A 72,089-nucleotide genomic window follows, 5' to 3' on the forward strand; every position below is an offset into this window, starting at 1 on the left:
CAAGCCAGAACGGCTCAGTGCGATTGTGTTTCATCTCATTAAAGTTCTCCATTAATGGTTTGTCCTGAACCTTGTTTTTTTATGCTTGATCAGTGTTTGCCTATCCTCTGGTGGATCTCACATGCCGTCTTCCCGATGTCAATTAGGGAACAAGAACACTTGAGCTGTATACTACCCATTTGCTTTTACAGTTGGTGTAGTCACTCAATTCCCAATTTAGACCATACAGATCTATTGATTTCATTTTTTTTGTCAAAGGACACACCGAACAGTTCCCACATTTAAAATGCCCATGCATGGTGGTAGAACCCATGCACTGGTAAGGGTGGAATCCTTTTTATTGTTTGTAATACATGCTAGAAAACACTTAAGGGGACCAGATGTGGATCTTATGCCTGACGATACACCCAAACCTTTTCACACAGAATACGATAGGTAGGTCGCTACATTTCTTTTCCATTTGTAAAACTCAAAATTACTTGCCCTCCAACCGTACTATCTAATCCCTCATGCATGCCTGGCCCTAGACAGCGCTGGTGTGCAGCTTATCTAGGGATATGGGATAGATAAGAAGAAGCTCGCCCTAACTGCTAAAGGCAGTTCATTATTTCATAACATCAGAAGACACCACTCTTAGTATCTCCACCAACTCTAAACCCAAACAAAATACTTTGAGTCTTCAAGGAGAAATATGCTACTTTATTCTCTTTCCCTGGATTGGCTTCTAAAATATAATTTAAAACATGGAGAAACTCTTTAAAGTTTGTAATGCAACCTTCGGAGTACTGAAATGTGGGGATTTCTGAAAAACAAGTGGTTTTCTCTCCACTTGTAAACACCTCTTGGCCTACCGGTTTCAGTGGTTTATTTTGTTGCACCACTTTCTTCAGGGCCTCAGCACCCCTTCGGGTGCTGATACAAAACAAAACGAGAGGCTCAGAATTGAAAGACCAACAGGATATATGTCATGTATTCCTGCAGGCCGATGTGGGAAAATCACGCAATCCCGTATCTTAGAAGAGGCATTCTTCTTACATCTGGCATGGCAGAACAGCAACCAGAGTAAGGAGCGCTGATATTAACAAGAGCGGGTTAAGGATGGGATTGCCCACAGGGGATAATGATAAAATATACCTTTTTCTCTTCCCCCCACACCATCCCCCGTTTCTTCACCCTGCAGGTGCAGTAACCAGAGCTGAGCCTCTCGTTTTGTTTTGTGTCAGCACCCGAAGGGGTGCTGAGGCCCTGAAGAAAGTGGTGCAAAAAAATAAACCACTGAAACCGGTAGGCCAATTCAGACCTCTTAGTAACAAAGGACCATACTAAAAGGTCCAGAGGTGTTTACAAGTGGAGAGAAAACCACTTGTTTTTCAGAAATAACATCCCGGAACCCCCACATTTCGGTACTCCGAAGGATGTATTACAAACTTTAAAGAGTTTCTCCGTGTTTTAAATTATATTTTAGAAGCTAATCCAGGGAAAGAGAATAAAGTAACATAATTCACCTGGAAGGCCCAAAGTATTTTGCTTGGGTTTAGAGCTGGTGGAGATACTAAGAGTCGTGTCTTCTGATGTTGTGGAATAATTAACTGCCTTTAGCAGTTAAGGCGAGCTTCTTCTTATCTATCCCCTACCCTACATAAGTTTAATAACTGCTGCATACTATTTTGTGGGCACTTAAAGGCAAAGCTTGGTTTCTATGTGTTGAAATTCAATGTTTTTAATATGTGGTAGCGCTTGAAGATATCTTTTCGTAAATGGTCACTCACCGGGCAGTACGTGGTGACACATGTCATCTGATTGGTAGATATTATTTTCTTCTTGTAAGACATATAGTTCTGTTCTGTCTTTGCCTCACTGCCCTAATGACTCATGTAGGATAACCTCAACTCCTGAGTCTATCCTGCAGCATATCTGCATATTTGTTGATTTCTTTCATAGTTTTTTCTTTTAATTCGTAAAAAATGACCGTATGGAAGATTCTCCTTCAGACATTTTGGGTGAAAGCTGGAAAAATGCAATAATGTATTTTTGTATGTAGGCTTTCTAAAGAGTGAGGTGTTGATATCCCCATGTTCAGTTTGTAAGAGGCATATGTTTAAAAAGATATAGGGGGTAATTATGACCCTGGCGTTAAGGGTTTAATGGCGCCGTAAAAGGTGTCGGCGCCATTAAACCCTTAACACCTGATTACGAGGTCCCTTTGCGGGACCCGACCTTAACAGCTGGTTTTACCAGCCGTTAAAGTAGGGTGCCGCAAAGGGAGATTGGTGCTAATTACGGTACCTCAATTTGCGGTACCATACTTAGCGCCTTCCCCAGTCCCATTGAGCCCTATGAGGCGAAAATGGGAATGGGGAAGGGACATGGTGAAATTGGGAAATACTGCGCCGCCAACCTTGGAATGGGGCGGTATTTCCCCATTCCACCATGGCGGACTCGTTACAACACCGGCACCAACCATGGTGCTAATAGCGCCATGGTTTAGCGCCGGGGTTGTAATGAGGGCCATAGTCTGCATGTCTGTTGTCATACTGAAGCACAAATAGATGTCTTCTGTGCTTAGCCATATGTGAATATTTTCTAAACATTCATGTGAGCCTGTCCATAATATCAGGGCCGGTGGTATCAATAGGTGAGGTTAGGCACTTGCCTATATGTGCAAGATTTTAGAGCGGCAAAAGGCTGCTTTAACTCCACACACTACGTTTAATGTATACTGCCTTGCCTTGCCTGTGATTGCACTGGCCCTGTCCCCTGTACATTGTCTGCAGCTGGTGCTGGCAGCAGCAGCACTGAGACCAGGAGGCACCATGAAGGTTGGAGTCTGGCTGGGGTCATGCTCATGAGTGGCATCATGGGTGTGGCTGTGGCAGCACTGAAACCTGCGCCTTATAGAGCAAGCACTGCGCATGTCCCTCTTGCTCTGCCTTCTCTGCGTCATTAGTCAGGGATGGACGGACGGTCTTGTCTGGCTCAGAAGTAAGTACCAAGCATCTGACCATATTCAAAGGGACGGGACCATGTCGTGGAGAATTCACCAGTGCAGCTGCTGAACGTGGAGACGTGGCGAAAGCAGATTAATCAGGTGACACAGACAACCCAACCCTTGCAACCACCTCTGTGTCATACCCTTGTCCCTAACGTTGCATTAGAAATGGGTGTCCAAAGCTCCCCAGTTTGCTCACTACTTCATGAACTGAGGTTCAATAAATAACTCTGTCCGAGCCCCATTTCTTTTTTGTCAAGCAGAAGATCTCCTTTTTTTGTAAATAAATGTAACTGGTTTGAGCCATGTTCTGCTAAATAAAAGGCCTGGTAAAATGGCTCTCAAAGTTGGAATCAAGATTTGCTGTGCGTATGGGCAGTAAAAGCCTTGAATTATGTCGTGGGTGATTGTAATAAAATTGTTATTCAGTCCATCGATAAAGGAAGCAGTCCTGTGTGATACTGTTGCTACGGTGTCCGTGGCTCCTGATCGCTCACTAGTAATAGCCTTGAATTGTGTTGTGGGTGATGATAAAATTATAATTGAATCCACAGATAAAAGAAGCTGTTGATACCAGTCCTGGACGTCACACAGGCCATTTCATGAATCATGAGAGCATTGATTTTTTGTTTTGGAAAGCACCACCTGTAACCTGAGTGGGGAGCAATGGAGTAACAGGAGAGGCACACATGTTCTCGATGTTGTTTGCATATTTCCCACCCAATATCTACACAAGGCCATGCCGATCCTTAACCCTATGGCCATTCCCACACACTTCCTGCCCAAAACTCATCCACCCCTGGGATGTCTTTGAGCTCGCTTTACTCAAACCTTACCATACAACTTTGCACTTGTAGTGCCTGCCAATGTTTTTTGAAAGCAGTCTTCTAAGAGTTATTCACTTAATTAGAGCTGTACATCCGCTACTGATACAATAAAAATGTCTTACCAGGCCTGCCCACAGCAACTCAATATATTAGCACTATGCTGTCCTTCACTGATGTCCTGTTAAAAACAACCATTGGCAAAGCCAACAGTTTTGACTTGTGTGTAGGTATTAGGCATACATTTGCCAGGCACTGCAGTTGTATGCCCAGGTACTTGCACCATTTTGCACCTGCTACCATCACTGACCAGTTAATACCACTACGGCAGTGCCTGGCAAATACCTTTCCCATGCCTACAAAAAGGCCCAAACTATTGGCACTGCCGATGCTGGTTTCTTTTGTTCTGGTGGTGTGACGTGAAATATGGCAAAGCACTTGGAGCTGCTGTTTTGAGCTACCCCATATTCGTTTTTTTTCATTCTGGCCTAGAAGTCAGCCCCTCATGCGGAGCAATTCTCACCTCATGAACACAAGGATGTGGGGGGGGTGGTTGGTGGGAGGGGTGAAATTCAATGAGAGTGAAGCCGGCAAGTGCCAACAGCTGTCTTCAGCCCTTTAACCTGGGAGAATGCTTTTACATGACTCAACTCTTTTTAAAAATGGAAACAGTTCACCTTTTTGAAAAGTGGCAGTGGGTTTTGGTTTCATTAAGTTTTGGCTACTTCTCAAATCTTAATTCTCAGCATGTGTCCTTACTCGTTTTTGACATGGCACTTGGTAGAGTTACACAGATGCATTCCTAATGTTTTGAACAAACTATTTTAACGTTTGTATACATTTCCCCCTGCAGTCATTTCTCCTTTTAAAGTGTTTCCATAACCTTCTATATGTATATCACCATATTCACAGATGAGCCTCAGTTCTTTCCCTGAAAATCCAACCAAATGTTTTGCTATGTTTGGTGAGGGCGAGTGTTGTTTCTATGATATTGTTCACTTGTTTAATAAACCTGTATTTATGAAACACAGGGCCTCATTATGACTGTGCCGGTCTGGTAACAACAGTACCGATAAGCCTACCGGCACTGTTGTTACCAGACCGGCACAGTACGCCTCTGCAAGGCGGGTGCCGTCCCTCCCGCCAGGGTCGGACCTGCTGGGCGAGATGGCACCCGTTCGCCGAGTTATCACATGAGCACCGGCACTAGTGCCGGTGCTCCCTTGACCCCATTCCCATAGAGTCCTATTTGACTCCATTAGAATGGGAACTAACAGAAATACCGGCATCTGGCTTGTAATACCCCAGCGTTACCAGGAAGTTAGACGCCGGTAATTAGTTTTTGGATCTAGCGGCAACCCGCCGGTATCACCGGCAGGGTTCCCGTCAGACCCGAAATGAGGCCCGCAGAATCTTTAATTTGAATCCTGAAACCTAACACTGTGAGTGGACATGAGGGGAGGAAAGTGCAATGGGATCCATCCACAGCAGAAGACGTGAGCAATGTGTTAGGTGGAGGTAATGGGTTTTCGGCAATCAGTAACAAAATGAGGATGGTTGGTTGAGAAAGGTTAGGATCTGGAGTGGGTGGGGCACCAATCTGATAGTTTGCTTAGGGTGGCAAAATTCCTTGCACGGGCCCTGCATATCATCAACACATTGTCCATGAACCTGTACCAACAGGAAATTAATCGTTTGAATGGATTATCCTCTGAATAAATTAATTTGTTTTCAAAGTTTCATATGTGCAATTTGGCTTTATCCAGGGTAAAAGTTGCCCCCCCATACTTTTACCCTGCGTTTGTGTGAAAAGCTTGCCCTCAAAAATGTATTTTTTTCTTTTCTAGCTATACGAGTACACTCCAAAAGAAATGCAGTAGATACTTTCCTGATGGTATCTCTTTGAGCATCTAGATATTCTTTAATTACTGCCAAATGTTTGCGAAATACACGTGTACAGTGCTTCCACATCCAAAGTGACTAGCAAATCTGTTTATGCAATTTTCACTACAGTCAATATATTAATAATGTGTGGTGCATCCCTGATATATGACTTCATTTTAAAAACAAAGGGTTGTAAAAATAAATCTGCATACATTGATAATTGTTCCAATAACGAACTGATTGCCAAAACAATCAGACTGCCAGAGGGATAACTTTCATTCTTATGCACTTTTGGCAGGATGTAGAATGCTGGAGTGACTGGGTTAAGTTTATTCAGAAAAGCCTTTTCATCAATGTCAATCCAGCCTTCATTTCCGCATCTTTTGTAAGGCTGTGAATGTCCTCCATGATTCATTTAGTGGGATCAGTGCTTAGAATTAGATGGTGATCTCTGTTGTTTAGAGCTTTGTTTCTATACTCATCCCGGGACCATAGCACCATCCCATTACCTTTATCAGCTGGCTCATAATACATTCCTTATTGTTTTTAGTGCAGTCCTTTATCCTACAATCTAATTATCTCTTGTGTTATTATGAGATGTAAGAAGTGGTTCAGCTGCTGTCAGGATCTAACTCTCAAAAGTGAGAATTTCTGGACCAATAGAAGATGTCGGGGATGGGGGTTTAAAACCTGAAACACTTTTTTTTTATTGAAGACCCATAATCTAAAAGAACTGCCTCAGTTCAATTTCGGTTTGTAATGTATCTGCTTCGCTGGTAGGCACAAAACGGAGCCCCTTTTGTAAAACACTAATTTCATCAGGGGTAAGTCATGATCAATTAAATTAAAAACAGGGGTTACCAGTTTTGTCGTTGATCCTTGTGATTGGTCCACTGACGTGTCCTTACTGCATACTCCTCCCTGACCTATCGCCGCCGGGCCCTGCATCTTCTCTCCCCGCTCCAGAGCAAACTGATGAAGTTGTGCATTTGCTGTGACAGAGGTAGAGGCACCTTCATTCCTGATTGGCTGATCTGATCCGCTTCCACTTGAACTATTTGAGGTTTCGTAAAATGTGACAAACCTCTTTTTTTGGCCCATATGTTGTGCTCCCGCATTTCCTTGAGCATAGTTCTGATTTTGCTCCTGATAGAAATTGGGGCTTAGATACAAATATGTTCTCTCTTCCTTATATGTGTCTATATCTTTCCTCAACTTCCATAGTTTCTTTTCCATCATTAATTGCTTAAACTTCACCATTTCCTTTGTAGCAGCCTCATATGTGAGTGTGTGCCCTGGGCGTGTGACCGCATCCAGTGTTTGTTTTTAATTTAATTTAGCTTTTTCACCTTCCCAGCGTTCATTTGCCATGCCCACACCCTCCCCAGCCTGCTTCCTGATTGCAGCCTCCCACCCGCCTCCTGACTGCTGATTGGACCGTGAGCCCTTGTTCACACTCCTCAAGGTTCTTAGCCCCTTGTAGGCAGCCCAGCGCCACTCTTTGTAGCAGCCTCACAGGTGAGTGTGTGCCCCAGAGTGCGCGACCGCATACAGCATTGTTTTCAATTGAATTTTGCTTTTTCACCTTCATATGATATGATAGTTTATTTGTATCGCGCTCATAAACACGTGCTTCAGAGCGTGACAAGGCAAGGGAGGGGAACTGGGCAGAATACAACAGCGATCTTACTAGGCCCAGTGACATTGAGAATGCGCAAGTTCATGGGAAAGGGAAAGGGGGAAAGCGCATGGAAGAGGGAGAGTGGAAAGCGCAGAGCAGAGGAGAAAAGATAAATAATAATAAATAAAAAAAATAATACAAATAAATAGATAATGGAGGCAATAAACAGAGGTAGTGCAGCCAGAAAGTGGCAAGTGCTGTGTTTATGGCAGCAGAACTGGGTAAGTCTGATAAGTGCAGAAAAAGAAGATAATGGGGGGGGGACTGTATGGGTACAGATACAGTCCCCAGTACAAGGGGTGGCTAGGAGGCAGTGCAGGAGGGTGGCAGGGTGAGCAGGTACCTGGGCCCAGGGGATAGAGGGTGGCCAAGTGCACAGTGCCAAGAGAGAGCAGATCAGCAGCGGAGAGGGGGAGCAAAGGCAGAAGCAAAGAGGAAGGTCTTGAGGTGCTTCCGTAACCAGAGATGGTTCTCCTCAGGTTTTAGAGTGGCAGGGAGGCTGTTCCAGAGGGAGGCCCCAGCCGAAGACAGAGATCTACCCCCAGCTCGTTTCTTTGAAAAACGACTGACCCCGAGGGAGTTAGAGGTAGAGGAGCGAAGAGCTCGAGATGGGAGGGATTTGCAGAGGGATAGTTGAAGGTATTTTGGACCCAGACCCCAGAAAGCCTTGTGGACAATGCAGAGGGATTTTAATCCTTGCATCCACTGGGAGCCAACAGAGAGATTTCAAAGCTGGAGAGATACGATCCCAGGGCTTGAGGCCTAGGACAAGTCTTGCAGTCTTGTTCTGGATTAGTTTTAGAGGGCGGAGAGTAGAGGCAGGTAGATTTAGAAAGAGGCTGTTACAATAGTCCAACCTAGAGAGAACCAGAGCTTGGGAGACAGTGATCTTCTGGGGGAAAGAAAGGAAAGGCAGAGTACCTCTGAGGAGGTGCAGTAGGAAGTTTAACTTTTTAGAGACCTCAGAGATGTGGGCGGCGAAGGAAAGTGTGGAGTCAAAGATGACCCCGAGGTTCTTAGCATTGCAGGTGGGAGTAGGAGGAGGGCCAAGAGAGGCTGGCCAGAGAGAGAGAGGAAAGGATGGTGAAGGTGTGCCGTTGAGGAGGATCTCCATCTTGCTGGCATTCAGACAAAGATCATTGGCGGCACACCAATCTTGAATGGCAGTTAGGCAATCAGAGATGAAAGAGGGAGAGGAGGTGGTACAGGGCAGCCTGAAAATGAGTTGAGTGTCAACAGCGTAGCACTGGAAATTTGAGAAAAAAATGGCAATGCAGTGGGCGAGAGTTGCCAGGTATTGATTGAAAAGCCAGGGCAAGAGGTTAGACCCCTGGGGAACACCACAGGTAGAGAGGAAGATAGATGATAGGAAGGACACCAGTTGGACCTGGGAGGGTCGATCAGAGACGAAGGAGGTCAGCCAGGCCAGAGCCTGATCAGTGATACACAGGTTATCACGGAGATGGTTGAGCAGAATTGTGTGGTTGACCGTTTCGAAGACAGAAGAGAGAACAAGTAGGATGGGAACAGACGGAATGCTAGAGTCAATGTTGGAGAGCAGATCTTCACGGATGTTCAGGAGAGCAATTTCCCTGCTTCTGGCTGCTCTGAAGACAGACTGGTGGTCATGAAGACAGCCAACATAATCAGAATGAAGGTTAAGCCGAGAGATGGCCAGCTTTTCCAGGAGTTTGCCCAGAAAGGGAGTAATGGAGATTGGGGGATAGTTAGCCAGACAGGAAGGATCTGCTGTGGGTTTCTTGAGGAGAGGATGCACAAGGGAGTGCTTTAGAGGGGAGGGGGAAATATCCTGAGGCAAAGGAATGGTTGCAAAAATCGGCAAGGGCCGTAGCGAGGTTGTCAATGTGGTCCTTGATGGTTTTAGAGGAACAGGGATGAACCTCTTTTGACACGGCTTTCATAGATTGGACTTGTCTAGCAACCTCATCAGGGGAGAAAAGAGGAAAGGAAGAGAAGGAGGGTGGGGGGTAACTAAGGGGGGGTCAGCAAGCACAGACTGAGAGGGAATAGGAGGGGGAGGGGAGGAGAGGGTGGACAGGATGTCCTGTTTTTATAAAGTGAGAAGCAAGGGCATTGCAGAGAGCCTGAGAGGCAAGAGGAGGGGTAGAGACTGCAGCGGGGTTGGCAAGCTCCTTGCAGATTTTAAAGAGTTCGGCCAAGTTGTTAGATGCTGCAGAGACACAGGCTTGAATGTGGACTCCCTTCTTGGTCCAGACAGAGTCGGTATTGCCTTTGTAGGAGGCGACAGGCCACTTTTTCAAAGGATGAAGAAGCACTCCATTTCCTCTCACCCGTCCTACACTTGCGTTTAAGTGTAGCTAGGTCAGAGTCATACCAGGAATTACACTTGGCTTTGGCCTTCAAGCGGATCCTCATGACAGGGGCAAGAGCATCAAGAGTATCAGTAATAGAAGAGTAGAGAAGGGACAGGGTTGTGTCCGGGTGTGAGTCAGCCAGATGAGGAAGGGGGGGAGATAAGGTGACAGCGAAAGACTCAACTGACACACGCTTCATAGGTCAGATGTCCGAGAAGGTAGGTGGTAGTGTTGAGGTGAGGTTGGCTTGGGGGGAAGAGAGTGAGAGATGAGAGAAGAGAAGGCAGTGGTCACTCCAGGAGAGAGGAGTAGTCAGAGGGCTAGAGAGGGGGAGGCCAGAGGAGATCAGGACATCAAGTGTGTGCCCTGCAGAGTGCATCGGGCCAGAGGGCAGGATAGAGTGGGAGAGGGAATAGCAGAGGTCGCGAAAGAGCCGAAATGAGGGACAGGGAGAATCTAGGTGGATGTTGAGGTCACCAAGGAGGAGGAGTTGAGTGGTTGAGGTCAGAAGGGAGGAGGAGAGGTCAGCCCACTCAGAAATAAAAGAGGCAATTTGCCCAGGTGGCAGGTAGAGTGTAGAGAGTGGCTAGGAGAGATTGAGAAACTGCAGACAAGGCTTTCGAAAGAGGAGTAAATCTGAGTGGGAATGATAGTGGCAGGAATACACTCAGGAAAGATTAGGGCTATGCCCCCTCCAGGCCGAGTGGATATGGGTGCAGAGAGGATCTTGTAGCCATCAGGGAGGAGAGTGTCAAAGCTTGTGACAGAGCTGGCCGTGAACCATGTCTCCATAAGACCAAGGACATCAAGGTCCAGTTCTTCAAGGAGGTGGCAGATGTCAGAGGAGTGTTTGACAGCAGAGCGAGAGTTGAGAGTGGCAAGATGACAGTTGCCGGCCTTAAAGACCTTCCGGGGAGGGGTACAAATCAGAGGTACGCCCTGCAGAGTTGTGGAGGTACCCTGAAGAGGGGCAGAGGAGGAGGGAAGAGTGGGCAAGGTAGCCCATGACAGTGCTATTTAGGTAGACATTAAGGATGACTCTGGAGGTGTTGAACGAAGCCATGAGGACATTCCAGTGAGTGCCACCATTAATGGGAGAGGAGGAGACAGGACAGAGCACAGAGATCATATGGGTGGTCCATAGATCCGGCGAAGGAAGAACAAAGAGGATGTCAGTGAGGGTCTGTCTGGAAGAGGCGCTGATATAGGTATCAGCAATAGGGAGACCAGGGTTGGAGGCCAAGATATCCTTTTTAAGCTTCTTCTTTACAGACTTGGGGGCTCATCACAAGTTGGGCGCTGACCCTGGCGGTAATTAGCCCTTACGCCAAACCCCTGGCGCTATTAGCGCCGGATCACGGGTTTGGTGGAACGGTAAATCCCCATTCTCCATTGTGCCCATTTGGGAATTTCTCATTCACCATTGGGCCCAATGGGGAATGTTTGGTGCTATTACCGTCGGCAGTATTACCACCGGTGGTAATAGCACCGAAAATCAGCAAAATCGCGGCGGATTTGCCCCAGCTCAAAGCTGGGGGAAAATCTGCCAAGCCTGTGATTTGGCAGACCCTTAAATGCGGTGGTAATAGCGTTACCACCGCATTTAAGGGTTACCGCCAAATTCGTGATGAGGCCCTTAGTGAGAAGGGAAGGACAGTTGATAACGAAGCAGTTAGAATAGATGGGAGAAACAGAAAGCACCATGAGTGGGAAGAGAGGAGGCAGAGGGAGGATTAAGCAAGTACAGCGGTATAGAGCAGTCACTGGGCTCGCAGGTTTCAATCAATGGTCAAAATTAAATGCAAAATACACCCAATTTTCACTTTCAAGTTAAATGCAAAATACACCCAAGTTTGACTTTCAAGTTAAATGCAAAATACACCCAAGTTTGACTTTCAAGTTAAATGAGGGCGCAGTAGTTAAGGAAAGTAAAACGCGAGTGAGATGGTAAAGGTGAGTATGAAAAATACCTTCCAGGCATTTGTTTGCCTTCCCCGCACCCACCCCAGCCCGCTTCCTGATTGCAGCCTTCTGCCCTCCTCCCATCCCGCCCCTGACTGCTGATTGGGCAGTGAGCCCATGCTCACCCACCTTGAGGGTTTTAGCCCCTTGTAGGTAGCCCACCATCACTTTTTCTAGCAGCCCCACAGACGAGTGTGTGCCCCAGGGTGCGCAACGCATGCAGCATTGTTTTTAATCGAATTTTTGGCAGGTGTTTGTTTGACTTCCCAGTACTATAAGGAAGGCATGGTATCAAAGCAAGACAGACACAAGTAATCACAGTTAAAGGGTGTTTATTAAACTGTGAAATGCCTATTCTAACCCTAAAACAAAGATGGGAGCAAGCTACGACCATCAAATAATAATAATACAGCCCTAGTGGAGTCTAGTTAAACTAAAAAGGGACTATACTAAAAAAAAAAACTATTTCCAATCTTACCTCTATGTTACAAAATAGTGTAGGGTAATGTTTCACAAGAAAAGAAAGAAGTGTTCACCAAATGATAAGTCAGCATGGTATGGCCTGGGTCTCCCTCCCCCACATTTTTAGCACGTTTTTAGCAAGTTTTTAGCACGGGACAAGGCAGGACATTTGAGCACAGCACACTCCTGGGCTTCTGGCATGAGCTTACAGTTCCTTTTCTCTATATCTCGCATGGCCTTAGGGCAAGGGCCCAGGCCTTCATCACCCCCAGGGTCCACATGGACCAGAGGGTGGGCAGTCATAATGTCGACAGTCAAAATGTCGACAGTCAAAATTTCGAAAAATAAATGTCGAAAAAAATAATGTCGACAAACAATAATGTCGACATTTTTTCGATATTTTTTCGAAATTTTGTATTTATTGTATGAATAAATAAATATATATATAACTAAGATGTGTTGAGTATGAGGGGTGGGGGGTGTGGGGGGGTGGCAGGGGGTCTTGGGTGAGAGGAGTTGGGGGGGACATCCCCATAGTAAATGATACTCTTTTTATTTATTTAATTATTGAATAAATAAATAAATATATAATTACTATATGTGTTGAGAATGAGGGTGAGAGGGTGGTTGGGGGGTGTGTGGGGGGGTTGCAGGGGGGTGTTGGGTGAGGGGGGGTTGGGGGGGACCCCCCATAGTAAATTAAACACTTTTTGGTTATTTATTTATTGAAAACATAAATAAATAAATATATAATTAGAATGTGTTGAGTATGAGGGGTGAGAGGGTGGTTGGGGGGTGGCAGGGGGGTGTTGGGTGAGGGGGGGTTGGGGGGGACCCCCCAATAGTAAATGATACTCTTTTTGGTTATTTATTTATTGAAAACATAAATAAATAAATAAATATATAATTGGAATGTGTTGAGTATGAGGGGTGGGAGGGTGGTGGTGGGAGGTGTGTGGGGGTGGCAGGGGGGTGTTGGGTGAGGTGTTGATAGTTCTAAGTGACATTTTTTTGTCGACATTTTTTTTCTAAAAAATGACTTTTTACATTATAAGTATAGGATGTCGACATTATTGTTTTCGAAAAAAAAAATTCGACATTTTTGTTTGTCGACATTTTATTTCGACATTATGACTATAAACCGGACCAGAGATGCCAGGCTCATGGAAATATGTGCTTTGCACACTCTGTGCCTAAGGCACGTGCATCAGGGCAGGGCATGGCCATAGAAAAGCATTGGGAGGCACGTGCTGGAGCCCTTGGGCGGGGAAAGGTGGAGCCACAAGGCGTGGCTAAAGGGAGGGGCCGGAACCAGCCTATATAAGGTCAGCCCAACCACATGCCCTCGCTTTGCGTTACTCTGCTTAGCAGCGTGACGCTTACTGCTGTTCTTCACCTTGATTCCGGTACTCCATCCTCTGAAGATCATCTCACCTACCTGATTCCAGCCGCTCCATCGCTGAAGGAACACCTACATGATTCCGGCCATTTCAACGCTGAAGGCGCACCTATCTGATTCCAGCCGCTCCACGCTGAAGGCACGCTTACCTGATTCCAGCCGCTCCATTGCTGAAGGCGCGCTTACCAGATTCCAGCCGCCCCATCGCTGAAGGCACCCTTACCTGATCCCAGCCACTCCATCGCTGTGTGTGCACCCTACCTGTATTCCATCGGAGTCGGGGCCTTGTCTCAACCGATTCGGGCTTCCAGCAACGCAGGAGTCTTCGCTTCTTCTCCGCTTCATCGTGATATCTTCCTCCGGAGCCGCTGAACTGTCTTCAAGCATCCGGACTCTGCTCCATGCCGTCGGACCGCTCCTACAAGGGGAAAAGAACACAACAGGTTAGAACCTCATAATAACAAACTCTTGGCCGCATTATACCTGAGTCTTGACTTCCATCATAACGGCCACTTACCTGTTAACCTTGAGAGTCCATCATCCTTAGGGGAATCCCAGGTTCTGCTCCACGCTTCCAATATATCATCTTCACACCTAGAGAAGAGCAGAGACATTACAAGACATCGTTATTACTTACCATCAAGTCAAGACTCATTGTTAAAGACATTATTGAAAAATGCACAATAACTACACCCCAAGACTTACCCTCCGAGTGCATTGGTCACAGCCGGTCTGGATCAGCACTTCATGGGTCAGTGAAGCAACTAGGCCCAGTCAACGTGCCCCTGCTGAAGGAAGCAGGATGGAGAGCCCAGCATTACAAAATATCAGGGGCGATACCAGCATCCAGAGCAACATACTCTGCAGCAGCCAGGGAAGACAGCTGATACAGGGGAGCCAAGTCGAGGGCAGGCTCCAACCGTGCCCCAACGCCCCTGCAGAGACCAGGTGAGCATAACAATATCATGGCCTTCTGTGCCCAAGTCTCTTCTCATGCAAAGTCTCTTGCTTCAGAGGGGCCTGATAGTACAAAACCAACAAAACCATTATTTCTGTTATCCTTCGACTCAAGTGATTATTCTTCAGCCAAAATAACAAAACAAAAGTCCCCCCCCCCTGTTAATTTCACGTAGGGTGATTACTCTTCACCCTGGGATCCCCCTCAGCCGGGCTCTGATCCTCCTTTTAGTGGTTAGCCTCCCTCAATCGGGCTCAGACCAACCATTCACGGTGGACAACTTTTTTTTTTTTTTTATTGGTTTAAGTAAACCTTTGAAAAGAAATAAACACATAGCAGATCACAAGAACAAATCACAAGGGAACAGAAAATCCTATCTCCTCGTATAGTCAGCCACTAAATGTCATTTTTTCCGTAATTGGCCTTACGTTGTTCCCATTGAAGAATATGTGAATCGCACACAGTTTCTTATTTCAAGATTATTTTCTCAGCATCTAAGCGTTTCTTTAAGACTTGAAGGAACGTCACCAATGGAAATAATACTTCTTTAAGTGAACTCTCAAACAGGGCTTTCCACCACTCTTCAACAGTCAGTGTTTGATGCCTACTGATAATTGAGTCACAGGCAGTTTTTCTGTGTTGAAGAAACATCGGGCAGAACATTGTCAAGTGTTTTAAAGTCTCTTTCGAGTCACCACAGAATCTGCATATTAAAGACATGTCGGCAAATTTGGTCCAGATGCTTAGGCGTTCTTTAGTTGTCATTACGTTGAGCCTGAAATGCATATAGCGTTCTCTCGAGTACTGGTCAGGAAAACAAGTCAAATAGGTTTGCCTCTGTCCATAAACTCTTGCTTCTCCAGGTAGATCTGACATCAGTTTTACTTTCATCCTTAGATCGCAAGTGTTTATCCAGTCTGCCCGCCACAGTTTTTTTTTTTGCTAGCTCCGGATTGTCGATCAAGGTATCTAAGGTGATGTCGTGCAGTTCCAAAACCTTAAGGCAGAGTGCATTCCATTTTGAAAGTATTGTGTATGTTTTGTCCAAGTGTGGTCTGTGTAGTATTTGAATTTGTGGCGCAGGAGTTTCTAACATCGTTTTTCTAAAGAAACTCAACAAGTTCCACGAGACTCTTGCTTGTCTGGAGATGTAACCCAATTCGTATCTTATATAGACCGTTGATAGACATTTGGGCAAATGTAACACTCTTGACCAGAAGATATTTTCATGAGAACTCCATAGAGAGTTGGTACATCCAAATGCATTTTCTCCACCATAAATCAGGGCCGGAATAGCTTTTTGTTGGAAAAACGTGATAGTTGGCTTCAGTGAGAATATCCCATATTTTTTGTTTATCAGACTAGCTTGACATGCTAGCTGACGACATTTACTTTTGGATGCCTTGGCCCATGGAGCATCATTTCGGCTTGCACTTAGCTTCATTCCCAAATAAATTGTGTTTTTCACAATCTTGACCTATTCGTTGTCAAGATACCAGTTGAATTTTCTTCTGTTCATTCTGTTAGTTGTCAATTTTTCAAGAATTAGCACTTCGCATTTTTGTTTGTTTATATTCAGTGCATTTTTTGTTAGATAGGTTTCAAGAATCATAAGCTTCCGTTGTAGACCTATTGGTGTGATGTCAATTAAGATGAGGTCATCCGCATATGCCAGATAATTGATGTGAGTACTATGAATTCTCGCGGGGAACACGTTTGCACCGTTAAAGATGTTAGTAATATCTGATATAAACAGGTTGAAGATTATAGCTGCCAAATGGCATCCCTCTTTGACACCTTTAAAGGTGTTAATTGGAGCGGATAACATGCCCTTTCTGTCCAGTCTGATTTTAATGGTAGTGTTGGAATGCAGCTCATGAATTGCAGCTAGCAAACAGGGTGGACAATTCCATGCATGTAGTTTTTTCCACAGCAGCTCTCTATTTATGCTGTCGAACGCATATGAGAGATCTATTAGGGCTAGGTAGACTTTGGTGTTAGTCCTATGAGTTTTCATTTTCAGCAGATTTAAAAGTATCAAATTCACTCCGCATCCTACCCCCTTTACAATCCTTGATTGCCGTGGGTCCACGTGATTTGATTCTTTGGCCCATTGTAGTAGTTCTTGTTGGAGGAGGGTTGCATAAATTTACTCCAGCACATCTAGCAAGGCTATCGGTCTATAGTTTTTCGGATTTTTTCTGTCGTCTCTCTTAAAGATTGGAACAATCATGGCGCTCTTCCATGATTTTGGAGTGGTACAGCACTTAAGTATTCTTTCAAATAAGATGACACAAAAATCAGCCCATTGTTCTGGATGACGCTTGATGGTATAGTTTGTTAGGCCGTCTGGGCCTGGTGCTCGAGAGGCATTCGCGCTTTTAATTACTTGTAAGATGTCATCTCTTTCGAACACCAAGTCCCAGTGAGACAGGTGTGGTGCTTTCCACGCCTCAGTTGTGTCATCCTTACTGAAAAGGTTAGTGTAGAACGACGCCCATTCGGCTTCTGAAACTGCGTTAGACTGTAATGCATTTTGTGTGGATAAGTTGTTGTTTATCAGTCTCCAAAAATCGGCAGTGTTTTTGTTAGCCATTTTTGACAACATCAGTTCAGAGTCATTTTGTAGCATGATGATTTTGTGTGACTTGATCCAATTTTTGTACACTTGTTTAATCAATCTTTTACATTCTACGATGTTAACATTCGACATTCCTTGAACTTTTCTTAGATTGTGCCGCATAGCTCTTTTGCAATGTAGAATATTGAGGTCAAATTTATGCTTTGGAGCAAAGTCTGCTTGTTTTAGGATATTTGAGCGTTCTTTGAATTGAGACAGCAGATGTTCGTATTCGATGGACTGCCCGGTCGTTTGGAGTTCAGATGCGATTGTATTTACTTCGTCATCTTGTAAACAAAGGCGAAGTCTGCCCGCCCCGGTTCTAACAGCGTGCGGCCAAGACTCTTTTTCGCGTTGTGTGTGGTGAGTGAATCTTAATTTCACCATGTCATGATCACTATGTAACATTTTGATGACTTCAAAGTGAACGGTTCTTGTATGAATGGTTTCTGAGACAAATATATAGTCCAATATCGAACTTTGTTCCATTCTACGCCAAGTCGCTTGAGCTGGAATGTCACCGGTTGTATTGCCATTCAGCATCATAAGTCCACACAGATCCATTTCCATGCGCCATAACTCTGATAGCTGAAGTTGGTGACTGGACAATTGGCTAGTTTCACTTACTTGATCCTGCTGTCTAGTACAATCAATGTTCAAGTCGCCACATATAATTAGCTCATCTAGATTTTCTTTATCCATCAGATCATCGATCATAGCTGAGACTTGGTCAATAAACGTTACCCCTCCTGTTGCCGAGTGATTCCAGTATAGGTTTATAATAAAAAGCAGTGGAGCTAAATAATTTTCACATAACCAGGTTTCCTGTAAACAAATTATATCAAGGTCTTCTGCCCATGCAGTGGAAAAAAGATGCAAGAAGTCTCTTGTGTTCCAGAAACCCATTGTGTAGTTCTTAGAACCACCGTTGGCCTGGCGTTATTTACCCTGGTTCGTGTTCAGAGTCCCTGCTACCCTGGTCCAATCATTAGCCTTTTTTTCTGTGTTAGCAGCATACTCTACTTCAACACATTCAGAACTTGATTTTTGGGTCCCTAGGATTGTTATCCTTATGAGATCTTCCATCTGTGGTTTCGCAGCTAAGGCTGAGTTTTCAGTGCCAGAAGTCAGAGCAGGCAGCAAGATCTGCACAGCTGCTGGATCCTTTGCTGTTGAAGTTTTTTCCTTTTCGGTCTCACGACCAGACACATTTGTTGTGGTGTTTCGTGCGAGTCCCAACTGAGAACGGTCAGTCACTTTGGAGATGTCAAATCCCAATGACATCAACACTGGGCTAGCCTCGAGCAAAGTTTCCACTATCAATTTTGATTGAACATGTAATAGCACGGCATCATTTTTATTTTCATTAAAGAATTCCACCACTTTCAGGTCATCGGTTCGATAGCTCTGAGCGTAGGAACAAGATGACATAACCACAATACATTGTGGCGATTCGGAATTAGATCGTCCGAGGGCTCAATACGTTCCAGTAGAACTTGATGACACTGTTGTGCTTTTTGATTAGCCTAGTTGGCCTTTGGTCTAGTGGTTGTTTGGGTTTTCTCTGTTTCGGGCATTTTAACTTTAGAATTCTTCATGGCTCGTATAATATCTGCCGTTTTGCGTGTATTGTGTTGATCGTCCTGTGTCAAATCCGCGCTCCCATACGACTTTCTGCTTGTTGAGTCTCTAGAATGTACGTTTAAGTCACGTCTGATTTTGTTTTAGGTGATAGGGAGGCCGCCAACTTCTTTCTTTTCTCTTCAAGTGTCATGAACGCTATAGAAGGCTGTGAGTAGTCCTTTTGTGTTGCAGAAGGTTGTTGGATCACTTGACACACTCTTCTCACCGTGTAAAGAGGAGACAGACTCTTTGTTTCAGGCAACGTTATAATTGAGGATTCATTTTTGGTATTGTCAATCTTGGGCGATGATTGGTCTGATTCCAAGAGGTTTGCGCCTGTTTTATACACGGGCATCCCGTTGTCTAAACTTAAGTCTTCAAGACTTTGGTGGTCTTGTGAGATTGTTCCAACCACTTGCTGGATTTTTCCAGGTTCAGTTTGGTCGATGTTAACGGTGTCATCGTATGTGGACATATTTATCAGATCCACAGAGATGTCACTAGAACTTGGAATAAAAGTCAGTGCTTCATCGTGCTCAAAGATTCTCTCTTTGTCGCTTGTTTCCAGTTTATCACTTTTTTCATTGACAACAGTTTTGTTTAAAGTCACATGAACAGTTTCAATGTCACACAAAAATTTGCGCAAATCAATTCCTCGTTTCCTTCTCTTTGAAGGTTGGTTTTTGGATTTTTTTAGACACGCACTCATCGATTGAGGTTGTGTTGATTGTAAGTCTTGAGTGTTAGCTGGTTTTTTGAATATATCGTACAGTTCAGGAACCTTGTCAGGCCGTCAATCAGTGAGGGTCTGTTTGATGTATTAGTGCTCTGAACAGTTAGACAAGTGTTGGATGTTGAGGCGATTTGGGGATCTTGTAGGGCCAAATTTCCAGCCGCTTGACTCACTTTTAAGATTGTGGTGAACTGAGGGGGCTGCGAATTGAGGGTTGAGTCAGAGGCATATGTTTTCAAGACAGTAGGAGCCTTCTCTCCTTTTTTCGCCACAAACATTACAGTAGAGTCCTGCTGTAGAGACTGTTCAGTTACTGATGGCTTGTCTTGGATTAAGATGACTTCGTCCATGGGCAAATGCTTTATCCTACTAATAACACTGTTCGAAATCTGGTTCCGGGAAAACAACTCTAGATTCTCCAAATCTTTCTTTGATGTAACAGATGGCAAGGTCTTGTTGCCAATGTCCACTGGATTCTGAGATGGAAAAGATTGACAGTCGGCACATCTGGTTTTGGCACATAATAGGTTGGCCTCTTTTTTGTGTTGAAAGAGGTTCAGGGCTTCTTTGGCTACTTCCGCTAACAGTTTTTTGTCCAGGTTAACGTTTTTGGCAAACCCCTCCAATGAGTCCAAAGCTCAGTTGGTCTTTTTAGACATCTCATACCATGCCTCCTTCTGGGCATTGTGTGAGCTTTCAAGGGACAGACGTTTACTGTTCATAGAGGATACCAAACAAGTGAGGTCTTTGATATTTTCATTAAGATGTTCATACATTTTAAGAATGTATGAACATCTTAATGATGAGATTGTCATAGAAGATATTGTAGTGGCTTGCGAGTTTTGTAAGTATTGCGCCTTTCTCGTAGCGTCATCGTACACCACCTCCTGTTTGGTGCGTCGCCTCTGGTGGGAGACTGGCCATCTAATCTTTGGAAATGGCTGTTCCATTATGGATGAGTTAGAAGATGATGACTCTGGTGACACGTCTGTAGAAGCGTTTCTTTTCTCTGGCGATTCTTCACTTGTTGAGTTTGTCAGTTTTGTGGACTTTGAGTTTGACATTTTGCTTTTTTTCCTTTGTGAGCATCTAATGTTGGGAGAGGTGCTCGAATTGATTCTCCTGCATTTAAGAATGGACGTTGTATCCGTAATTTCCGTTTGTGGAAGCTTTTCAACAGACGGCTTTGGGTTTGTGGAGTGTTCAGTGGAAGGCTCAAGCTCAAGCACAGCAGCAGTGTTTTTGTTAGTGCTAGAATTAGAATGAGTCCTTTCCTTATTTAACCGGGTAAGGTCAAACAGGACTTTGTTTACAATCTCAAATGAGTTTCTTCTGTTTCCGAGGTGATGTATTTTGTATTTGTATTTATTTTATTTATAAAGCGCAGCCAGGCCCAGGGGCATTCGGGCGCATAAGTTAGATCTGGTTACAGTTGCAATTGAAAGCAGTCAATAAGGGTTACGTTACATTGCAGTTACAGGTGGGTACAAACTTAGTCATGCATGCATATATACATAGTCTAGTATAAGTACATACATTACAAAAGTGTGCCAGTGACAGTCGATCATGCTGGGATCAGGCGGTTAGGCTGTCATAGAGTCCATGTTGTGAAGCCAACACTTCGTGTTATGTTTAAATAGGTTAAATGAAGGTTCTGCTCGCAAAAGCGCAGGTATTGTGTTCCATAATTTGGAGGCTTGTACAGGGAAGCTAGCACCACCCGAGTTATGAAGTTTAAATCTCGGTATGGACATAGTGTTAGCTTGTGCTGCTCTAAGAGGTCTTGAAGAAGTGTGAGGTGTAAGTTGGTTGGTGAGGTAGGCTGGTGCAAGGTTGGCCCTGGCTTTATGTGTAAGGGCCAGAGTTTTAAGGGATATTCTGTGCTTGACTGGAAGCCAACGTAGTTTGCGTCTGGTCTCCGAGATGTGCATCTTTTTGGGGATGTTAAGGGCAGCTCTGATGGCATTATTTTGAATTACTTGCAGTTTGTTGATATTTTTGTAGCTAGTGCCTAAGTAAAGGGCATTACAATAGTCTATCTTGGATAGGACTAATGCTCTAGCAAGAGTAATGCAATTGGGTGAGGACATGAACGGCCTACATGCAGTGATCAGCTTGCAGGTGTAAGCGGCTGATGATGCTACTGCATTAGTTTGTTTGGAGAAGGATAAGGTGGCATCGATGTAAACCCCAAGGGTTTTGGTGTTATTTGACACGGGGATGAGATTGCCATCTATGGTGAAGGATTTAAATGCGGGATTGAGATTTTTGAGTTTGGCGTGAGTGCCGAGGATGATCAACTCGGTTTTTTCGTCATTGAGACAGAGTCCATGATGTGCCATCCATGCTTGAATTACTGAGTAGATTTCATTAAGGGTTTTGCTGTCTGTTTCATAGTTCCCCGAGATAGGAATGAGTATCTGGGTGTCGTCCGCGTAATTGGTATACGTGACACACAGATAGTCAAGGATATCAAAGAGGGGCTTTGTGAATATATTATAGAGTGTCGGGGACACGCAAGAGCCTTGCGGGACTCCACAGGGTACTGGTGAAGGTTCAGCAGAATCAGTGGGAGAGAAGACCCTCATGGTTCTGTTCGCCAAGAAGGAACTGATCCAGGCCGTGGCTGCGTCTGAGAAGTGTGCTGCAGTTTTCAAGTGGTGACAGAGTGTTTGATGGTTGACCAGGTCAAAAGCTGCTGACAGATCAAGCAATAAGAGGAGTGCAAGTTTACCATTGTCTTTCAGGATTTGGATCTGGGTCTGGGTAGTGAGATCTATTAATGCAGTTTCCGTACCGTGTCTCGGCCGGAAACCTGACTGCCTAAATCCTAGGAGGTTGTTTGATTCTAAGTAGGCCTGTATTTGTAAATAGGCTGCTCTATCCAGTATTTTTAATAAGAAAGGTACAGTTGTTATCGGTCTATAGTTAGACGGGTTGGCTGGATCAAGAGTAGGTTTTTTAAGGAGTGGGATGACCCACGCATCTTTTAGGTTATCAGGCACTACTCCAGTTTTGAAGGAGGCATTGATGAGGTTGGTTATGAATGGTGCCAGGTCGTGCGCAGCAGCTTTGATGATCGGGGCAGGGCAGGCATCACCTTGGCAATTTGAAGGTTTAAGTTTCCTGATGATGTTTTCTACTTCCCAGATTGAGAGGGGTGAGAAGCTGAAAGGTTTACAGGTTGACTTAGAGGTAGGTGATTTGTTAGGTAATTGTTTGTAGTCCGGGTCAGCAAGTAGCAGGGATTTTTTTGCATTGATTTTAGATTGTAGGCGAGCTATTTTATCTAATAAAGCTTTCTGAATATTACTACACCATAGTGCATCTGTAACACATTTGTCTATGGGGGCAATGGGGGATTCTAGTTCTTTCAAAATCTTAAAGAGTTCCTTTGTGTTGGATTCCGCTTGTGTAATCCTTTTGTTATATGTGTCCTTTTTAGCAATAAAGATGGCTTCTTTGTAACTAGAGGAGGCTAGGGTTAGCTCAGTCTTATTGGATGCTGTGGGATGTTTTTTCCAATGTGACTCTGCGGTTCTCTTAGCTTTGCGTAATTCTCTTAGCTGCGGCGTGAACCAAGTGTTAAGGTGACGCTGTGGTTTAGGTTTCCGCAATTTTAGGGGGGCAATGGTATAGCTTGGTTGTAGATATCCACTGAGACTGTGGGATCAGCCTCTGAGTCGATATTGTTCAGGATGGGGAGTAGCATGGGTAAGAGTTTGTCAGGTGTAATATCTTTGTTGTTTCTCGTGCTGGTGGCTGGGGCGATGATAGGCGCCAGGTGAGGTGTATTGGCTTTGATAGAGAAGGTTATTATGTGATGATCTGACCAAATGCATGGGTCATTGGATAGAAGGTCAATAGAGCAATTGAGGTGAGTGATCCAGTCCAGTGTTCTGCCTTTGATATGAGTGGGCTCGTGAATAATGTGCGTGTGACCCAAATCCGATAAGGTGTTAGCTAGGTCATGGGCGTTAGTGTTCTTAGGGTCGTTAAAACCAAGATTAAAGTCCCCAAGTAAGATCGTTTGAGGGTTGGGTTTGGTATCTATGGTAATGAGTGATGCAATGTCCTCTATAAAGGAGGAGATGGGACCTGGTGGTCGGTAAATAAGGTGTAAAGTTGCCGTGTGGTTAGGTGATAGAGGTAGCTTAATTGACAAGGATTCAGCAGAGGGGATTTGAGCGTCCTGGATGATTTTGATGTCGAATGTATTTCTGAATATGATGGCGAGTCCACCTCCCTTCGTTTGAGTGGTGTTTCTGTCGCATCTAATAATAGCATAATCATTAGGTATAGCAAGGGCCAGAGATGGACCGGAGGCAGCATTAAGCCAAGTTTCCGTGACTGCGAGGAGATCGAGCTTTTCGTGAGATATAAAGTCAGCAATGTCGAGAGCATGGGCAGGAAGAGACCTAGCATTCACCAAGGCTGCTTTAATGAGTTTGTTTTTTTGGGAAGATTTTTCAGATGGTATAGGTAGGTCGTGCAAATGGGTATGGGCTAACTTGACTGAGTCAGTGGTCGAATTGGCAGGGTTGTGGTCAGTATGCGAATGTTTCATGCTGCGGGCTCTTAATCTAAAGATTCTGGTTAAGATGCTAGGGTGGGAAGAGCATGGAAAGGTAGGTGGGCTTGTTCTAGAATTCAATCTAGTGTTTCTAATAGCCGTAGTACAAGGTTGGTTAGGTATTGGTCTGGTAGCAAAGTGGCGTATCCAGAGTGCTGGATCATCCAAATACGGGTTCGCAGGTGTCATGGTGCTAGGCCACGAGGTGAGGGTGGTGGTTAACATGCGTGTGCAGGTGTAAGTGTCTTGACTAGGAAATGGATTAGGTTGACTAGTCCAACGTTTAGTGTAGATATACAGTAGGTGGATGAGAGTAGATAGGCACCAATACATGATGTGGGCAGTGTTGCTAGTAAGCAGGGGTTGCAAATGTGGTCTATTGGCGACCATAAGGCACAACACAAATCAATCAAATGTGGTCTGTAGGCGACCATAAGGCACAACACAAATCAATCAAATGTGGTCTGTAGGCGACCATAAGGCACAACACAAATCAATCAAATGTGGTCTTGTAGGCCACAATAAGGCACAACACAAATCAATCAAGTGTGGTCTGTAGGCGACCATAAGGCACAACCCAAATCAATCAAATGTAGTCTGTAGGCGACCATAAGGCACAACACAAATCAATCAAATGTGGTCTGTAGGAGACCATAAGGCACAACACAAATCAGTCAAATGTGGTCTGTAGGCGACCATAAGGCACAACACCTGATGCAGTGTGGCAGCATCTAAGTCCAGAATAGTACATAAGCTGAAGAGGAGTTAGGCATCGCCTGGGTTCGGGTAGGACACTTAAGCTAATAGCGCAGTAGGGCAGCAACTGAGTTCCGAGTCGTGCCTAAAGCTACAAAACTAGAGTGTTGTGTGCGAAGATAGCAGTAGTGTGTCAGAGCGCAAATTTAGAAGGCACAAGCTGGTGGGTTAGAATGCTAAAGTACAATTACCAAATGTGGCGGACAAAACAATCATGCTGCCGAAATCTGGAGTGCAGCTGAGAGAGGCATATGGCCTACCTTGCATCTGGCAAGGCACGCGGGCCTCGATCATGTAGCCTGCTGCTCCTGCAGTGGATGGAGGGAGCTCCTGCTCCTCCAGGATTCAGGAGGAGATGCTGGTCCAGTTAACATACTTTGTGTAAAGGGGAGCAGAGTAAGGCGCTCCGTCGCGCCCCAGGACGCGAACAGGGTGCAAACAGGAGCCTTTATGTGGGCCTTCGTGTGGCCGGCGCTTCCGCCTGCCGGCGGATGTGAGGGGAACAAGTTGCTGCTAGTATCCTAGCAACGACGCCTCAGCCTCAGTTTCATGCCGCGCTGCGCCCGGCATTGTGAGGTCAGGCGGGAAGGGTCAGGCAGTACGGGATCGAGGAAGCCTACCCGTTGGCACGAAAATTTCGGGGTTGCAGGTGGAGGCAGCGTGACGTTGGGGGATTTAGACCTTACCCCAAGCAGAGCGCTCTTCTGTGGCTCTCGATGCTGCACGGTGCCGTGGGTATAAGGGCCGATGCATGTGGTGTGTTGCTGGATGCTGCTGTGCATGAAGAGGGGCTCCTGCCCTCTCCTCACGATGACTCCTGGCGAAGATGACTGGGCTCCAGGGTGCAAACAGGAGCCTTTATGTGTTCCTTTGTGTGGCCGGCGCTTCCGCCTGCCGGCGGATGTGAGGGGAACAAGTTGCTGCTAGTATCCTAGCAACGAGGCCTCAGCCTCAGTTTCATGCCGCACTGCGCCCGGCATTGTGAGGTCAGGCGGGAAGGGTCAGGCAGTACGGGATCGAGGAAGCCTACCCGTTGGCACGAAAATTTCGGGGTTGCAGGTGGAGGCAGCGTGACGTTGGGGGATTTAAGTAAGCACTCGCTTTGTAGCAAACCCTTTCCCACACTCAGTGCACTCATAAGGCTTGTCACCTGTATTCATTTGGTGATGGCTGATAAGTGTATCATGCAAATGTACACTATTCTCATATTCAGTGCACTGATAAGGTTTTTCACCTATGTCCTCATGTGGGCAATAAGTATGTTCTTGAAATGGCAATTGTTCCCACATTTTGTGCACGTGTAAAGTGTCTTGCCAGTTTATTTTGTCAGGTGCCTAGATTTAAGAGGAGCCTTTTCAATTAACCTTTTCCAAATTCAGAGCACAAATGAGAAATGCTTTTCTTACTGCACATACCACATTGTCATGGCTGTGCTAGATATCCCTCTCCCCGCCCTCTCCCCTCCCCCAGGATTTACAGAATCAACACACTTGGTTACTGGTTGCTACTACGAAGTGATTGCATGGACAGAAACCATCATGTATCACCAGGCTTTGCAATCCCAGTTCCTGAATACTCTGAAAAGGCAACTGGACCCCAAACGTTCACTCTTCTAACATGCTTGGAAATTGCATTTTCTAACAATGTAGCTTTTCACTGCGATAGTCCAGAGAATCAAAATCAATGTTGCATTTCTGGGGCATCAGTCACCCTACTCCAGGGGAATCCGCTCAGCATAATCCTGCAGATCCACGATATGAAAGGGTGAGAATTTTATTGCCAGCATCTCTTGCAACCCATATGGCAGCGACCCTAACTCATTCTCAGCAGTGGTGCAGGAGGAGGCTGAAACCGGTCCTGACATTTTTCTCACCGTCCTTTTTCTTCATGACAAAGTTCGTCGTCTTCCTCCCATCCACCCGTATTGCCGTCTGCGTTGCCAGAAGCACTTGATGGGGGCCGCACCACCTGGGTGCTAATGATGATTTTCTCTCAAAGTTCTTAAGCAGCACCCAGTCTCCTGGCTCCAGCGCGTGCTCCGGACCAGTATATCTTACGGGTAGAGCCTCCTGCACCTTGGCTAGCCTGTAGTTATGGTCATCTTGAGCTTCCGGACAAGGCAATACAAGCTGCTCCTGCTTGGTGTTGGTGTGCTCCGGCCAGAATGGCCATCCGGCTCCCAGTCCTGTGCCACAAGATGTGGAAACCTCTCTCATGTCACCACGAGGTCCACAGGCGGGAAAAACTCCAGAGCCGAAGAAGAGGTCTCGAGGCAAACAAGATGGCCCTGGGTCTTCAATCTGATGGCCCTCAAATACTCTTTGTGGTCTGTTGCGACTGAAGGCAACTGTGTTGAAGTAACACACAGTGGTCTAATCAGTGTTGGATTTGAGTGGTCGGTCGAGGGACACATTTGGTCTCATTACACGGATGGCGGTGGACCAAGGTGCTACTAGCACCTTGGTCCATGCCGGTAAAATACCGGCACCGCCTTGGTGGAAAGGGGAATTACCACCCTATTCCAAGGTTGGTGGGGCGGTAATTCCCCCTTCCCCCATTGCCCTTCCCCATTCCCATTTCTGCCCCATAGGGCATAATGGGAATGGGGAAGGTGCTAATTACGGCACTGCAAATTGCGGTACCGTAATTAGCTCCCAGGTGTTAAATTCCCCAACCCGCAAAGGGACCTCGTAGTAAGGCGGTAAGGGTTTACCGGTACCGGTAAAATACCGGTACTGGTAAACCCTTACCCCCTACCGTCTAATGAGGCCCATTTTCTACATCCTCTATGGTCATATGTGTTTCTATAGCATATCCTGTATTCAACAATGTCGATGGTGTTGAGTTTTCTAGAGTACTAAAGAAGCGGGCATGCAGGGACTCATAGTTCACACAATTATTTGTGCTTAAAACATTTGAGTCACTTGACATAAGTGGTTGGCCTCTTTCACCTCCTTTACCAGCATCAGCCGCAGAATCATGATCCTCATTCAAACTGCCAGTATTGACTGATGAAGGAGTGTGTTTGTTAATCGAGCACCACACCAACTCTCGCAAGGGAGCCACATCTCGGATTACATCTCTGGTTGCAGACACCAATAGAGTGGATTGCAGTGTTAGCTCATTCACTGTCGTTTTAGATTGTGGTGCTAAGTGAAAACTTTCAGCCGGGCCGTGCAGCAGGGGCTTGCTTACACAAGCAGAGTCGCTCACTCGAGACATTTCTCGAGGGTCGTAGTAATTGACAGCCGCTAAACTAATCACATTAGCCTCATCATGTGGCAAGGATGCCCTGTGACCACTTACTTGTGACTGAACTAATAGGGTAGGCGGTTGTACAGTACATTCCAAGGCAAGTTCAGAAGGCAGTCTTTGAAACTCTAAAGAAACAGCTTTGAGTTTCCGCTGGGCGCGTGTTTTTGAGAACGACACAGGTTTCGTAGCGTCTCTCATGGCTCTGCTAGATCGAGCTAAAGCCGAGGGCAGATCAAACGGGGGTGGGGGGACGCTTCTCGCACTTTCCACGCGTGAGACTATTGCGACTCTATTGAGTAACGTTGAGGTAAGTTAAATTGGGTGCCCTTCCCGTTATGTGCCGTTATGTGCCGCTCTATAACGTTATCTGCCGTATGAGCCCTTAAAAGAGAAGAATTGGAACCAGCCAGCCAACATACATACGGTGACACACAGTAATTACGCCTTTAGTAAGGCGCCCTCACATCTGCCTTCACCTTGCTCACTTGGAGGCTACTTAGGGGGCTGCTCCGAGCCAGTCAGCCTGGCCACCGTGGGAGGACCGCGGGAAGACCGCGGGAGTACTTCACAGCCGAATCCTCTCCTTCTCTCCTTCTCGACTCGACTCGACCGACCGGCCGAGATCGTAGGCTGCAAGAACCGCAAAGAACCGCGGAACAGCTGCAGGAACAAGAGCAAGGTCAAGGGCGAACTCCCAGGGTAGAGGCTCCACAGCTCTGCAGCTCCGCTCAGACTGCTGCCCAGAGCTGCGCTTGAACTGAAGCGAGTTCGAGGAAAGGACCTTGCAGGATCAGAGAGTCAACACAGGATCGTCAAGCCGCACTGGCGTAAGCGTAAGCAATCGTCAGCCACTTACGACAATCCATTTAGATGCGATCATGAGTGGACATCCCTCAGTCGGGTTCATACTTGACGTCACAATCTTGTTCAGTTAGCTTCTTTACACTTCGCTCTTGATGTACCTCAGTTGGGTTCACTATCGTCTTGCAATCAAGTTCCTTATATTTAATATTCAAAAGTATCAATGTCTTTTTAAACAACCACCTTTGAATGAACGTCACGTGGAGCCAGATCACTCTATCTCTGGTACCAAATTCATTCACAAAAGACCTCTGTCTCTTAATCTTTTTAATGTTGCCACTGCAACCTTGAGTCTAACTCAGTCTGACCCACTATCAGGTTCTTCCGACTCACCGGCTGTGCTGAACTTGTTGGCGTTCCTTTTGCTGATGCAGTCAAGAACGGTACCACAATGGCAACCGCGTCTCCCTGCCCTGGCTATCAGTGCAGGAGTGTTCCATGTACTGCTGACATCCGTCACACTATTCGCCAGCTGCAAATCCCAGTCTTACGTTTCTTTTGTTGGAGGCTTTGCAGGTCCGGGTTGACGTCCTTTCAGGTCTCACCGCCTTTCACCTCCGTTTGAACTGCTGTCTTGGAATAGTTGTTTCCTCATGCATTTGGCCTTGTTCCCAGTGTGCTCTTGTGCTCTCCTTCTATCCTAGTGGGGAAGTGAAAGGGCAGTCAGGTAATTGCCTGACTCTGCCTGACCCATGTATTTTGACATGTGTTAGGACAGTTTTTCTGAAGTGCTACCAACTACATCAAAACCATTCAACTGAGGCAGTACAAGGCCCCACTCTTAGTATAAGGCTGTACCATCTAAGGCAGTACATAACAGCTTAGACAGATCAGCCAGGCTTATCTTAGGAGGGAGATAGGGCTGTAGAATCAGTACAAATGAAACTGTTATACAAATGATAAAAGAAACACTGAAACTGTCATGGCCACTCAGGCAGGGACACAGTTGTTGCCCATCCGCCCTCTCATGGGGCACTCCAGAGCCCCTTATGGGGCGTAACATGAACCTAGGTGGGTTTTGTCCTGGTGCCTCTGGTGCGCCAGGCTCATGAAGAAGACCAGATCATTGGGAACGTTCCAGGCCCACTCTGCACATGCATCTAGTATTAAGTGTGGCAGGGCGTGCCCAGCCAGTCTGCTCGAGGGTGGGGCTAAACAGCTCAGGGCTATTTAAGCCCCATCCTCACACTGATCCATGCTTCTCATTACTTTGCATCTTCATGCAACGTGACGCTCACTGGCGCTTGGACCAGCTTACTTACCTTCTGGAAGCCAGCGTTCACCATCTCGCCGCATCTGCATACTCACCTTCTGGAAACCAGCGATCACCATCTCACCGCATCTGCAAACTCTCCTTCTGGAAGCCAGCAATCACCATCTCATTGCATCTGCATACTCACCTTCTGGAAGCCAGTGATCACCATCTCATTGCATCTGCATACTCACCTTCTGGAAGCCAGCGATCACCATCTTATCGCATCTGCATACTCACCTTCAGGAAAACAGCTACCCTGATTTCAGCCTCGCGCTCATCATCCAACACACCCATCGTCCACAGAGTCGGGCCCTGTAAAGAAGCAGAAAGACAAGGTTAGACAATTGTAACTCAGCAGCTGGAGGTCGCACCGCTTTGGGACCATGCGCGCATCCTCAGATGTCACTCACCTGTTGCCGGGCCATTGTGAGCTTGTTCCCTGTTCGCTCCGGCTGCCATCTTCATTTTCGCAGCTGCTGGGTCGCGACATCACCTACACGGGGAAAGAGAAAAAGAGAGACATTAAGGAAAGAACTAAAAACATTGTCGGAACAGATGAAACAAACACTGTAAAGTAGGTTGTAAACAAAACAGACTATACAAACAAAAAACACTCACCTGGAGAGAAGTGGATTAGTCGCAGCTGGACTGGACAGAAAGACAAGTTTAGACAATTGAAACTCAGCAGCTGGGGGTCGCGCCACATTGGGACAACGCGCGCATCCTCAGAATTCACTCACCTGTCGCCGGGCCATCGTGAACTCATTTCCTGTTCGCTCCGGCTGCCATCTTCATCTTCGCAGCTGCTGGGTCGCGACATCACCTACACGGGGAAAGAGCACAAGAGAGACATTAAGGAAAGAACGATCAACATTGCCAGAACAGACGAAACAAACACTGTAAAGAAGGTTGAAAGCAAAACAGACCATACAAACAAAAAACACTCACTTGGAGAGAAGTGGATTAGTCACAGCTGGACTGGACAGCCACACAGAGGAACCAGTGAAGGAACTCGGTCCTAGTTAAGCAAGCACCCCTGCCGGAAGTAGCAGGACACAGAGTTCATCATTCAAGATAAGCAGGTGAGCCTTCTATAGGCACCTACGGGAACTACACCCTGGGTTTAAGGGGTCTGGGAGGGAACTCGGGTCACAGACTGGCATACTTACGCCTCCTTTACATTTACATAAGAGCAGTCTTGAGCAGCACTACCGCAGTAACTGTACAAGCACAGAGGGAGAAGCCAGATGAGGGTGAACTAATCCCTGGGAGGGCTGCAACTGTGCCGCAACAGCCCAGCAGAGATCAGGTGAGCATAACAGACACACTTTGTATTGTAAAAATAAAGGATTGATTTCAATACAGGTAGGCCCAGATAAATCTAGGACAGAGGTCTTCAAACTGTGGGGCACGGGGTCGTGGCAGCATCCCAGGGGGGGCGCCAGAGCACAGCATGAAATGTAAAAAAAAATATATTTTTTTTTTAGATTAGAGGAAATGGGAAGGGGCAGCTCACATGGTCAGAGTGAACCATAAAACGTTCTTAGGCACCAATGAAAAAATGGCCAGCAGTTGCAAATGTATATTCAGTCCTTCAGTCACAGACTGTTTGAATAGTACCCAAGGGGTTGTTTTTTGTTCAAATGTAAACAAATTGTGATGTTTAAAGAATATTTATTCATCAACAATGGTCAAAACTACTAGCTGCATAGTGAAGTAACTCCTCAAACTGGCCCACATTAGCCAAAAAAGTGGCACATTTTGACTGGCCTACACTAGCATTTTGCATTTTTGGTACGGTCATCGCCCTATTGCCCTATAGGCCAGTCCAAGCCTGCCGGCTCATCCATAATGGGTGAGGGGGCGTCCACCCACTGGCCACCTCACCCATTATGGAGGAGCCGAGGAACAAGACCAGTAAAATACTGAGCACAACCCTCAGCTGCTTTTTCCAGCTGAGGCAGTGCTCCTGGGCTGGCTGAACTGTCAAAGGGAAACACTGTTTGCCTTTGACAGTTCATTTTCCCCAGCCGCACATGATCACTGAGCTATGCAATGCGGGGGGTGTTTTGCTTCGCCAGCCTTGCATAGCGCATTAGAAATGCTGTCTGGGGCACTGCATGTATGTATGTGCGAGGGGGGGCTCCTGCACCTCCTCGCACATACGGGCAGAGCAACCTGGAGCGGGGCATTTTAGCAACCACGCGCAGGCCACTGCAGAAGGTACGTTTATGGTGATTTATTTTTTATTTAAATGTGTATGGATGTGTTTATGCTTTTGTAATGGGACTGTGGTGGGAGCAGGATGGGCGGCAGCACTGGGATAGTGGTGGGAGTAGGGTTGGGAGAGCCCAGGGTCTGTACTGGGAATAGGGTGCGATGATGGCGTGCAAATGTTCATAGCGATTTCTACATACTGTCCATCTGGCACTTTTGGCGGGGCCTGGCCTGCCCAAACTTTGCTCAGGGGGGGCCCAGGCCAAAAAAGTTTGAAGACCACTGATCTAGGGGTAAATAAGCACTAACAGATTAAAGGAAATCACAATTATAAAAAAAACACATCAGTATACTTGAAGGTACACAGACCCAAGTATAAATCGTATTTGAAATATCTAACAGTAGTTCTAGGGAAGTCAAAACCTTTTCATACACATTAGTATAGGTTACACCTCTTCTCGGGGAGTAAAATCCAATGGTTACTTTCACAATTACATTCAGTAATGCAAGGGCAGTAGACCCTGCCAATTATACACTGACTCAGTACAAATCACGTAATCAGTCAACTGCACAATATATTTTTGTTTGAATAGTGGAACACTTATTCCAGGTGCAGTAAAAACCTATAACTACTTTTGTGATAACATACAGGTGAGTAAAACCTAAGGATTTAATATTCAATTACAGGTGGTTTTGAGATCAATGAACCACAGATTGAGATAAGCAATAACTCTTGTAACTTATTTTTGGGGTGGCACACAGCTAACTCAAGGTAAGTAAAACCCATATGCTTTTTATATCTCACAAGCAGTCCATGTTAGATCTTTCCCAGCTATAAGGATAACTGAAGTATGGCTTATCAGTGACAGTTAGAACCACAGACTCTAGCTTAGATAGCACAAGGGAAGTAAAACCCAATGTTACACTTTACTGAATGACTCAAAGTTATTCTCGGTAGGCAACAACCTAATGAAGACTTATTCTGGACAGGCTAGCCGCAAGTCAGGGGAAGCAAGACCCAGTTGGGGGATATTCATACAATTAACCTCAAAGGACTAATCTGGTGATACCAACAGTAGGAGGACACTCATACAATTGCCCTTCAGGAATAATCTGGTGAAACCAACACTTTACTTTTGGGAAGAGGCACAACCTAATCTTAGAAGAGTAATATACCTTCACATCTACTTTCTATTAGAATGGCAAAACAGTTTCTAAGGAAGAAAAGATGTTAACCATATTTTTAAGAATAGTGCATCACACATCAGTGGTAAGTAAGAACGTTTGTCCACGTCACCTTTTTTGACTCTTACCAGATGATAGGCCCCTCGCAAGTCTAGTTTTGTGTAAATATGGGCGTGTTTGACTTGATCCAGTAGCTCAGGGATGAGTGGCTCACCCTCCAATCAGGACAGCCAGCCTCCCACTGGGATTTGTCCCCATTCAAGGAAGGAGGAAAACAAAGGGCTTCAGAGGTCTGGACTCCTCCCTCACTTCCTGCCCTCACAGACAGACTGGAGCCTGGGCGGGGAGTCCAGGGGACTCCCACCGAAGATTAAAATCACACAAAGGAATGTCCTGCCCTGAATGTCAGGGGAAGGACAAGAAAGGACAAGAAACACTAAAAAAAAAAGATTAAAGGGGCCATTCTGGTAGAATTAGCACACTTGGGTGCCTTTACTGCATCTGTGAAAACAGCCCGTGGTAAAGGAACACCAAATTAATACAAGGTATCACTGCCACCAGCCATTGAAGGTAAGCTTGGCCCTCTGACAGAATGGTTACAGTTTAAGTGTGAAAGGGGATACATTTTATCTCCCCACCACTCCACATAAGGTGGGGTGTGCTGGCTTCACAGAATAAAACGTAAAAGGGATTAAACGATCCTTTCTACCCTTGGGAATTGTAGATCTCTCAAGGTTAGCAAAAGAAAGTTAAAAGGGTAGCCCTAAAACAACCCAGCAACAACAGGCACTTATTGGCAATAAGTTGTTAAAGAGGATAACTTTAAGAGTTCTGGGGTTGACCCAGGTCAGGAAGATTTACCAGTTCTGTGAAAATCTTACCTAACAACATGTCAGGTAAATGGCTCTGATATTAGTCCATTGTCACTCATGGGGGGAGAAAGTGTGTGTGTATGAAAAGGGGGGGTAACGTTTCTAAGTATCCTGCTGGACAGGATGGGGAAAAGGTTTCATAAGGAAGGGGATACCACGTCTCACCCTTCGGTGTCCCACTTCCACTCCCAAGAGATCCCCCGTCCAGGTGATCCTCCCGCACTGGTCCACCTCCAGGAACTGGATCCAATAGCAATGGCCATTTCCTGGTCACATGGATGACAGATCCCCAGGGACGAGTAAGTGAGACACTGTCAGGTTTCTCACAGCACTCACCCCAGCCCGCTTCCTGATTGCATGCTCCCGCCCACCTCCCATCCCTCACCTGACTTCTGATTTGGCCATGAGCCCATGTTGATCCACCTTGAGGGTCTTAGCCCCTTGTAGGCAGCCCACCACCACCCTTTGTAGCAGCCTCATAGGTGAGTGTGTGCTCCATGGTGCACAATCGCATCCAGCGTTCATTTTTCATTTAATGTTTGCTCTTTCACCTTCCCAGCATTCGTTTGCCTTCCCCGAACTCTCACCAGCCAGCTTCCTTATTTCAGCATCCGCCTGAACCTCTTAGGGCAACCACCCAGGGTAGCGTCTGGCCGTGCAGCCCTCGGCTAAGAGTCACAAGGCAAAGGGCAGCCTCTGACTCTGCAACTCCACTCTGTGTTTGCCTGTGCTCACCTGGGAAGCCTGCCACAGTCAACCAGCAGCAACTAATAAGGTAAGTGTGATCTGGGTGGGGAGTACAGCCATGACTGTTCTCCAGTAAAACCCCACCACTCCTACTACCGACTATAAAATAGACCATTTGTGTTAGCCATATCTCGTATTTAGCCCACTTGTGTTAGTCAGCCCTATCTTGCATTTACCCCATTTGTGTTAGTCAACATTATCTCGCATTAAGCCCATTTGTGTTCGTCAGCCGTATCTCGCATTTACCCCATTTGTGCTAGTCAGCTAGTCAGCAATATCTCGCATTTAGCCCATTTGTGTTAGTCAGCAATATCTCGCATTTAGCCCATTTGTGTTAGTCGGACATATCTCACATTTAGCCTAATTTCTTAAGGTAGCCTTACCTTGCTTTAGCCCATATGTGTTAGTCACCCATAGCACACATTTAGTCTAATTTTGTGTTAGCCATATCTCGCATTTAGCCCATTTGTGTTAGTCAGCCATATCTAACATTTAGCTCATTTTTGTTAGTCAGCCATATCTCACATTTAGTCCAGTTGGGTAAGGTAGCCTGCATTTAGCCATATTGTACAAGGTATACAGGTTGAACCCAGAATGTAGACAATGGGCCTCATTACGAGTTCAGCAGTAACCCGCCGGCACTACAGGCGGGTTGCCGCCAAACTCATAACACCATTTCTGGCGCCTGATATCCTGGTGCCACAGGACGTTACAAGTCCTGGCAGCCCGGGATGTGAGGCTGCGGAAAGTGTAAGTCCCCATTCCCGTCCACAGGAATGGGGACACGGAAGCAATGGCACTGTTGCTAACAGTGCCGATGCTTCCGTCAAAAACATGCCTGCAGGGGCCGGTGTTCCCGGCAGTCCTGCCGGGAGCAACGGCCCCTGCAGGCATACTCGTAGTGTGGCGGTCCGGAATGGGTGCTGGTATGTTGCTACCAGCATGCTTATGTCCGGACTCCCAGGCCCATAATGAGGCTCATTGTTGTTTGTACAACTAACCCATTCTCTCCTCCCACACACCACACCTTAATAAGTTAGTGGAAGGAACAGGCACACCCACACACCCTGCACTCACATATAACACACTATTGCACAACACTTCTGCCATAAGAATGAAGCTACCATAAAGCTACCATTAAAGACAAACTGCAATTGTAGCTTCTCAGATAATTCTCTATCTCCTTAAACACAATCCACCCCTGATAAGTACATAGTAAACCTGCTTGTGCCCATCCACACACCATTCAGACATCAGTGGCTAGTAGGCTCTTGGCCACCCTCACTTACCTTTAATGACTGAAATGCACACATGCAAAATAGTACCTACCACTTTTCCAAAACGGGGCTCCGGTCCCTCCGAGGGTGTTCAACCAACAACAGGGTGGGACCACAATTATGATGAAAGGTGCTATACAAATGACATATGAATGAACAAAACCACCACCAAAGCTGTGAGGTACATATACCGTGCCACTCTGGTGGACACTAGCCAGAGTCATGGCTACCCGTACTCATCAGACTACATCAAGGTCTACGACAAAATTCAGTTGTGCTGGTCACATAATGTTATGCCTACTTGCATCAGACTATGCCTCAACACCACTATCATCAGCATGCAGCACAGACCTATGACAAATTCGAGCAAGCTGAACACATAGCGAGTCTCTAGCACTCACACCATCTCCTGACTTCTCTCCTCAGCACCCATCCACATGCCTGACATCATGGGTTGCTCTCCTCCTGATCCTGTCCAACCTTGCTAAGCCTTATTTGGCCAAATGCACACAAGCATTATAATCTTACGCCATGATCTCAAACATTGTGGACTTCGATCTCTGAGAGCATTCCCACCACAAGCGCATTGAAACTATAATAATGGTAAAAGGCACTATATAAATGACAAGTGCAATACAATACAATTAATGTTTTCAAGTTTTGATTTAGCATCTGCAAATAACGGACTCGGGTAAGATCTTGTTTTCTAAAATTGTCAACTCTTCTCTTTGTTTCCTGTTTTCATCCTCTCCGGTGTCAATAATTATTTTCATCCAATTACGGCTACATTTTTGCCAACACCGCTACAATTTAATTTACGGACCTAGAGACCCTCTCAGATTGTTCCCGCCTTTAAATACTCTAACATGAACTTTCCTTGTAGCTCAGTTCTTATCTGCTTTTTTATTTTTTTGCATCAGTGTGCGCAGGTCCTGCATGGAGATGCTGGCATCATTTGTGACTGCAGTGGATCCTAAAATGTATCGTGTGTTAAGTAGCCTATGCTAGTGTTCTTCAGAGAACGACAGGATATTGACAATCCATTTTTAACAAATGATGCAAAATATCCTACTGGTTAAATTCAGACCCACCAACCACGAGTTGTCCTTATACAGTCAATCCAACTAGGGGTCACCCCTGAATTTTTTCAAAGAACAGGAACCTACTCAGGGACAGGTTACGCATTTTAAAATTTACAATATACTTTGAAGCACTTGCACTCTTTTGGCTACTAACACTGATGCACTTTCAATCACATTTTGGAGACTTGTTTTAAATTATAAATTGTATAAATATCTTTTTTGGATTACTTTACGAGATTGAATAAAGCAATGATATGAATCTCTTTATCTGAAAGTCATATGGTATCTGACTTTAATCTGGTGTAAAAGTCATTTTTAGGCCCCAGATGTTTACATGTGATAGACAGGGCTGGGTGACCTCACTTTTTCTGTGATTGTATTGCTTTACTCCCCAGTCTCTGAGCAGGTTCTCGTACTTTGAAAAAAGACTGGGGTGACCCATGGTTGGACTCACACTATGAACTATCAAAGCAATAAACACTCCAAAGTCTAATTTAGAACTCAGACAATTTCTTGGACTTTACCAGAGGTTTGTGAGGAATTTCTCAAAGAAAGTGGAAGGAGGGCTTATAGGAATCTTGGAGAATGCAAGTGGGATGAGAGCTGCAGTAGAGAGTTTGAAGAAATCAAATTTGATACTGATCTTGCAGGTCCTTTGGGGTAATTCATTGCTGATGACAAAACTATTATTACCACGGATGCCAGTGAAGTTGGTTTTGGAGGCGTGTTGTCACAGGTAAAGGAGGTTGAGAGTAAAATTGTAACTGTGCACGCTTCCAGGATTTTGTAAGGAGCGCAGCAGAGGTACTCTGTGATGGAGAAGGAAGCTCTTGAATATGTTTGGGTGGTAGGGCAGTTTTACACATTTGTATGGGGAGCTAAGTTCATAATAAGAACAGACCACAAACTGCTTAAGGTGTTGTTTGAACATAAATGGACGGACAAGGTGTAAAGGTGTCTAGCCGGGATGGGTGAACTGTATGCAGTGCTATGACATTGATGTGGAGGGGTGCCAGGGATCTGTTTGCAGATCATTTGTTGAGGGTGAGAGGAGGAGGGAGAGATGAAGACGTGGAAGAAGGATGAAGTGAGTAAATGTTTGCTACACACAATGGGATCATAGGACGCAGAGAACGGGAATTGGAGTGTGAGAACAATGTAGTAATCAAAATGGTAAAGGAATGTGTAGGTCGGAGGTGGCTGAGCAAGGCATGTATAAGTGAAGAGTTAAGGACATTTTGGGAAGTTAAAGATGAACACAGTGTGGAAGTACCCTACTCTATCAAACAGGGAGGGTAGTGACTCCCAGTTGCTTAAGGAACAAATTAATTGAAATAGCCCTTGAGGGACACGTTGTGGTGACAAGGACCAAAGCTTTTTTGAAGGCTGATTATTGGTGGCCAGGGTTAGACCGATATGCCAAAAGAAAGTTAAAAGAGTGTGTAGCATGTGATGTGTCTGGAAAGGGACTGTGTGTTACCTTACCTGTGAGCAACCCTTGGTTATTTCAGAACTACCACAAAGTGTGTGGGGAGAGTGGGCCATGGATGTCCTAGGTCCCCTAGGAAAAGGATCTCAGGTGAAGAGGTATGTGTTAGTGTTGATGGACCTATTTTCTAGATGGGTGGAAGTAAACATAGTGAGAGAGACAACCGTGAGCAGTGCAGTGAAGTTTCTGGAAGAGGTATTTGCCCGTGGTTGATGCAGGGAGCAATTAGACAGACAATGGACCTCAGTTTCTGTGTGAGGAGATGGAACGGTATTGTGAAAGTAAAGATATTAAATACAAGCGGACGGTGCTATGCAAATCTCAAAACAAATGGTGCACTGCAGAGGATGAACAGATGTCTCATGGAAGGTGTGTGCCTAGCAGAGAGTTGTGGCATCAGTTGGTGGGAAGTTGTGCATGAAAGAGTAAGGGGACTGCTGTCAACACTGCACGCTGTGTCGAGGGAGATACCATTCGAGTTGATGAGGGGAAGGAAAGGGCATATGCGGGTGTGTGTCCCATGGCTGAGGAGATCAGAAAGGAAGGGAGTGATTGAGGCTGAGATTAAGGAAAAAGTGGAGCAAACAAGGTGTGTGCCAAGGAGAAGTATGAGGAGATCAAATGTGTTAAGAAAGGTGATGTGGTGAGATTCCAGAGAGGTGGGTCTGGGAGGACGATTAATGTCTGGTATGCATGTCCTGAGAGAGTTGTGGAACTGCTCAGTGGTGCGATGCAGTTAGACAGTGGGCAGGTGTGGAACATAAGCGGGATAGTTCAAGTTTAATGAGTTTAAAGCTATGCTTCTGTCCTGAAGGGGGCTTAAATTAAAAGAAAAGATGTCTGAAATAAAAAGAAAGAAACTTCTATAAGGAAAGGAGATATGTTGTATTCTATGCTGATTAGTAGTGCACCTGCTCCATGGCAACAAGAATGTTTATGTACAATGTGAAGAAAGATTTCCATAGTGGCTAGCAGATGATGTGAGAAGAAGTAGACAGCCTGGAGCAGGGGATCAAACATTGAACTTAATAAAGCCCACTAAAGATGCTCACATATATTCTGAGTATTATTCTTAACAGATATACTAATTGCAGCCGGCTTGGGTCTACCCTTCCTTTGTCTCCATTTTCCACACACAATGCAGGCCTGTGGCTCTATGAAAGTGGGTTCGGCTAGTGCTAGAGGTGCCCTCATACTTCCTTTCTGTGGGAGCAGAGGATGTAGGTGATGCAAATGTATTCTCAATGTTTTGGGGACCTTTCTTAGCAGGAGGGTGCAGACCTTTGTTGTTACCCTCCTTTGGTTTACTTTTATCATGTACCATGTCATCTGGTTCAGATGTAGTCTCCTGAGCCTTTTTGTGTACTTGAGTGCTCACATATTTGTTGGCTGCTTTTGAAAGCTCCCAATGGTCTGTGATACTCTTGTTCACTAGATGCTGGCGTAAATCTACCTCACAATTTTTATAGATGCTCTCACATGCAATCAAATTATACATGCTCTCAAAGGTGTCAACTTTACCTGTGACCAATCCACACAGATATGTCAAGGACTGATGGGAAACACCTCAATGGTGTGGCACCCCTTTCTAGTGAGCTTGCTAAAGCTATTGAAGTATTGTTCTGGGGGTCTGCAGAACTTCCTGAGGATTGCAGTCTTACTTTTGGTATAAATGGGCCCTTCCTAAGGAGTCAACTGAATGATTACATCAGTTCCTATCATCAGTAGATGGCTCATCTGGGCTGCACCCAACAACTTCTCTCACACCTCCTGGAGGCGGAAAGCTAACTCCAGTTTTTCAAACCAGTCAAAAATATCTTTCCTCTTCTCATAAGTTTGGACTAAGTCCTTGCAGAGGTGCATCTAGGCTTTCCTTAGGAGCCAGCACTGGAGATACTTCACTCTCAACTGGACGCTTTGCCCGGTTCCGTCTGGGCCTCAAGCTCCAGCTTGTGCAGCATCATAAAATCCCTCTGCGTCCACTCTGCTAGAACTGCTTCCCTCTGCTTTCTCTAAACCAGAGCCAAAATCCTATCTTCTAGAAGGTACTTTCTATCAGTTATTTAATCTCCAGTGAAACTGACCCATGACCTAACAGAAGCTTGAGACTTTCTAAAGTGAGGGGCCTAATTGTGACTTGTGCAATGCTTGGGACCTTTAGGTGACCACATTACAACCTCCTTCTTGGAGGAATGCTATGAACTGCTATCGCTATTGCTCTCCCCGGCAACTTTGATGCCTTCCATATGAATATATGAATGGGCATGTGGGCTGGGAGTTCCATCTCACTGCTCACTCTCTGTGAACCCTCCACCCTATCTTCCTCAAAAACTTGGAGGGTCTTGAGCAGTTTGGCCTTCTTAACCTTACTGCCATGAGGACATCCCGTCTCGCTTCCATGTGATATTTTCGCCGCAAAAATATTGCGATGCAAAAATATTGCCATATTTTTGCGGCGAAAATAACACATGGACCCTGCGGGGGACACCCCCGCAACCCCTGCATCATTTTTTTATGTACGGGGGACACCCCCGCAACCCCCGCACCTAATATTTTCGCCACCAAAAATATTGCCTATGGCTGTTCCCGACGACCATATGTTCGGCGATATTTTTGCTGGGGAAAATATTACCAGATACGCCCGTCTCTTGACAGAGTTCATGCAAGATGCTAGCTTTCAAGGTCTGCACAACACATATTCCTAGTTCAAATGTAGCAGAAATGCCTGTCAGTGTTCCTAAATATAACTGCAAAAACCTTTATTTTGGATGACTAAGTTGCACACATAGTCGGTCTCAAAACCCACTGCTCGCACCAGTGTGACGAAATGTATTCTGTTCTGCAGGAGTACAAGGGTGTGTAGAGACTGAGCCACCTGCTCAGCCCTCACACTACTTTAAAACCAACAGTGATCCTAATAATAATGGTAAAACTGGCACAACCAAGAGATATTCCTCCTCCACCCTTTGTGCTAATGTGGGCTGTGGGAAGGCTATAATCTCAGAAAGGGTGTACATGTGATCCAGGAGAAACCTATACAGCAAAGTAAAAACATTCCAAAATCATAAGGAATGTCCAATTAAGGTTTTATAAACTATATATATACTTGAAACTATAAATAACACTATATAATCCACTCCTGTGAGAAAGAACTCAGAATATGCAATAGAGAGAGAGAGAGAGAGAGAGAGAGAGAGAGAGATATGCTAAACTCTTGGTAAGGAAAATAGGGGTAAAAAAGCAATAAGCAACCACAAGGAATTTAATAGGATAAGTCTTTTCAGTGGAAATGGTGCAAAAGTGACCTAACTAGTCTCTACGGCCCAAAGAAGGACCAGGGGGGCAGTTATGGGTTAATAGTACCTTTCACTTTTCTGAGGCAGTTTGATAGCCTCCAACCAGGTTTCGAGATGTGCTACTGTACGGGTTGAACCAGGTGTGGATGCAGTGAGCGGTACTGGGTCAAGCGGTGTGGCAGAAACACATGCAAGAAACCTCCCCCTCACTGCTGACATTCCCCATCTAACACCCATCTTTACATGAGACACACTGGCTAGCCCTTTAACATCTTTAGCAGCCCTCCAATCACTATACAAAAAGCCAGCCAACTCTCCAGCTTGCCCATCAGCCCACCACACTAGATCATACTCTACATACCCCCAACCCATCCATGCTCACAGGGCAGATCTAGTTAGCAGGTAACCGAGCTGGATAACAGCACTAGGGACTCCCCTGAGGTAACGTAGAATCTTACTAACACACATAGAATCGGAGGTTCCAGAATGTATGCACAAAATGTTAAGCAACTTGCCTCTTTATCTCCCAACTAACCAAACTCTTCCCTCTCTTGCTCCTACTTTGTTACTATTGCGACAGATGCTTTTGCAACGCAGGATGTTTGTGCATTGTGACTACTGTGTGGAGAGTGTTGGCGAGTGTGGCGTTACTCTCCTTAGTGTCCTGACCTCTATGGAGAGAAAGTCCATCCTTTGTGGATGTTACTGGACTGGACTTGGAGGCGAGGCCTATCCTTTAAACTCTCCTGCTCCCATGTATGCGGAGCGTGTGGGGAGAGTGTTGGCGAGTGTTAGCGCTGTGGGAGTGCTGACTAAGGGTGGCCAGATCGGCTCCTGCCTGTGACATCCTGACAACAACTACTGGGGCAGACGCGTACATTGTGTACATTGTGGTGGAAATAGGAAATTGTAAGACTTTGAGAATCTTCCGCTGTATAACCAGTATGCCTACTGGAACTGCCTACTGATACGGAACCCGGATTGTTCGCCCACCTGGAAATAGGCTGCACAATTGGCCCGCAGTAACTTCCTGCTACCCACCGAAGACTGGTAAGCGATTCTATTTACCTGCGGGCCGGGTGCAACGTTCAACTGTTTATCCCTTCATTGAGACACTCTCCCCTGGGTTGTACTGGGTTTGATTAAGTCGACTGTCAATTGACCACTTCTATCTGTAGGGCGGGGGGTGCCTTCTAAACTCTGGTTACACCCCTGGGTATCAGGAATCCAGGAATCCAGTTGAACCCAGTAGTGCCTCAGTGTGAAGAGGTCCCGTTTACGACGTGAAATATAACCATGGAACCAGCAAACCAAGCGCGGACACATCTTCAGGTGAAAATGGGTGGTGCAGACAATGATCTCATACTTAAAACACCTCACCTGAATATGTGCTCACTGAGGAGCTCCCCGAAAAAGACTACCCCCACATCGGGCATGGAACCAGATTTATGGAAATTGTGGAAGCGGATGTATACATATTACCTAATGATTCTGCCCAGGAAATGGTGGAGGACCATCTAATTAAGGTTATTAGTGTAATGAATGACTCAAACACTTTATTGGCTGCAGCTGCTACCGGGGTCCCATACCACGTAACAGGCCTTTCGAACTTCGAATTAGCTGCTAAATTATCAGCACTGTCGGAAAAAATCATCATTCAAAGACGAAGAGCATATCATACATAACAGATAAACTGGAGGCCCTGAAGGTAGACAAAGTGCCTAACAACAAGTCTATTTTAGACATGGAGCGTAAACTGTTAGATGGCGAAAGCGAATTACAGGATCTCTCAGTGGTAACGGGACACTTGATGCAGATGCCTGTACCTACCCAAGTGCAAACGCCTGAAAAACTATGCTGTGACTTGGATAGTGAAGATCTGCCAGAAAGTTTGCCTGTGGGTGATGTAACTATCAATGAAGAGGATTGTTTCAATAACACTATCAGCTCACACAATTCCTCTTTTTTCGGAAAACTCTAGCTTGGACCCAAATTACAGCTATCCTCGAAGGAATAAGTGGAAAGAGGGTGGCCTATCAACAGCGGACCTGGCATGTCTACAAAATACAGTGATGGCCTGCCTAACTGTAGCTCTCTCACACTTCTGCAAATTATATGAGTCCATCTATTTGACAGTCCAGGAACAAGTTATATCAATGCAATCCTGGCAATTGAAACTGGCCAATTATTATACTAGTTATTCACAAAGACACTGGAAGAACGGCTTGACGTGGAAGCTGAAACTTCCAATCAGTGGCAGAGAAGACTTTGTGATTTGGCGAGGAGTGAGACCACCGATAAAACTCTTTTGATGGATTGGAAAGCCTCAGAGCAAGAGATTAAAAGCAATATCCCCTTGGCAAATCAGGAAGTAGAATTGGAATCTGGTGCATCGAGTCTGGCAGTTCAAGAAGAACCTACAACTGACCTTCCTGAAAAGATCCTACAGCCGCCCAAAGAAAATTCCTTCTCGATCTTTAAATCATCCTTAACTATACCATCTAATAAAGATGGTACTAGGGGGCGGAAGAGGAAGACTGAAGTCCTACAGGAAAGGAAATCTAAAAATGCTAAATTGATGTAAAATAAAAAAGATGAATGGCTCTAGAGCATTCTTGCGGAACCTCCAGAAGCCGCCCCGCTGGTTTCAGCTGAAAATTCAGAAAAGACTGCAAAAAGAGCTAAATTTGAATCCTGGCCTTTTACAGGAGTCTGTCATTGTCAATGCCCAACGCTACAATACTGAAAGTAATAGGAAAGAATATTAATTTCTATCAGAGGGCTGTTTAAGTGTTCTCGTGGCGATCATAGAGGAGGCTGAAGATGCACAATGGACAGTCAAAGCGCCACTGATTGGCAAGAAATTGAAAAACAATAAGCTCTGATATCCTCACAAAACAAAGAAGGAAACAATGATTACTGTAGCCCTGGATCTGATAATGTAGCACACATTTTCCTAACTATGGAAGAAAAAAGAAAAAGGTGGATAAAAAATTGGCAGGGCTTTGCGGAGTGTGAGCAACACGAAGGAGAAAAGGCCTACAGTAACAGACTTCACCCGCCCTGATGTAAAAAATAAAGCCGCCTTCGTTAAAATCCGAGGACAGAAAAAAAAAACTTCCAATCTAGGAGGGGTGCTACTCAAACTAATAAGACCAAATCATACCCCCGTCCCACTCAGGAGGAGAATAATCATTCTACTACTCGAAATAACCAGAAGGAAACCCCAAAGCTGTTATTGATAAGGAGAGTCACTGATCAAAAAGTCCTGCTTCTTGATATGATATGATATGATATGATATGGCATTTGTAATGCGCCTATACACAAGTGTTTCAAGGCGCCACGAGGCAGGGGGGGGGGGGAACAAGGGGAGACAGACAACGATCCTACTAGGCCAGGTGTCATTCAGATTGCGCAAGTGCAAGGGTAGAGGGGACTGGGAAAAAGTGTAAGGGGAAGGGAGAGGGGGAAAGTGCTGTACATGGTTAGTAGAATACAAGATAAATAATAGGGCCAGCTGGTGGCAAGTGCAAGGAAAAGTGCAGGACATGGTTAGTAGAATACAAGATAAATAATAGGGCCAGCTGGTGGCAAGTGCAAGGTAAGTGCCGGGAGAAGGGGCTGTAGGATACAGAGACAGTCCCGTAGTGCAGGTAGGCAGTTGAGGGAAGAGTGGCTGGGACAAGGACAGAGATCGGAGAGTGGCCCGGTAGCAGATTCAGTCCAGGTTCAGTGTTTTTAGCAGGGGAGAGAGTGAGAGAAAGCGGAGGCAAAGAGGAAGGTTTTGAGGTGCTTCCTGAACCAGAGATGGTTCTCCTCAAGTTTCAGGGAGGCAGGAATGCTGTTCCAGAGGGAGGCCCCTGCTGCGGAGAGAGATCTACCCCCAGCTCGTTGCTTGGAGAAGCAGCTGACCCTGAGGTAGTTGGAGGTGGATGAGAGAAGAGCTCGAGAAGGAAGATATTTCGGAAGAGAGAGTTGAAAGTATTTTGGCCCAAGGCCCCAGAAGGCCTTGTGGACAATGCAGAGGGTTTTGAACTTAATCCTCGCAGCCACTGGGAGCCAGTGTAGTGATTTCAGTCCTGGAGAGATACGGTCCTTGGGCTTGAGGCCAAGGACAAGTCTCGCAGTCCTGTTCTGGATAAGGTGCAAAGGGCGGAGAGTAGAGGCAGGAGGATTTAGAGAACCAGGGCTTAATAATAAGGATATTTAATAGATCTAATGTAAAGAAGCTATCACAATGTGTTCCAGCATTGCGCTTCATATCCTCTGATGACATAAGAGTAGTTGAATTTCTATCAGAAGATTGGAGTGATCGTGTAATCTTGCACCTAGACACCATTCTGATCAAAGAAGCATTGATGGAACAAAGTGAAAGACTATCCTGGCGGAATGACCTGAGTGATTATGTGAAAATACCTTCTCAGGACAAACGCGTAATAAATAATCGTGCACAGTTGAAGAAATCTAGACCCCAATTGAATGAAATCTCTCCTCCCAAAATTGTACAAAAAGGCAACCAAGAAATTGGAGCCTGATATAAAAAAATGAAATAATGCAACTGGGAAATTTTACGATCAGGAATGAAGCCTGTACCATTTCCGGTAACTCAAACCTAACAAAAAATTGAAAAAAAGGCTTCAGGGCATATGGACTGGAATTGCTGATATTGTTTAATGGAAAAAGGGTTATTAAAATGTAAGGCTTCAAATCAGATAGCCATGCTTTCAATAAACATTACATGACTAGATCATAATCCACAATTAAATTGAGGATTACCTTGTCAGGTAATCCTCAATTTGTCAGGTAATCCTCAATTTAATTGTGGGTTATGATCTAGTCATGTAATGTTTATTGAAAGCATGGCTATCTGATTCAAATCCTTACATTTTAATAACCTGTTTCCATTAAAGTATATTAGCACCCTGGAAGGATGTGCTGGCCAATCAGGATTCTTTCACTGATGTACGGGCAGTAGTCATAAATCAGTTCTGGGAGGCAGAGGTAACATAGGCAGGAAAATACCTGTTAGATATCTGTTCAGCAGCACAGGAGTTACAGAAACAAAATATCTTTGTTAAAGGAATCTTGTGTTATACATTGTCCATTTTGAACATGCTCATGTGGTGTGCTATTCTAATAAGATGTTTATAAGTGGGCTTGGAGCTTGTGAGTGGTCAGCAATGTAAGGAGGACAATTGCTTGTAGATTTCTCAAAATATGCCATTTTAGTAAAGAAAATATAATGAGAAAGTACCTCACTTGCCCTACTCTACAGAGGAATTCCCTACCTAGTCTAAAGGCTAAGGGAACTTTCTCTAGCATGGATAAACTGGCCCTCACACTAAACAACAAATATGCAAAGGAAATTATATAACAACACAATATGATAAACAATATCTTAATGGCCTTCTCCTTTCCTGGGTAAGGTCCCATCCCCAGGCTTTAAAGTCACTTCAAAATGTTCAACAAAAGAAAAGAAAGGTTTCAAACCAGTTCTTGAAATTCAAAGTCAAAACAAAAGTTCATCAAACTATAATCCACTGGTAACAATTATTTTTCCCTGGATGAAAAGATCCCCTTCCAACTTCGATCAAAGACATAGCACCAATGGTATTCCTGGTTTTGATGATAAATCGTCTCTTCTTCAAGATAATTAGCCACAGTTCAATAAAAGGTCTAATATTCCCCAAATGCCAATAATACACAATTCTTTAGGACTTCTTCAGTTACAACTTTACATTTGGTATATTTGTGAGGATGCTTTCTCTGTGCTGCTGCTTCTGTTTTAAAAAAACACACTTCTACTGTTGGCACTATGAGAACAGTCACCTTTGTTTCAGTATGTTAACTGCTTCAACCACTTCAACGTGACATCTGCTGACAGCTTGATATACCACCACAGTTCAAGTGTTCCTACTACTACTCCAGTACTGTTGAATTATTAGATAGAATTTGACCAGGCACTTCAACCTCTTTAGGTAGGCAATGCACTCTTCCTTTATATGCATTTCTTAAAAGGGGCATCCTCTTTGCCTCTTCAGTCTAACTACCATAAGAACAACCTGCTTCTGCTCACAAGATTCTATCCCTTCTAGCTTCAGCAGTCTTTCTTACCACAGGTTGTATTTTACTTCAACATATTCTTCACAAGCATGTGGTTCCCCTTCCCCAGTTTTGTTCCCACCTTTCTGCCAGTTATCAGCCCAAATTATTACCCAGAAGCTTATGTGCCATTCTCTCAGCTTCAGGTAACAATGATGTATTTGTTTCTTATACCACTAGACTGTTGAAAACTTAGTTATATGGTTCTTTAACACTTGGCAAAACAGTTTCCACTTTGAAAACGGGAGACCTATTGGCTTGGGTAATGATTGTTCTTCTCCTCAAGGATTTAGCCTCTTTACTTCTTGAAAAATAGAATACATTTCAACTCTGGATACAGTATAGAGTTCAGTCTGCTAGGTGACAACACAATAGGGCACACACAACCTCTCTTTCAATAGGGTTAAAGTTGAATAAAACCTTGTAAGAAGTTCAGACTTTTTTTCGGGAATCATAATTAGACACATGCAATCTCATTTTGATGTAGTTTTCATGCTCTGATACTTGTAACTCGCACATAGACAAGGTTCAGTATTCGGTAATATTTTAGGAAGAGTTCCCTTGTTTTAATTAGAGAAACACAACTGCTCCGTTATACAGCAAACAGTCTTTAGATACATCAGCAATGGGTTTCAAGTACTTTAGCCTCTCACGCGAATAGTGATCTTCAACACTATACATGAGTGCTACAATTCCATTGATGGTAAGACTTCTGATATAATGAACAGCTTTTCCTTGAATTAGATATAGCGTGAGTCAATTAGGAGCTGGCTACAGTTACCTGCAAGGATCGCATGGTGCACCTGAATGCTGTGCTTCACTCACCGGCTTCAGTGACACTGGTTTTGTGGGTTGCGCTACTTCTCTGACTTCTTTTGCCTATTCTTCTACTTCTGGCTCGCTGCGAACCCACACCCTTCTCCAGCACCAGTGTGTTCGGTCCGGGCCACTTGATGTACCTCATTTGATGTTCAGGCCCCTCAGGCATGGAATGCACTCCTGCCTGATTTGAGAAAGATAACCTCCCTTAAAGATTTTAAGAAGAATATCAAGACACATCTCTTAACAGGGCTTAATATATCCTCCCTTTCTGATCCTTCTGACCCAATCTTTTTGTTTGTCTCCTTTTTGTGCACCCGGAGACCCACGGGTGTGTGGCATGGTGTAAACATTAAAATAAATAAATACATAAATGTGGGAGTTTCCTTTTCTCCTGAGACCCCCAGCTTGCCTTCTGCTTCTGGTCTTAGTCTCCTGCACTTTCACTGCTCTGCAATTAATGCATCACTGCTCACATGGGGAAAACCCAGCCTTCTGCATGTCTTCCGTTGCGCAGCCTCTGCATCTAAGAGTTTGGGAGAACAGGACTCTCTCAGAGCTTGCATGTGAAATTTGCTGTCTCCATGCTCCAGTGTCCCTTCTGTTCTTCCACTTTCTTGTGATTTGCCAGCTTTGTGCTTCCCCTCTGATACTGCTGCTACAGCCAGCCCTCCAGTTTCCGTTTCAGCTCCTTCTGCTCCTGCTTTCCTCCTGGGGTCTTTTATGCCTCACAGGTTCCCTGATAGGCTTCAGGTGTGGGATATTAGCCTTAATTTCCTGACTACTAGAATACATGCCTCTTCAGCCCTCTTCTTTGTCTCAGTACCTCTAGGATTCTCAGACTTTTAGTTTCTTCTGCAAACGTTAGGTTTTTCAACTTCTACAGTCTGGCAAAGTGATATCAAAAGGGTGCAATTACGGGGAAAGTTAAATACGACACTATCCCATTCTTCCTAGTCTGTTTCCTCCACTCCATGTGATCCTCCCACAGTACACCACCCCCATGGTCGGGATCAGAAAGCATCTGGCTTTCCCTGGCTACATAATGAGGGTACCAGACCAGGTTTCCCGGGAAAATCATCTCTGATTCTTTACAAGCTTGTTCAGGCTTCAACAGACTTGCCAGAAGTGTGTCTTTGGTACACCAGTGGCACACCCACAGCATACAGCCACTACACAGTTTCATGGCATGCTATTTTCGTATACTTGCGAATTAACGCGCTGCACAGCACAGCAATGAAAACAGAAGAACAATGAATAATCAGCTGCAGTACAATGATAATGAAGCAGATAATGAAGCACAGCATGCATGCTGTGGATCAAGAATAGCGTGGTGCATAAAATGAAGGAGAAAACACAGTATGAAACTATGGATGGATTAAAATACATGACATATTTATTTTATTGTATTACATCTGTATTATACAACTTTTCACAGAACATAAGAAGATAAAAGAAAAAAGAAAAATAGATTCAATAACAATCAATAACAGACATTAATATTCAAAGAAAACGAAGAAACTAAAATAAGATACATTATTTCAATACAATAAAACCCAATTTTCCCAAAGTCTTTAAGACAGCAATAGTTAAACATCTTTCATGACCTGCTATTAATCTTTCCCAGAACGAATTTGCGGAAATCCAAGTTTTATCATCGACAAAGCTATCAAAATGTTTTACCCGAACATCTCTAGTGCCATCACAGATAATAAGAAGATGGTGTATGGTCTGTGCAACATTTTGATTAAACAAAGAACAAATTGCTGTTTTAAGGGTGTTATTGTCATAGATCGATTGGATCTCCCCTGTTCTTACAAGATTGAGTTTCACTCTAAGAGACTCAGTTCTCATATAGGAACTTGGAAAACAGACAAGATAATTCAGTAGATGACCACTCAGTTGATCAAAAATGGACAGTACGCAGAATGTTGATCGCTCCTGCATCTGCTCATGGGTGAATATCCAGTTTTTTCGTAGCAGAGCTCGTTTTACACCAATAGGGTTTTGGATAAGATCATCTTTGGATCGGTCACATTGCTCCAGCATTTGTCTTTCTTTAGTGGACAAATCCAGTAGAAATCGACTAGTTCCACTTTCAAGCTCTGCTGTTATATCTGTGTAAAGGGAATCTTTACTAGGAGACCATATTGACCTACAGATTATTAATATCTTCAAAGCGAGGTGCGGTTTTAGGGAATGTAGCCCTAATTCGTACCTCAAGGATGTGATAGTGTAGCTTGATGGAACATGGAGAATTGTTTTCCAAATTCTGCCCTCAAAACACATCCAGTTAAGTGTATAGGAGAATGGTACTGTGTCAAGGCCATACAGTAAGGAAGGAATAACTTGGGCTTCATAAAATTTTATCAGCAGTGATATAGAGAATTTACAGAAGGTGCTGTAGATCTTTTTCATCTGTGCTACGAGCAGAATTACCTTAAGCTCAAGGTCTTGTTCTAGTAACTTTTTGGTACAAACTGAATGAAGTTTTATGCCACAGGCACAGTCTGATCTTGCACAGACCACTTGAACTTAATGGGGCTCTTATGGGGTCTACTAAATGACATGCTTTTTGTTTTAGTTGGATTCACTATTAAGTCATTTGCCTCTGCATATGGAGAGGAGGCGTTGTAATCCTCTAGAAGAATAATCAAGCCAGACCATATCATCAGCGTAGGTGATCCAGTTCAATGGCTGTTTACCAATTCTGCGGCTTGCTAATGATTGATGTTCTAATGCTTTGTTTAAATCAGCTAAGTTGAGGTTGAAGAGGCATGCAGCCAGGATACATCCTTGTCTTACACCTGTTTCAGTGGACACCTCTCGAAACAAGTCACCTAGGGTGTTTAATCTAACTCGAAGGGTTGTGTCCGTATGCCGGGCTCTTAGTGGGGCCATGAGGCCACCCAAATGCCTCAAAGATGTCATTTTGCCCAGAGTCACTCCCTGTTGACAGTATCAAAAGCTCTGGAGAGATCCAATCAAGCTCCATAAAGTATACAACCTTCTTTTTCCGCTGCTGATTGTGAGAGGATTTACATGACTAGACCATTTAGCAGTGGAGAAACTTTGCTGAAAATGTTGGGGGGGACATGACCTCTGAAGAAAAGGTGCCCCATTCAAATGAATGGGGACAAAATAGTGTGCCATGAAAGTTGGGAGGGACAAACACCCCCGTCACCCCCTAAAATTACGCCCATGCCATTTAGAGACGTAGAAAGGCCTCTTCTGAAACCTATCTGCAAGTTGGATAGAATGCTTTCCTTAGTCATCCAATCTTCCAGATGTTTTAGTGCAACTGCTGCAAATATCTTGCAGTCCGGGTCTAGAAGGGCAATCGGGCGATAGTTGACAGTATCACCCTGATCATCTCTTTTGTAAATAGGTATCATAATAGCCGACTTCCATGATGGGGGAAATGCAGATGATTACAATACTCTGGTAAATACGACCTTCAGAAAGGAGACTCCAAGACCAGGATTTGATTTTAATGTGCCGTTAATATCGCGCTGGAGAGGCCATTTGGGCCTGCTACTCTAGATGATGAAGACATATTTATGAGGTTTACTGTCATTTCTTCATTTAAGGACATTTGCCATTGTAAATCTAAATTACTGAATTGAGATGAGAGGAGGGGACTGCTATAAATAGCGTAAAAATATTTGCACCAGACGGAATCAGAAATCACGCTGCTTTGTAACTGGCTCTGTGGCTTGTTTTGATTGTTAATTAACTTCCAGAAGTTACAGGAATTTTTGGTTATTAATGTTTTTAGCATGGTGGTAATCGGCACGAGACCAATTATGATAGTTATTTTCCAATTTTCTTTGATTTCGCATTGTACTGTTGTTGGTCTTGTGTTTTAGATTTTAAATGTCTGATGGCTTTCCTCATTTGCTTCTTTCTTAGCCAAGTTTCCTCCTTAAAAGAATGGAAGTGTTTTTTTTCCTCATAGCTAGATTAATTGGGGAGGCATATTTTAATTACCATAGAAAGTTCACATAACTTGATGGATTACATTGTTCAGCTAAGTCATCATCTGCTATGTTATTCATCTTATTTCGCAGTTCATTATTTAAAGCATTACCATTATTTTTAAATTTGAGCAAGTGGTTCTTCCATAATTAACATACAGATTTAAGTTCTCAGAATAGATATTTGGGCTACACATTAGAGTCATTGGGCCTCATCACTAGTTGGGTGGTATTTACCATCCAGTGGTATTACCGCCAGATCACAGGTTGGGCAATAAACATTATTCTCCAAACCCCATTGAGTCCGTTGGACTCAATGGAGAATTTTCAGTGCAATTACTGCTGGGTTATTACCATGCGATAATTGTTTACCACCAGCTCTGAGATAGGGTAAACATGCCATACACATGTTTGGGTGGACTGTTAAATGCAACAGTAACCCGTTACTACCGCATTTAAGGGCTACCGCCCAACTCGTGATGAGGGCCATTGAGACCAGGTAGAAGCTGCAGGGATATCCACTTTTACATTCCAATTGAGCATTTTTAGGTTCCAGCTTTGCAAGAAACTTGCCCATTTTTCACCATTTATATTAGCTTGTTTAGCCGAAAAGAACGAATATTCAGTCAATAACGGAGTTGAAATCCCCTGACAGTAATATTCCAGTTGTAGTATACTTTGTGGTAGCTGTTACTAATGGGTCTGACAATGATTTCATAAAATCAATTAGGTTGGAAGAGGAGGGGTTCCTGTAGATATTAATCACCAATATTGGTTGTAGATGGTTAGGGCATTTAAGAGTTAAGAGGGTGGACACCAAGCCTTGGTTGGTGGTAGATATTAATTCAAGTGTTGCTACACTGGACGCTCGTATTGAAATCAGGAGTCCGCCCGCAGGTCAACCAAATTCTTCTCTAATTGCTGGTTGATCTTAGGTTAGGTCACCATCTAACTTCTAACAATCTAGTAGCCATTTTTCATGAATTAAAATTAGATCATAGTTATTAAAAATCTCTTCTTTTATGGATTTAAATTTGAATGATTTCATATCACATTTTGCTAGAGAGACGCCACTTTTCCTTTAATCTTTTCACACATGTGTCCAATTATCTCAGGCAAGAGTTCACACATTGTAGATGTTGTAGGCATTGAGGGATTCTTCCTTTCCATAATTGACGCATTAAAATTGAAGCTGATGTTAGGCAGGAGGCTCTAAAAGTAGAGCGATCATCATGCTCCATTTTCCCTTCAATGATTTTGGAATTCTCTTGGATTGTAATCTATTGGGTGGAAATGTCAACACTCAAGTAATTTAAGTCTCTCTTTGCAAGAAGCATTGCGTGTGCGCTTAATCTGGTGTTCAGTCCTAATTCAGCTATATTTGTGCAGTTTTGATTTGCAAAATGGACACATTCAATGTCATTTCATGAGACTAAATAAAGATCTGGGATCTTTGTGAAGATTGTTAAAATGGCACTGATATTCAAAGATTTAAAACCTTTCCCTCTTTTGAAGTGGTGCAACCAAATCCTAGGTACTGTGAAAGGGGATGCATCAACTGGAAGACCAATTGAGTTAGTTTCTATAGATTTGGAATTTTGTTCTACTGTAGTAGTATTTTGTGGTATGTTAGAAAGGCAGTTCACACAGGGAAGCGCTGTAATAATTTCACAGGTTGAGTTGTTGAATGAGTGTTGTTTTGAGAGGGTATAGATGCTGAAGATGTAGTTGTTACGGGAGTGGTATTAAGAGCAGAAACCTCTTTGTGTCCAGCGTGAAATATGGGTTTGAGTATTTTCTCTTGTTTTTTTAACATTAAGGACATCAGGAGTTCTAATTTCTGAAGATGCATTTTCATTGAATTTGGGATTTTTGGTCGCACAATTATTGGTTTATTCTCTCATTCCTGTATTTAGCTTTGGCTGCGTGTATTTTTTAATTTTTATAAAAAATCGGTTCATAAGTCAAAGATATTGGAAGTTGGGGTGTTTGAGAGGCCGTAGTAGACCATTCAACAGCCTGAACTGCGGTTGTGACTGATACTATCTGAGGAGCAGTATTTAACTTTGAGACGTCAGAGCAATTCTCAGCAAAGGCAGTCTGGTTTGGGACATCTGGACTATTTTCTTTTGCGTTGGGGAGATGAGCCCACTGATTCACTGTTTGGAAATTATATGGCTCGAATGAAGCTTGATTTGACAGAATTATTTTATTTTAGTGTTTTTTTTGTTTTTCCTTTCAGGTTTATTGTAATTTATAGAAATATCATGATTAGCAAGCAAGCTTTTTTTATGTTTCTTTTGACCATTACATTTGAGTTGAGCTGAGGGGATTACCTCTACTTGTGGGGTCAGGTTGGTATCTGACAAGCATATTGTTTACACTTCCTTTTCAGCAAAAGCGCCTTCCATATTTGCCAATTCATAACTGATTTGGAAAGTGGTGTGTCTTGAAAAACATCCCTCAACTTGTGAGTAATTGGAGAGCTCACAACCACTTCAGTGCATTTGTTTGACTCTTGATTTGATGTTTTGGAAGGGGGGTTGATGATCAGTAAAGCTTCAATCCATTTGACTGAGTTTTTCGGTACTTCTATGGAATATGTTGGTATTCGCTTCCAATCTCTTCATGGATTCTTTTAAGTCCATGATGGATTTAGATGTCTCATTATTTATTGCTGAGCATAGGCGAACCAACCAAGGTTGATTTGCAACTTCCTATGTACTTTGTGAGTGCCAATAAAGTACCAGATTAGATTGGACTTCGACTTTGAGCAGCTAGAAGACAATGACTCTTGATGTTAAAACAAAACCGAGTGTGATTAAGGTCGCTTCTTGGAGAGGTTTCAAGTTGGAATTTGCATCATGAGCTTATCTTTCTGTTTTTAAAGTCTGAGGTGATAATGGAAGGTCAAGAAGAGAAGGAGTTTTATCGTCGTTAGAAACTTCCAGGCAGAGTCCATGCGAGAGTTCCGAGCAATCTGCATTTAAGTGTGGCAATGAGCGCAGTCTCTCAACTCTCCATATTATGCATGTCACCAGCACTCCATCTTTTGTTTCGAAAGTGCTCATTGATTCTCATTTTAATGTTTTTTGCTGTAACAGTGAAGTCTAGGCCATTAGCCCACAAAGAGTGTGCCTGTATAGAGGTTCTTGGGGGAGAAAAGACGTCTAGGGTGGCAACTGGTTGAAGGCTGCAATGAAAATTCACAACTTCTTGAACAGAAACTGACATGGCCTGATTCAAACAGTCAGGTCCTGTCAGAGAGTTAGATTGATGAAAAGTAATACTGGATTCCGCCCAAGTGCCATTATCCAATTCTAGAGCTCGAAGATGGTCGGTCATTACGCTTCTGTGTAGATTGTATATTTTAGGAGAACATGGGGCTTTTGTCAGGCTGGGTATGTCAGGGACAGTGGTATTCTTTCAATGAAGAGTTATTATATGGACAGAAAAAAACTAATAATGTCTTACCTTACAGCGCCGCGGCCACAGCCTCTCAGCCATACGGCCCAAATGCCACTTTCAAGCCACTTACACAAAGCACGTGCGCACAAGGCGTGTGGCAAGCAGTATTTGTAGCGGTTGTGAGAAGTGGGTGGAGTTACTGGTCATAAAGAAAAATCAGTTGATTTGGGCAAAGAGCAGCGTTTCAAACAGCCCAACAGCCACTTTCAAGCCACTCAAATAAAGCGCAAATAAGTATTTTGTTCAATAAGTATTTGTTAATGCAGCAAACATATTCAACAATCTGAAAACAGCTCTGGTCAATAAATTAAAACACAGTGGTAAGAAATAATGCTATAACAATGACAAATCAGTGCAACAATAGCCTCACTTGAAAAAAAGCACCTCCTTGAAGTGGATTCATGGCACACTGTTTTGGTATGCCTCTTGATGGGCGGGTAGAAGAGCACAGTTATGAATACATAAGACAGCCTATCAAATTTTCTGCAGTCAAATTATACTGAAGCACTGTATGCAAGTCCCGGTTCAAGAGTAATGTGTTCAATAAAACAAAGGATCAAACAAAGTAGGAAACAATGTGTGGGCTTAAATATGTGAAAAATACAATAAATACCTGACCCGGCTGCAAAGACTTTCAACAATAAAAAATAGCAGAAGTGCTAATCACCACAAAAAAAGTGCTAAGTAACACCAATACATCAATGATAGACCATGTATGTTGTTACAAGGTCCAAGCATGTGCAGCTCCCCATTCTGAGATAATAAATAGCCAACTGTTTTCTCCAGGTATCCTCCATCATTAATAGGAAGCATAAACTGAAATTAAGACAAAGGTAGTTGGAGGATACCCTTTTGCATCAATTGTGTCTGCTCATTGAGCTACAAGGCACTGTCACTGACTGCCCTGTATAGGAAGGCACATGGAAGACAGAACAAGGCAATCCAACTTGAACATTTTTGAAATAGGGAAAAGGAAGGGACAACACTCTGGTGTTCATTGTCAAGCTATTCACTTGACATGACATATATCAGTCTATCTTGCAGTTAAAACAAGCCATTGATATCCTTACATTACACATTTGAGCAGCACACAGTATACATAATATCTGGGTGGTTAGGTTTAAAGCATATATGTGTCATCTTAAATGCATTAAATAGGTGCAAGGAGCACAGAGAATTGGAAAACCCCTCACTACTAAGACCCTTACGGCGGCACGAAACGAGCTACGTTTAGCATGAGAAAGGCATACACTCACTACCTGGTTTTGCACCCTTCTCCGATTCCTAAATGCAGTTCCTCTGTATAATGAAAAGATGCAGCGTTAAAGGACAGTGGAAGGAACGCCGGTGACTTAACCACATAGAATAGGATGTGGTATACCTTGCTATAGGTTCTACAATTTGTGCCACTAATGTGCCTTCAAACATATATAAAATAATTCTGAGACGGATGAACGTCTGCATCCACTCCAACACACTTGACCCTGTGGAATTAAATCACGTTGTCTTTCCGCAACCACACATCAGCCTCATCTTAAAGAAATTTGTTGTCCTGAAGATGGCCCTTTCACCTATTTTTGAATGTATACCTGAGAACGCATCCAATTTGATATTTGGCCGAAACATGTCGACACTCTTTTTCTCGAATAGCGTTTAAGTCCATTTGCTATAGTTAATTTCTTTAAATGTGAAAGGAGGACTGATAAAATCCCCCCCTTTCCCCTTATTGTATGTTCTATCATATAGACATTTGTCTTTTGTGTTTTTTTCCGTGATCTATTATTGTATAAAGATATATTGTTTTTAATATTTATGATTAAAATAAGATTTATACATATTTTTTTCTTTTTCTTTTGCTCCCAGTTTGCTTGATGTTGTTCCTTTCTTAATGAGTTCGTTTGCAATGCATTGTTTTTGTGACAGACTTTTGGTGTTGATTTGTATGTGACAATAATCGACCAATCTCTACCCCCCCTGGGTCTTAGTAGTGAGGGGTTTTCCAATTCTCTGTGCTCCTTGCACCTATTTTTTGCTCTTGATTAACGTCCCTTTTTGAGAATTGGCCCCCCGAAAACAAATATTTGTTGGGACTTTGCCTTTTTCTTGCATATCTATCTTAAATGCATTTACATGAATAGATTATCAAGGCCTATTTTGAACAGTATGTTTAATATAATTAACACTTTAATAGTTCCTAGAAGTACTTAGAGCTTTAGAGCCATGTATGCTTCTTCTGCCACTGTGTGCAAATACAAGACTTGCAGAATTGCAAGATCTGTACAAGAACACACTGAAAACATGTATAAAGTAAGCACATCACTTAGAAGGGGAAAGCCTATTGAATAATATATATATATATATATATATATATATATATATATATATATATATATATATATATATATATATATTACACGGTTATGGTTAAGTTGCTGTTTCCATAGGAAGAGCACTTTTTGGGTGGCTTATAACTTCGCTCCCCCTGGACGAATCCTCACCAAACTTTGCAAAAAAAGTATAGTGACATCTTGTTACCAACAATACAAACAAATCTCCTTGTAGGGACTTTTCATCAAAATATATTTCACATGTGATGTCATCAGTGATGTGATCAATGACATTTGTGATGTCATCTTTGATGTCCTGGGTGTTAGTCTTAGCAGTACACGGTGGTGGCGTGAGATATGGTTGCTTAGCTTACCATAACTGTCGAATTTCTGGGGGTTTTCGCTTTTACTTGGAACCATAACGTCCGTTTAACAAAGTTTTTTCTTTGAATTTCATAGGTCTTTATTACTCCAACTTAACCATAATGTCACTTTAACAAAGTTTTTTCAGTGAATTTCAAAGGTTTTTATCAGTGCAACTTAACCATAACGTCCCTTTAACAAAGTTTTTTCAATGAATATATATATATATATATATATATATATATTACATGGCCGCGCTAGCGGCCATGTAGTTATGGTTAAGTTGGTGTTTCCATAGGAAGAGCACTTTTTGGGCGGCTTATAACTTCGCTCCCCCTGGACGAATCCTCACCAAACTTTGCAAAAAAAGTATATGGCCCACTCTGAATGCTTTTGCAAAGGTTGGTGAGGATTCGTCCAGGGGGGGGAAAGTTATAGGGGGTCCCAAACTTTTTTTTTCCCATAGACTAAATAGGAAAAAACTTTGCGCACGGCTACAGCCCGAAACGCTGGATGGATTTACACGAAATTTGCGGCAGGAGCGGCGGCCTGGTCCCGAAAGCGTGCTTTTGCAAATTTGGTGTAAATCCGTCCATTTGTTTTTTTAAAAATGACCAAAATGTAAGGCAAAAAAATTAGTGATATCTGTGTTCGCTTCGCGGACGGACTTCCCTGTTCGCTCCGCGGACAGCACCCTGATTGGCCCAGCGGCTTGCGTCATGTCCGCGGACATGCGACGTGTTCGCTGATTGGGTGCAGTGGTGCGTGATGCGCGTCAGATTTTCTGTCGCGCCCGCCATCTTGCATTTGCGGACGTCCGCGGACAGCGCGGTGAATGTTTGTTCAAAATGTGTATTTAGTAGAGTGTGTTGGTGTGTAGAAGTCTTTGGGGAGGATGGGGGAGTATGAGATAGGTTCAAAGTTGTATGTTATTTATGTGCTAGACGCTTTTGTTGTGTTCGATTTGTCTGCGGACAACACGGCTGTTCTGGAATGTTCGTAAATAAACAGAATGGATTCGGTGTCAAGTTGAAAGTGTTCTAAGAACACTCGTGGGGTCTTGGAATGTTTGCAGGGGGTGTCCTGGAGACGTTGTCTGTATTGTTTGTTGGCAAGGTGAAAATGTTTTAAGAACAATCGCGGTGTCCAGAAATGTTCGTACATAAAGAAAATGGGGGTGTCCTGAGGACGCTGTTTGTATGTCCTCTGGCAAGTTGAATCTGTCCTAGGACCTTCCCCCTGTCCGCGGACATAACAAATGGTTGCAATGTTTGCATCTATGGGTGTGATATGCTGCGGTGGTTGTGGCCAGGGTATAGAAGAGTGTATGCCCTGGCCACAACCACCACAACCACCGCAGCATATCACACCCATAGTGGCTTTTAACTTTGGGTCAAAATCTAATTTATAAGGAACAATGTTATAAGCTTGTATGGGTGTGATATGCTGCGATGGTTGTATTTATCTTGTTATACGTACTATTTGGTTTAGTAATGGGAGTCCATGTTTTTCTTGTTCATTTCTGTAATAAAAGAAAATAGCATGTTAGTATTAGTATTTTATAATGACTTATTACATTGTACAATCAACATTTTCTTCTTTTTATTGACCCTCATATTTAGTAGATTACAAACCAGAGTACTGTGCAATGTGCAAAGATTCTGTGTTTGTTGCTAAAATCGTTGGGTCTGTGGGAGAAAAAAAAAACATATTGCATTAAAAAAAAAAAACCTTTTCTGTTATGCTACAGTTTATTTATTTGTTTGTTTTCCGCGTTTACTTGTTCTTTCTGCCTAATGCTTTATGCATTGGATTGTTCCAGTTTTTGTGAGCAGTAAGATATTAGGTATTTGTTTGGATATTGTAAAATTTTGGCCCAGTTAGATACCAGTAGGCGTATTCTAACTGTTTATGTTTTAATATAATTTCGTGGTATTGATTTATCTGTTTGCATATTTGTAAATTTTGAGACAGTTAGATACTAATTGGCGTATTCTAACTGTCTATTTTTTGCTCTATTTGAGTGGTATTAATTTATCTGAATAGTTGTTGTAGAATCTTTGGGCAGTTAGATAGGTTTTGAAATATTGTGACAGTTTATATTTTTTTACTACAAGTGTACTTAAGGTTTAAGTTCAGTTCAGTTATCAAATTTTGGTTTTAAGAACATTAAATACGCGTTTGTAAAATTAGCTGGTAATCTCTGCTTTAGAGTAACGGTACTATCATTACATTCAAACCATCCACAATTTTTTTTATATGCAGTGTAGTGCCCTGAGTTGGTTGTGGCTCCTGTGTGGTATTGTTGTGAAGGTTATCCTACCAAGTGAAATTTGACCATGTGTGAATCCAGTCAGCTTGCAGTTGTTTTTCGTACCATCTGCATTGTAACGTAGAAGCATTAGTATTACGTATTTACTATGTGTTTGTATTAGTAACGTGGAGCGATTATCCGAATTGCAGGTAGAACATAATGTACCGTGGTTTGCATTTTGTACAAGTTGCTGAAATGGAACGGATTCACAATTAGGTATTGCTACATAGACAAAGCGCTCATTGGGGATTTGTTCTTGTTTCACATTGTTGCAGAGAGTGCATGTATGTTTCCACATGTATGAAATCTAAAAGATTTCATTTATAGGTAAGTTTTTGTTTTCCAGTACTTGTAGTAAGTACATTAGAAATTCTTGTGGATCTTCCTGTGAGTTTATAGTGAATTTCATCATTCCAGCACAGTAGTCCAATTGTTGTCTTATTCCATAAACACTATGAGGCCGATTCATGGAATAAATAGCGCGGCGCAAGTGGGCAAAAACGTGCGAATCGCAGTGGAATAGCGAAAATCGCAGTGAACGTGCGAAAATCGCACGAAAAGCAGCGCACGTCGATTCATGGAAGGCCGTGCGCGAGAAAACCAGCGGATGTGCGAAAAAAAAGTGCGCGGCGCACGTTGGCGCACGTTGGCGCACAGGCCATCTAACAGTGTGCCACAGGTCACAGCGAAAATCGCACAGGCCACAGCGAAATTCGCACATAGCGCGGCGCACGCAATAAAAGTAGGCGGAACACGGGCGTAACACTCGGAATGGGGAACAACTTGCCAAAACGTGGGCGTCACGGGGGAAGTACAGGGCACAAGTGCGCGGAACGCCCACACGCTCGCCTACAACACGTATTCATGGAATAGAATAGGGGAAAAAAGCGCACGCTCAAACCAGCGCACAGGCACAAACACGACCGCCACAAGAAAGGAGGCGGTAGCGTCTCTGCGGCTGTAAGAAATGTGCGCCAAAAGGTGCGCCAACAAATAGCACCTATATACTGCCATGATGAATGTCCCATACTGTGGCCCTCCAGGAAAAATGACGTGCAAAGGGGTACCCACAAACACGGACACCCGCTGACAAAAAATACGTGTGCATGTATACCGGGGTGCGCGGGAAGTGTCACACGCGATTTGCAGGGTACGTGCATCACAGGGGTTCGCGTGAAGTTATTCACACGATCGGGCCTGGGGGAGCGGGCTACGTGTATTACAGGGGTTCGCGTGAAGTTCCTCACGCGATCGGGCCTGGGGGAGCGGGCTACGTGTATTACAGGGGTTCGCGTGAAGTTCCTCACGCGATCGGGCCTGGGGGAGCGGGCTACGTGTATTACAGGGGTTCGCGTGAAGTTCCTCACGCGATCGGGCCTGGGGGAGCGGGCTACGTGTATTTCAGGGGTTCGCGTGAAGTTCCACACGCGATCGGGCCTGGGGGAGCGGGCTACGTGTATTACAGGGGTTCGCGTGAAGTTCCACACGCGATCGGGCCTGGGGGAGCGGGCTACGTGTATTACAGGGGTTCGTGTGAAGTTCCTCACGCGATCGGGCCTGGGGGAGCGTGCTACGTGTATTTCAGGGGTTCGCGTGAAGTTTCACACGCGAATAGCCTGGGCGCGTGAATTTGAGGGGTGCGCGGGAAGTTCCACACGCGATCGGGCCTGGGGGAGCGGGCTACGTGTATTACAGGGGTTCGCGTGAAGTACCTCACGCGATCGGGCCTGGGGGAGCGGGCTACGTGTATTTCAGGGGTTCGCGTGAAGTTTCACACGCGAATAGCCTGGGCGCGTGAATTTGAGGGGTGCGCGGGAAGTTCCTCACGCGATCGGGCCTGGGGGAGCGGGCTACGTGTATTACAGGGGTTCGCGGGAAGTTCCACACGCGAATAGCCTGGGCGCGTGTATTTCAGGGGTTCGCGGGAAGTTCCACACGCGAATAGCCTGGGCGCGTGTATTTCAGGGGTGCGCGGGAAGTTCCACACGCGAATAGCCTGGGCGCGTGTATTTCAGGGGTGCGCGGGAAGTTCCACACGCGAATAGCCTGGGCGCGTGTATTTCAGGGGTTCGCGGGAAGTTCCACACGCGAATAGCCTGGGCGCGTGAATTTCAGGGGTGCGCGGGGAGTTCCACACGCGAATAGCCTGGGCGCGTGTATTTCAGGGGTGCGCGGGGAGTTCCACACGCGAATAGCCTGGGCCCGTGTATTTCAGGGGTGCGCGGGGAGTTCCACACGCGAATAGCCTGGGCCCGTGTATTTCAGGGGTGCGCGGGAAGTTCCACACGCGAATAGCCTGGGCGCGTGTATTTCAGGGGTGCGCGGGAAGTTTTACACGCGAATAGCCTGGGCGCGTGTATTTCAGGGGTGCGCGGGAAGTTTTACACGCGAATAGCCTGGGCGCGTGTATTTCAGGGGTGCGCGGGAAGTTTTACACGCGAATAGCCTGGGCGCGTGTATTTCAGGGGTGCGCGGGAAGTTTTACACGCGATTTCTGCACGGTACGTGTATTTCAGGGGTGCCGGGGAGTCCCACATGTGATTTGACAGTGTGGGTCCTCCCAGGTGTACCCTGTACACCCTCCACGGCCCCTGCAGGCAGCCCACACCACAGGGGACTACCCTGCATCCCTGGTCATGTCCCGCAGGCAGCCCACCCAACATGGGCATGCCCCCCAGCAAAGGCACATGTCTCCTTGAACTAATGAACACCAACACATGTCCCCTTGCACCCCCACCCCCCAGCACTGTGGGGCACATGCCAGCAGGCCCCCACCCATGTCCAACTCATGTCCCCCACCACCCCCACCCCCCAGCACTGTGGGGCACCTGCCAGTAGGCCCCCACCCATGTCCAACTCATGTCTCCCACCACCCCCACCCCCCAGCCACCAGGGTCACCCTCCACCAGGGCCCCACTCATGTCTCCCCCTACCCCCCAGCAGTGCAGGGTCACCCTCCACCAGGGCCCCACTCATGTCTCCCACCACCCCCACCCCCCAGCACTGTGGGGCACCTGCCAGCAGGCCCCCACCCATGTCCAACTCATGTCCCCCACCACCCCCACCCCCCAGCACTGTGGGGCACCTGCCAGTAGGCCCCCACCCATGTCCAACTCATGTCTCCCACCACCCCCACCCCCCAGCCACCAGGGTCACCCTCCACCAGGGCCCCACTCATGTCTCCCACCACCCCCACCCCCCAGCACTGTGGGGCACCTGCCAGCAGGCCCCCACCCATGTCCAACTCATGTCTCCCACCACCCCCACCCCCCAGCACTGTGGGGCACCTGCCAGTAGGCCCCCACCCATGTCCAACTCATGTCTCCCACCACCCCCACCCCCCAGCACTGTGGGGCACCTGCCAGCAGGCCCCCACCCATGTCCAACTCATGTCTCCCACCACCCCCACACCCCAGAACTGTGGGGCACCTGCCAGCAGGCCCCCACCCATGTCCAACTCATGTCTCCCACCACCCCCACCCCCCAGCCACCAGGGTCACCCTCCACCAGGGCCCCACTCATGTCTCCCACCACCCCCACCCCCCAGCACTGTGGGGCACCTGCCAGCAGGCCCCCACCCATGTCCAACTCATGTCTCCCACCACCCCCACCCCCCAGCCACCAGGGTCACCCTCCACCAGGTCCCCACTCATGTCTCCCACCACCCCCACCACCCAGCACTGTGGGGCACCTGCCAGCAGGCCCCCACCCATGTCCAACTCATGTCTCCCACCACCCCCACCCCCCAGCACTGTGGGGCACCTGCCAGTAGGCCCCCACCCATGTCCAACTCATGTCTCCCACCACCCCCACCCCCCAGCACTGTGGGGCACCTGCCAGCAGGCCCCCACCCATGTCCAACTCATGTCTCCCACCACCCCCACACCCCAGCACTGTGGGGCACCTGCCAGCAGGCCCCCACCCATGTCCAACTCATGTCTCCCACCACCCCCACCCCCCAGCCACCAGGGTCACCCTCCACCAGGGCCCCACTCATGTCTCCCACCACCCCCACCCCCCAGCACTGTGGGGCACCTGCCAGCAGGCCCCCACCCATGTCCAACTCATGTCTCCCACCACCCCCACCCCCCAGCCACCAGGGTCACCCTCCACCAGGGCCCCACTCATGTCTCCCACCACCCCCACCCCCCAGCACTGTGGGGCACCTGCCAGCAGGCCCCCACCCATGTCCAACTCATGTCTCCCACCACCCCCACCCCCCAGCACTGTGGGGCACCTGCCAGTAGGCCCCCACCCATGTCCAACTCATGTCTCCCACCACCCCCACCCCCCAGCACTGTGGGGCACCTGCCAGCAGGCCCCCACCCATGTCTAACTCATGTCTCCCACCACCCCCACACCCCAGCACTGTGGGGCACCTGCCAGCAGGCCCCCACCCATGTCCAACTCATGTCTCCCACCACCCCCACCCCCCAGCCACCAGGGTCACCCTCCACCAGGCCCCCACTCATGTCCCCTATCACCCCCACCCCCCAGCCACCAGGGTCACCCTCCACCAGGCCCCCACTCATGTCTCCCATCACCCCCACACCCCAGCAGTGCTGGGTCACCCTCCACCAGGCCCCCACTCATGTCTCCCACCACCCCCACCCCCCAGCAGTGCAGGCTCAACCTCCACCAGGCCCCCACTCATGTCCCCCTGCACCCCCACCCCCCTGCCACCATGTGCAGCCCCCACCAGGTCCTCACAATCCCAAATCATGTGCGTAATGGTCAGCCTCCACAGCCAAAAAGACCTACCAAGTAACCCATTCACCCACATGGAAATGGAAATCACATGTTACACCCCCAATGTACATGAAGCAAATGAACCCATGTCCGTCACACACATATTTTCCAATTGAATGGGAAAACACACAACATGACATGCATGAAACCAATGAGATGAAACCACACAGTGAAAAATGGAAAAAAAAATGTATTGAAAAAAATACAAATGCCAAAGAAAGAAAACTAACTACAATGTAAATGTGAAAAAATAAGCTGCATGTCCGCATAAAAACACAAAACTAGAAAATCAAATCAAAAAAATTATGTCCAAAGTGAAATGTAAAAACTCTCCATGCAACAAAGAACTATGTACAAAAATAACAAGGGTCCATCATCACAACTGAACTAAGGAAACCTCCTAAAAAACCTACCGAAATATCAACTATATACAAAAAGTGGAGCAGTGTCCGTCGACTCCAAATAATAATAAGAACGAAAGGAAACCTAAAACTAAAGAACTATATACAAAGGCGGCGGGCAAGTCCAGCGGCTCACTCTGTGGTGTTCCGGGCCAGGGCATCATCGAACTCCTGTTCGATGTCCCGGAGGCGGTCCAGTTCCCTGGCCCCGAGGGTCCGCAGGGACGACGCCGTGTCCTCCTCCAACGCCCTGCGGATTGCCTCGAGGCACTCGGCCCGCCTCAGGGCCCTCCGCATGGAGTTCTCCGCCCTGACCATTGTGAGCCGCGCCTCTTCCGCCCGCCGCCGCTCCGCACCTATGGCGTGGCCCAACCGCTGCCACACGGAAGACACTCTCTGTCCTGGGTCCTCCTGCCCTCCGGCCGATGCCTACCCCTCCGATGTCGAAGGCCCCGAGCCTTCATGGCTCCCACCATCTTGCTGCTGCTGCTGCTCTGCCCGTGCACTGCCTCCTGCTGCCTGCACATCCTCCGCCGGCTGGGGTGCACCTGTTGATGTGGCCACCCCTGCTGGACGTCCGACTCCCGACTGTGGCAGGGATGCCTCCTCCACCAGCCTGGCCGCACTGTCAGAGGCAGCTCCACAGGGCACCCAGGTGACTGATGGGTGGGAAGATGGCACAGAGGATGACTGGCGCGTAGGGGGTCCAGTTGAGGAGGGGGTCGGAGCAAGCCCCATCAGACAGCGGAATCCGGCCTGGGTGACCTGTCCCAGCAGGCTGACGTGGTCAACGAGCCATTCGAGATGACGTGCAGTCTCTCCATGAAAAGACTGCAGGTCACCTCGCATGGCCCGTTGACGCAACGCCACACCAGTCAGGACAGGCTCAACCCGGTCCTGGATGGCCACGTCCGCAGGCAGAGGAAGGCCAGTTGACGTCAGCTCATCCCCTGCCTGAAAACGGGTCTGGACGTAGGCATCCCTGCTGGTGCAAGATGATGCAGGGACAGGATCGGGGACAGGATTGCACACAGGCACCTCCGCGGCCGCCTGTGCTGCCTCCTGTCCCTGGTCCTGCACTGCACCACTAGCACCAGTGGGATCCCCACCTCCAGACCCTGTCTCTGGTGCTTGCGCGGCCCCCTCCTCCACCAAACCCCCCACCAACCTGGATGACTCTGTGCCATCTTCCCCTGTTGGGCCCTGTGGGGTCCCAGCTGCCCCTTCTGCTGCCGAGGAGTCCAACTGCAACCTCCGCCTCTTGGACCTCCCCCCGGCAGCTGCGGCCTGGGACGCGGCACCGGACTCCTCACTCCCCGACGAGATGACAACACGGGAGGGGAGCCGGGCCTTGCGTCTCCGGCTGGCGGTCGGATCCCCGCCGCTGTGCTCCACAGCACCTTCTCCGCCCTCTTCATCAGTTGACGCTGCAGACAGGGAGAAACAAAACACAGGCATCAGGGCACTGTGCAATGGACACATACACGCATGACAATTGCACATGAGTGGCATTGGCAAACCTCAAACATGTCATCACAATCCCCAACACACATGTCATTGCAACTGGCACACATGAGCCATACCACAGCCATATCGCAACTGCCACCACCATCCCTACACATACAACAGCATCAGCAGCCAAAGGGGAGCCATACATCACATGCAACACAGGAAGTGCACCACACATGTACACACACCACCACACTTGCATGCATGTCTACACCTCTGCCACGTGTCGCACTGTTCAGACGGGCATCCATGTCACATCTGCCAATCAGGCTTCCACATACCGCTGTCACATGCATCCATGTAGCATCACTGTTGCACCTTTGACAAATACACACACATGCACATGTACACAGTGCTCATACATGCAGCCGAAAACAACATACATGCCTGACATCACGGACATGTCTACTTACATACACATTCATCCAAACATGTGTGCACGCACAACTGCATTTGCCAGGCAAGCCCACACACACAAGCACCATCCATGTCTCACACATTACAGCCCTCGCATGTGTCAGCCCCACGGCCCTGTACACCCCCACCCATACTCCACCCCATACAAACAGATGTGCAACCGGCACAATGGGGAATGATCACCACACGCCCTGCTCACAACCAGGATGCATGTACACTCACCGCTCGACTCCAGACGGCTCTGCTTCTCTAGGACCTGGACGTGGAGCACTGGGGATATGCGTTCCAGGACCCCCATCTGTTCTTCCGACAAGTGGCCCCGGCGCCCCTTGGCATCCGCTGCCTTCAAGAGGCGCCGGGCCTTGTTCAGGGTCCTGGACCTGAAGTCCTCCCAGCGCTTCCTGACATGTTGTAAGTCCCGGACTGCCACCCCCTCCGCGTTGATGGCAGTCACGATGTCTGTCCAGATCCGAGTCCGTCCTTCCTTGTCGGCGCGGGAACTTCCAAAGAGGGCATCATACTGCCCCAGGACTTGCTCCACCAGGACACCAACTTCGGTGGCACTGAAGCTGGTGCCCCTCTGCCTCTCTGGCCGGGGGTTGTCAGTGGTCACAGATGGTGTTAGCCCCGACATGACAACCCCAGAGGCAGGAGTGGGTGGGCAACTGGGTCCTGGGGCTGGGCTGTGGAGCGATGGAATTCCAGTCGGGAGTCTTCTGTTCCAGCAGGGGTGGTCACAGCAACAGCACCCCTGGCTGATGTGCAGGCAGCAAATGGCAGTGCACGTGGGCAGCAGGCAGTCAGGCAGCAGCAGATAGCAGGTGGGAGCGTGCTCGGGGCTCTGGGGGGCAGTAATTCGGCCTTCTGGGCAGGAGCGTGGTCTCCCGTGTGCTCACGCGTGGCCAGCTTGGTACGGAGTGAATTGGCACGTGAAAATCCTGCACGTCAGCGTGAAAACCGAGGAAAGGCCCTTAGCGCGTAAGCGCGTCAGCATGCATACGCGATTCCATTGGACCAAAGGCCCTCAGCACGTAAGCGCGTCTGTGACGTGACCCGCACGGGTGTTTCCCACACAGCACGTGATGACAGAGCACACGTGGAAAGACTGCACGTCAGAGTCTCATTGCGTGTGATTGGTGGAAATGGCCGTACACCGGGATACAGGTGCGCTGACGTACTTGCGTGTGTAAGTGTCCGCGCACACCTCATATACACGTACATAGGCCAATCGCGTGTACACGCACTTTTGTCCAATTACACGCGATGAGACTCTGACGTGCAGTCTTTCCACGTGTGCTCTGTCATCACGTGCTGTGTGGGAAACACCCGTGCGGGTCACGTCACAGACGCGCTTACGCGCTGAGGGCCTTTGGTCCAATGGAATCGCGTATGCGTGCTGACGCGCTTACGCGCTAAGGGCCTTTCCTCGGTTTTCACGCTGACGTGCAGGATTTTCACGTGCCAATTCACTCCGTACCAAGCTGGCCACGCGTGAGCACACGGGAGACCACGCTCCTGCCCAGAAGGCCGAATTACTGCCCCCCAGAGCCCCGAGCACGCTCCCACCTGCTATCTGCTGCTGCCTGACTGCCTGCTGCCCACGTGCACTGCCATTTGCTGCCTGCACATCAGCCAGGGGTGCTGTTGCTGTGACCACCCCTGCTGGAACAGAAGACTCCCGACTGGAATTCCATCGCTCCACAGCCCAGCCCCAGGACCCAGTTGCCCACCCACTCCTGCCTCTGGGGTTGTCATGTCAGGGCTAACACCATCTGTGACCACTGACAACCCCCGGCCAGAGAGGCAGAGGGGCACCAGCTTCAGTGCCACCGAAGTTGGTGTCCTGGTGGAGCAAGTCCTGGGGCAGTATGATGCCCTCTTTGGAAGTTCCCGCGCCGACAAGGAAGGACGGACTCGGATCTGGACAGACATCGTGACTGCCATCAACGCGGAGGGGGTGGCAGTCCGGGACTTACAACATGTCAGGAAGCGCTGGGAGGACTTCAGGTCCAGGACCCTGAACAAGGCCCGGCGCCTCTTGAAGGCAGCGGATGCCAAGGGGCGCCGGGGCCACTTGTCGGAAGAACAGATGGGGGTCCTGGAACGCATATCCCCAGCGCTCCACGTCCAGGTCCTAGAGAAGCAGAGCCGTCTGGAGTCGAGCGGTGAGTGTACATGCATCCTGGTTGTGAGCAGGGCGTGTGGTGATCATTCCCCATTGTGCCGGTTGCACATCTGTTTGTATGGGGTGGAGTATGGGTGGGGGTGTACAGGGCCGTGGGGCTGACACATGCGAGGGCTGTAATGTGTGAGACATGGATGGTGCTTGTGTGTGTGGGCTTGCATGGCAAATGCAGTTGTGCGTGCACACATGTTTGGATGAATGTGTATGTAAGTAGACATGTCCGTGATGTCAGGCATGTATGTTGTTTTCGGCTGCATGTATGAGCACTGTGTACATGTGCATGTGTGTGTATTTGTCAAAGGTGCAACAGTGATGCTACATGGATGCATGTGACAGCGGTATGTGGAAGCCTGATTGGCAGATGTGACATGGATGCCCGTCTGAACAGTGCGACACTTGGCAGAGGTGTAGACATGCATGCAAGTGTGGTGGTGTGTGTACATGTGTGGTGCACTTCCTGTGTTGCATGTGATGTATGGCTCCCCTTTGGCTGCTGATGCTGTTGTATGTGTGGGGATGGTGGTGGCAGTTGCGATATGGCTGTGGTATGGCTCATGTGTGCCAGTTGCAATGACATGTGTGTTGGGGATTGTGATGACATGTCTGAGGTTTGCCAATGCCACTCATGTGCAACTGTCATGCGTGTATGTGTCCATTGTACAGTGCCCTGATGCCTGTGTTTTGTTTCTCCCTGTCTGCAGCGTCAACTGATGAAGAGGGCGGAGAAGGTGCTGTGGAGCACAGCGGCGGGGATCCGACCGCCAGCCGGAGACGCAAGGCCCGGCTCCCCTCCCGTGTTGTCATCTCGTCGGGGAGTGAGGAGTCCGGTGCCGCGTCCCAGGCCGCAGCTGCCGGGGGGAGGTCCAAGAGGCGGAGGTTGCAGTTGGACTCCTCGGCAGCAGAAGGGGCAGCTGGGACCCCACAGGGCCCAACAGGGGAAGATGGCACAGAGTCATCCAGGTTGGTGGGGGGTCTGGTGGAGGAGGAGGCCGTGCAAGCACCAGAGACGGGGTCTGGAGGTGGGGATCCCACTGGTGCTAGTGGTGCAGTCCAGGACCAGGGACAGGAGGCAGCACAGGCGGCCGCGGAGGTGCCTGTGTGCAATCCTGTCCCCGATCCTG

This window comes from Ambystoma mexicanum, chromosome 5q, assembly GCF_040938575.1.
Source record: "Ambystoma mexicanum isolate Mex_15411 chromosome 5q, UKY_AmexF1_1, whole genome shotgun sequence".
NCBI lineage: Eukaryota > Metazoa > Chordata > Amphibia > Caudata > Ambystomatidae > Ambystoma > Ambystoma mexicanum.